Genomic DNA, 72089 nt, shown 5'->3' on the forward strand with positions numbered 1-72089 from the left:
GGCTGAGAAGCTGAACAGGGAGCCTCCAGCAATCATAGGGGCTAAAGAGAACAGAACTTAAAAATGAAGGCTCAACATAAAGGAGGAATCCTGGTAAACACGACCACTTCAGTCGTGACCCCTGAAGTCCTATACAGATTCTACTTGACCTACGATGGTGTTACGCCCAGGTAAACCATTGCAAGTGGAAAATATTATAAGTAGAGAATATTTTAATGCACCTAACCTACCAAACATCACAGCTTAGACTAGCCTACCTTAACCATGCTCAGAACACAATATCCTAAAAACACTGGCAATGGAGTCTCAGTTGTTCACCTTCATGGTGGCTGGAATAAAGGGGAGCTGTGTCTCCCTGCAGCTGCCCAGCTTCACCAGAGAGTACCTGCCACATGTTGTTAGCCCAGAAAAAGATCAAAATTAGAAGTACAGTTTCTACTGAATGCTTATCACTTTCCCATCAACTTAAAGCCAAAAAGTCATAACTCGAACCACTGTAAATAGGGGACCATCTGTACATAAAGAGGAGAAGGAAACCAGCCTCCACAAAGACTGATGTCTTCTTTCACATCTGATTGGATTCAAGTGCTCTCTCCTTACTATCGCTGCTTTCCAGAAGCAAAAGTAAGCAACATTACAGAGCCTAACAAAATGCCTTGAACTTTGTAGATAATAAACAAAAATAGCTAAATTTTGTTCTTATCAAGAACATTTAAATATGCTCCACTCATAATAAAATGAATTTTTCTGAGCCTTTCTTTTTCTGCACCTCTGATGTATGTTCAGGTTCTCTAATCTTGGCTTTTTATCTATACTACCTCTAATTTTTATACCATATCTGCAAGTTAAAAATTATGTACGTCTGATTACAAGACTGAGTTTCACACATGTCATGTGACTTACAAAATCCAACAGCTAGTAGTATATGACTGAGTTACAACTTATACTCTGGACTTCATAGTTTAACAGACACTTTCTGTGGGTTATGTGGATGTAGATCTTCACGGAACATGTGAAGAGGAGAGCACTTTAGGAGAAAAAGCAAAGAGATCTGTTAGAAACTATGGGTGTATTTTTGAAAAAAATCATCTCTTATAAAAAATGGTCATCTTAGATGTATTTTCCTTGGGATTTGGAGGAATTTCTAAATAGCAAAAGAGGGCCTCTTAAAATACTCATCAAAAAGAAAAATAAGAAGAAAATGATTCAATCAAAAACATTTACTATTTATTATTTACCAGGTACTATTATGTATTTTAGAACTATAGCAATAAGCAAAATAGACAAACACCCTGGCTTAACAGTAAATTAGATCCTATTGAAGTGAACGGTTAATAAATAAACAAAAATAGAACATAGGGCAGTCATCAGTATTGACTTGATATTTATAATCAAACTAGAGTGATTCTATGAAAAGCTGTTTGGATTAGCTTCAAAAAGAGAGGAAAGCTACACAGTGTAGAGGCCAGAAAAACTACGGAATTCAGAAGATACCTGGGAAATTAACGTATTAGACAGAGGAGTGCCACAGACCTCTGCTACCTGACGTCCTTTCCTCATTTGGAATTCTTAGTAGTGGATGCAGTGGCTTCTATGCCATGCATCTGTAAACAGTTTTGTCATTCTTGACAGTGGATTGAAAATGGATGATCTCAAAACAAGACTCTTACATTTTATGTTTCCTATTCAATCTGTATAATTACAAGATATTTGAAAGGTAATGTGATCAAAATAAACCTCATATTAGAATGACAGAGGATAGAGGAAAAAATAAGAGTATAAATGAAACAAAGAAATTCCCAAACAACAGACAGGTACATCACCAACTGCCTTTCCTTCTCTATAATGTTTCTGTGGAACAACCAACACTAACTTTTCACACAGTTGTGTAGGCAAGTATGCCAAAACACTGAGAGTAACAAAGTCCTGGGTTCACTACCTCATTCCATTGACATCTATCTGTACCAGTGCCTCCTCGATCAAAAATCATGCTAAAGGCTAAAGGAGAGACGCATATATGATTTAAATTTAGCACAGCATTATTTGCAGTCATGAAAACGTCCATAGCGAGTTTGGCGCCAGAATCAGTCACCTGAGGTTGCTTATGAAAGAAATTTATTTATCACAAATTCTATTTTCTCTAAACTGAGCCCTGCTTTGCTGACCAATCATATTTTATGAAGGGTCCCAATTGCCACCTGAATTCCAGTTCCATAAAGTCAACAGATTTTTCTTCCAATTTCTAGGCTGGAATTTCATAGTGGTGGCAACTTCATTTTATCTTGAATTTGAGTTCAAATCACTCAAAATAATTGAATAGTGAAACTCAACAGAAGTCATATCACTGAAGAGAGAATAGCAAGAAAGTATAAGAGTATTGCAGCTATAAAACTTTTCTGTTTATGAGTAGCTCAAGTAGCTCATACTCCCACTTCCTTTAGCATTTAATCAGTGTTATCACCTGAAACATTCCCCCACATGATATTCAGGAATTTAAGCCTCTGGAAGTTTCCACATTCTCCATGAGTAAGCTCAGGATCAAAAATGAGCCTCAGTTCCCTGTCAGACTCTTCTTATGGAAGAATTTTATGCCTTAACCTTTCAGCTCTCTCTGATGTGCATATCCTCAGGAACAAACCAGAAGTTCAAGTTCTTTCCCCATGTGTCACCCTGGCCCACTTTCCACTTTACCTTCTCCATCTTTCCATCCTTCCTCAGACCTGACTGCTACCCTCATATTTGTCTTGGGAACTATTTCAGGCTTCTACTTTCAGCTCCCTTGCTTCAGTTTCTTCATCAGCCCTTATTATTTATCAGGATTTTTTTTCATGGTAAATACAAAAACCAGTAAGAGCTGGTTAGCTGATTAGAAAGTAGAGTCATGCAGCACAGACCCCTGAGCAGGAATGTTGCTGGGTTCCAGGAAGTGCTGTCAGAGGAACTGAAAAGTGAATCTGGCTTTGCTTTTGCCTCTCACCTGTGTGTCTATATGCTTCATTTCACGTAGATCAAAAAGGTAATAGTCAAATGTGGTGTTTTGTTTTTTTTTTTTTTTTAATTTTAAGGGGAAAAGACTCATTTGAGTAATCATAATAAAGGAGTTTTATTAAACACACACATCTGATAGGGAAACTGGACTACAACTGTATTTCTCCTGATTTCTAGGGAGTAATGTCATTTATGGAAAGCTTCATTATAAAAAAATATGTCTGAGTAGATTGAAGACGGGATTATGAGAGCCTGGGAGTAAACCAAATGTACTTTTAGCAGTTTTAGACATGAGGCAAAGACGATTATCATAGGGGAGTAGCTGTGAAAAGCCAGGTCAGGGGTGAATTAAGCAAGTCCCTCCCTTGAAAGCAAAGCTGCCCTAATCACTTATGTCACTGCAGGTAAATGATGGAGATAGACAGGACTGTATGTGTGGATTAGTCTTTAAAACAATAATCGTCAAGAATCTTAAATATATTTACATTTAAGATTAAATAAATATATTTAACCTAGGAATTTTCCTCCTTAGCAATTTATCCTAAGGAGATACCTAGCCAATATCCATTCCAAGGAAACAACCCGATAAGAATGCCCAGACTTTTATAGCCATGTTTATCAAAAGGGTGGTAGTTCACTTTAATGGTTTATTGTTAAGTAGGTCCCCATGGGGGTAGGGGTGGGTGAGGGGAGGAGACTTTACAGAGCATTAACCTACATGGGGGAGGGACAGAGGGACATTTCTCCTCCCATTCCAGCCCTCCCCAGTCTTCATATCTTACTTACGGGGGTAAGAAAAACAAAGCCAAACCTTATTAATGTCACAGCCCACGCCTTCCACCAGGGGTTACCTCTGTCCTTACCAGTAATTAGCATATAGTGTACCCTTTTTTGTTTCTGGCTTCCTTTCCTCAGTGTTGGGTTTGTGAGGTCCATTCTATTTGTATTGTGGATAGCCATGTTATCTTTGTTATCATGCTGTGTTAGGCTTCATCTTTCATTCTCATTTCTGAACAGTATTGTGTTGTGTGAATTTCAAGAAAAAAATCCATTCTATCCTCAATGGGCATATGAGTAGATTCCAATTTGAGGGTATTAAGAATAGTTTTGCTATGGATATCCTAGTCCATCCTTTTTCATGAATATATGTCACATTTCTGTTGCATATATACCAAGAACTGGAATTGCAGGATCAGACAGGATTGAATTATTCAGTTTCAGCAGATTACTACTAAATGGTTTTCCAAAGTGATTTTATTCCCACTGGCAATTATGAGAGACGCAGTTTACTTCATATCCTGGCCAAGACTGGGTATTTGCTGTCTTTCTCACTTTAGGTATCTGATGGCTAGACGTGGAATCACATTTCCCTGACAGTTGAATTTGAGCACCTATCCTCCTATGTTAAGTGTATGTATATTCAAAACATGCGCTCATTTTTTTTTCCCCAGTGGGGTTATATGTCTTTTGTTTTTGATAAGGGAGGTTTGTTTTTTAAGTATATACATATGAGGTCATTGTTGGCTATCTATAGCTATAAATATATAGAACCACAGAGTAAATATCTTCTCCCACTCTGGGGCTTGATTTTCACTCTTTTTATGCCTCACCTTTTGATGATCAGTAGTTTTAATTTTAAGAGTTCTAAATTAGTTTTTAATTTAAGATGAAATTTGTCAGTTTTATTATTTTCTGTATTCTCGCCCACTCCAAGGTCACGAAGGCTTTTTTTTTGTTTTTTTTCTCCCCTAAGTTTTTCTCCAAAAGTTGTATTATTTTACATTTCGTGTTTAGGCTAGCAATCCATCTGGAATTGATTTTATGTGTGGTATGAGATAGAAGTTCAGAATCACTTTTTTTTTTTTTCCAAATGGATAGTAACTGACTCAGCACCATAGATGGTATAACTCATAATAATTTAGTATAATATTTTTTACTAAAATGTAGATTTTGTTATATTCAGGGGATGAAATATGTATGACTCTGTTTCTGTACTCCTTAGTTGATCCTATTAGCCAATTTTTAATCTATTCTTGCACCCATAACACACTGCTTTAATAAACATAGTTCTATAATAGTGTATAGAAAAAACTCAGTTTTCCTTTACACGCTCACACAGAACACTACCTGTAGAGAGATGTGTGGGTTTCTTCCCACACAGACAAATTATCCAACACCATTCAGGTGTCCTACAATTCAATTCAATTCTGACACTAACCAGAGTCAGTCCAGACCAGAAATCTGCCCTCCCCTTCAGACACTAATTGCAAGTAATGGTCCCTAGGTTACCCACAACTTCTGCCCTACTCGGCTACAAATGGCAGGTTTCCACAAGCCCCATTTTCGGCTCAGTGATTTACAAGAGTGGCTCATAGAACACAGGGAAATAGTTTACTTACTATTGCTGGTTTATAATAAAGGATATAAATGAACAGCCAAAAAGGTACATAATAAGGTGAAGTGTAGAGCGTCCTGAATACAGAAGCTTATGTCACTCTGTAGCTGGAATTATGTCCCTCTGTAGCTGGAATGTGCCACCCTCATGGCAGGTGGACGTGTTCCCCAATATGGAAGCTCCCCAAACCATGTACTATTGGGATTTTGGAGGCTTCATCACGTAGGCATGATCAGTTCACTCACTTTCGAGCCCGTCTCCCCTGTTAAAAGAATAGGAGGTAGGGCTGAAAGTACCAACCTTTTAATCATGCTTGATTTTTCTGAGCAGCCAACATCCAAGAACCTACCAAGAATCACCTCATTAGGATAAAAGATGCTCCTAGGAAATTCAAAGGCATTTAGGAGCTCTAGGTAAGAAACTGGGTCAAAGACCAAATATTAGGACAAAGGATATCCCTAGCACCTCTATCACTCAGGAGATTACAAGGGGTTGGAGGACGCATTGTCAGAACTGGAGTCAGAGGCCAAATATTAGCAGGAACTGGGGGCAGATTTCTTATTATTTCTAGTACATATAAATAGATCTTATTATTTCATAAATAGCATGGGAGATCTGTTAATATAGATCTTTCAAATTTCTTCTTCCAGTTTGCCTGAACTATATTGGTTCTTATACTTCTAAAACTTAAAATTCAGCTTGTCAATCTCTATAAAATATTCTGCTGGAATTCTTTATTGAGATTGCATTTAATTTATATTTTAATTTAGAGAAAATTAACATCCTTACAATTCTGAGGCTTGAATCCATGTAAATGGTACATCCCTCTATTTATGGATATTCTTTAATTCCACTGAACAATATTTTAAGGTTTTTTGTTTAGATGTCTTTTAGAATTTATATTAAATTTACCAGTAGGAATTGAACGTTTTTTATGGTATCTTAACTTCATTTTCTAAGTGCATGGTTTATAGAACACTATTTGATTTTTTATATGATGTATATCCAGCAAACTTGTTAAACCCATTAATTACGTCTAAAAGTGTATAGATACCTTTGGGTTATCTAGCTACGTAGTCATGTAATTTATAAATATTGATACTTATAATTCTATTTATATCACGCTTCCGTATATTTATTTTCCTTGGCTTATAAAACACGGAATAGAAGTGCAGATGATGAGCATTCATTTACTTTTCCCAGTTTGGAAAAAAAAAGATGTAAACATTTCAACATTGTGTATAACGTGTGCTGTAAGTTTTTTGGAGCGCTTGTTTTAAAGATTGTGGAAAATGTCTTCTATTTCTAATTTTCTGCTTTTTAAAAATAACAAATGTCAAATATTTTCAAAATGACTTTTTTGCCTTTTGTACATCTGTTAAAAGCATCTAATTATGCTTTCTCTCTTTTCTATGAATGTGGTGAGTTTTATTAATTACCTCAAAGTACTGTTTTTAATATATAGCTACATTTTTGCATTCAAGTTCTTAAGATTAGCCAATAGCATACCTTTTTTATTGAACAGACTTATAAAATATTTGGAATAAAAAATATGATAGCCTCATAAAGAGATAGAAACTACTCCTTTTTTATTCTATTTTTGGAATAAATTTGGGTAAAATTGGTGTTATTGAAAAAAAATTCCCTGTGAAACCCATTATTTCCTGAGATTTTCATTGTGGAAGATTTCAAATTAGGGATTCAATTTTTAACAATTCCTGAAATAATCATATTTTATATTTACTTTTCTCTCAACCTTGCATTATTCAGTGTATTTTTCTACTCTATCCAAATTATAAAATTTGCTATCATGAAGTTTGTCATGCTATATTCCTATTGTTTGATATTGAACTTATCTGTGTCTCTTTTTTTGTACTTAGTATTGCTAATTTGTTTCATTTTTATTTTTTAATACTTTTCTAGTTATCGATTTTATTGGTATTTTCGAAGAACAAACGTTTAGTTTTGTTTATATTCTCTATTTCATATTTATATTTTCTTGATTTCTTCATTTATCTTTGATATTTATTTTCTTGTACAATCTTTGAATTTGATGTGACTTTCTTATTGAATTTTGTGATGAATGCTTAAACCATTGATTTTCAATCTTTTCTTTTTTCTGATATACAAAATCATGCCTATAAATTTCTCTTGAAATATCATTTTAGTGATATTCCAATTTTTTAACATTTTATAGCTTCATTAACTTTCCATTTAAACTATATTCCTGTTTTCATTTTGAGGTCTTCTTTGAACCTGGAATAGTTGGAAGTATCTTGCTTAATATTTTGGGATATAGAGTTCAGAATTTTCTAATTATCTTTTTTAAAACTACATTTTTAATAAAATAAATTCTACTTTAATCACACTTAGTGGTTAGAGAATACACTCTGAAAAATTTCATTACTTTGAAATTTGTTGAGCCTGTCTATATGGCTTCCTCTCCTTCCTATGGAGAACAATTCATATACTTTTATCTTGGGACTAAGCAACTGTCATTGTGTATTAAAGGGGAGGAGAAAGGGTAAAGAAGAGTGAAATCCTAACTGGCCTACTGCTTCCTGATAGAGTTCTTTAATTACTTACATTCATAATTGCCATGTGCCTGTCCTTTGTGCAATTAGCTCAGATTCCAGTGCCTCCAGGTCTCCCACAGTAAAGATTGTTCTTACCTCTGGTGTTTTGGATTGTGGATTTCTCTATTATTATCAACCCATCTGCTTAAAATTTTCCAGATTTCCTCAAATATTTTGGTCCATTAATTTTTTGTTTTCCTGTACTTATTTCTTTTATAACTTCTTATAATCTCAAAGGAAACTTGGGGAGAAGAGGCAATAAAACTAAGCGTTCAGTCTGCCATCTTGAATAAGTTAGTGGATCATTTTTAGCAATATTTTCTGTGATCCACATTTCTACCATTTTTGAAAACAGCATTATGTAAAACACCATTAAGTATTAAAATTGAGCATCCTGGTAAGAATTTTTTTGTTTTATAATTGGAAAAAACTATTAAAGTAAGATTGTTCCCTATACACTATTAAAACCAACCATTTTTTTTAGCTCAATGCAGTTAATCTGTAGTCCAATAGGGGGAAAATTAATTTTTCTGTAAAAATGAATTGTCCAGTCATTTGTCAATACCAAGATAAGTTTCAAACTATGCATCTAGCCCAAGAGAGCTATGTCATCTAGCAGGCTATCCAAGAATTGTTATCAAAGGGGTGGTTTATAGTCAACAAGTTTTGGTAGTAGATAGAGCAGAGAGAAAGTGAGTGATCCGCAAGAGGCAGTATACCTCTAGATATGATTTTTTTTGTGCCAAAAGCTTCATCATTTTTTGGTTTTGTTTTTTTTCTTTTTTTTCATCTGCTCATTTCCTCTGGTTCTTTCAAGTGAGAGAAAAGTCAACTTGACAAAAGCTGATGTTCTTCCTCTGAATACTTTCCCAATTATTATAGCACTTTTGCTTCTTAAGTTTGAAAAGAGAGGAAAATTCCTCAGGGAAAGAAGCAGGTAGTTCAGTGTATTACCCTGCAAAAAGATTACAATAAATACTCTCCAGGACTGGAAGGTGAAGATTTAGAGCAGAAAGCAGAAAGTTATACTCTATTGTCACAAGATTCTCTTTGAAATAGTTGTCTCCATTAAAACTGGGTCCATTTCTACTTGAGACAATCAGCTGGCATGTGAAATACATGAATCTGTCCAACCTTGGCTTTTTAGACCCTTCTCTTAAATCTTCCACGTAAGCAGTTCAATCTCTTAAAATTGCTGATAAATTATTTTTTTCCTTTAGTATACAATCCAGTTGCTGCTCATACCATGTAAAGAAAAGTATAGAATATATTCCTTATATTGCAGCTTTCTTGTATGCTATTGTTACAACTCTTTGTGAATAGTTAAATGTATAAAATATGTGAATTTTCATAATGATGATCTGTGACTTAGCAGGTGTATATCAGAAGTATCTAATCTCAACTCTCTCAGTTTAGAAGTGTAAGCACAATCGCAATTTAACCCCAAGTACAAGGAGCAGGATATCCACTCTCCTATCCTATGAGGTGCTCAGGGATCCATATGGTCTCAGGGATAAACTATAGAGGAGCAACAGTCAGAGCAGCTGGCTTACAGAGCACATTCTCATGGTAGTGGCCTGTTGTTAGCTCAGAGACAGACTAATGAGGGCTGATGGTGAAGTTCGCACAATGCTTTGACTAATGGGAACTTGAATGTTGAGTAACTTGGAAAGACTTTTATTCAACAAAGTTCTTCAGCAACAAAACCACACTTTTTTGCATTAGACCTTTCAGGCTATTGTCAGGTTATTTTACAGTCTTTTCTCTGAAACCATGTTCTTGATAGAGAATACTGATATTCACGTGCCCCTTCCTTCTCCCGTATTTTTCAGACTCTGTCTTTTTCAATCTCACAGCCCTTTGTTTCCTGCCACAAAATGGTGTCATTCTCTTTCCTGTAATAATAACACTTAAAACCCAATCAGTAACTGGGATAATAATCCATTAAAACCAAATAATGAGCGATAGAAAACATTTTAAAAGGTTTTCCCTTTCATAAAGGGCAATGAGGGATGAATCACTCTGTAGTTCATCCTTACTGGTAAGGAAGAGAGTTATTTACTCTGTTCCTGGGAAGGTCTCTTCCCATCTCAACTACCCCTTCCCAAATTCTACCCAAAAGGGAGCTAAATCAACTACTTGTAATAGAGCTAAAAATAGAAAATGGAAAGGTTATATTTTTATAACAATCAGAAATTGGTATTCATATTCTTCTACTACTATACACAAATGTATATTGGAAATTTTGTTAAGAAAACATCAAACTTATGGTTCAGCTTCTGAGTCTACATTCTTGACTTCTGTGGTTTAAATCTTTATCAGTACACGACTTTTAGTTCTCTCGAGTTTTTGGTAATGTCACAGAATTGATGTTTAACAAAGTCTTGTAGAAATGTTTTAAAAAGATTGAGGTTTTTAGTAACAAAAACTACACTTTAACATTTTAGACTAGCCAAAGAGTTTGTCCTAAAAGATTTTATTACCTGTTTCAAAATTCATAGATACATATACACATTCTAATTTTATTGAATTCACATATTTTTTTTTAAAAAAATGGAAAGATATCATTTTTCTATTGATACCCAAAATGTAACATGTGTGTTAAAAAAGGGAAAAAAAAAACACACCATCTACCACCTTCAAAGACAAACTGGAGAAGTTATTTAGTCTGTCTTATTCACAATGAGCCAAAAGAGGGGCAAATACGCAAATACAACTGGCTAATTGCTTTGCAATTTGGCTTTATTTCCTTGACACTAATGGAAAATTTCTAACACCTACACAACTAATGAGTTGGGAAGTTATGAGCTTTACCTGAATACAGATATTTAGCCAGAAAGAAAGAAACAGTTTATTTGCTCCTTAAAGAATACAGGAGACTGAACAGACAGAGGCTATGTCTATATTTCAATTCATTGGGTGCCAGAGTACATGCCCTTAGAATCTTAGGGTTTAAAGGAAAACATGGGTATGAAAACATCTATTTTAAATCTCATGTATTTTAATGTCGTGATAGGTGTGCTGTCAGAGCATATAAAAGATCATCAAAACAACAAAAATAACAAACAATAATAATTATTAGTGCTAACTATGAAATGTTTATTATGTCTCAGGGTTTTCCTAAGTGCTTCATACGCAATACTCCCTGAGTCCTCACTGAAGAATGGAGGTATAACTCTCCTTGTTCTAATCAAAAACAATAACAATCTAAGAGGTAAATATCTCATCTCCACAGCTGGTAAGTGACAGAGCCAAGATTCACTATAAAATCTATCTAAACCCAGAGCCCATATTTTTAACCCCTCACTCCACACACCCCTTAGTTGGCCATCATGGAATAATTTCTAAAGAGGACACAACTATAGTTAGGTCTGGAAATAAATGTTAAATTAAGCAGACATAGAAGTATAGTGTATACGCTAATTTCTTCAGGAAGAATGTTACTTACATACCAGAAAAGGGTGTACACTTTATTTTTATGAATCCCAAAGCAATTTTTTGTTGTGTGATTATAAATTGCATAGAACAAAGTGCAGAGGTGAGGCTGATGAATTAGGCTGAGGCCAAATCATAGGGGTGCAAATGCCCAACTAAAATCTGGAGTTTCTTTAGGTCATCAAAAATGATTGAAGCTTAAGCTGGGAGATGGCATGGTTAGATTTTTACATTTGATGGGAGTCCCATCAGAGTAGGTGAGAGGATATCTGGTAAAGCCATACCAAAGTATCTAATGGAGAAAATGAATCATTTGTGAGAAAAGAAAGGCTTTACACTCAAAAAGGAAGCGGTTCGGAAGGGGAGCTGACTCTGGGTGGTGAACACACAGTGTGATTTATGGATGATGTGATACAGAATTGCACACCTGAAATCTATGTAATTTTACTAACAATTGTCACCCCAATAAATTAAAAAATAAAAAATAAAAAAATAATAAAATAAAATAAAAAAAAAAAAAAAAGGAAGCGGTTCAATCTAAGCAGCCCATGTGATGTACACATGAAGTCTGAAGACAGGAGAGTGTTAGGAGTAGAACTTTGGAAATCTTCAGTAGGAAGGTGCCTTTGTGTCTGGCTTAGGTCTAAGCAGTGGTTGCCTTGTGTGGGACAGTACTATGATTGGGCTCATCTGGTGGCGGTGGTCTCATGGCCTCAGAAGATGAGGTAGGGTCTGGGCCCATTTGGACTGCCCCACTCTCAGGCAGGTATACTTCGCTCCATTTGGCAAGCTCAGTCTGTACCTAACTTTACAAAGCACTTAGTTTCTAAGTCATATGACTGTCTCATCCACCTCAGAGTTTGAATATCTTCTTTTTCGTTCCTACCCAAAAGCCAGCCTACTACTCTCTATCATAGTCAGCTCCCTTTTAATTTTTATGTCTTAGCTGAAACACCAAGCTCTCGGGGATGGCATCTTAACCACAGACTGAACCACATCAGAGCACCCTCATGCACTCCCATAGTCCCCTATACATTTCTTCCAGAGCACTAATCATAAGTTATAGATTTAAGAAATTAGTATATCAATGCTTATCTCTTCCATTATTCTGTATCTCTCTGAGGGAAAAGCAATATGTGTGCATTCCTGAATATGTCTCACAAGCCCAACACATTTTCTGGAACAGACTCTCAATACATATTTATCCACTGACAAAAATGACTTTCTCATTGGTGCCATCTCAACTGACATGTTGAATAAGAAAAGTGTATCTTTAAGCTCTGACCTCACTGATTTCCCTGAATGTATTATAAATACATACATACATACATACATACATACATACATACATAATAAAAAACAAAAATAAACCTTGACGATTTACTTTGTGTTTCAAGAAACATCTTTGTGGGGATTTTCATTGTTTGGTCATTCATTCCCTCATTCATTCCACAAATAATTGAACACAATGCCCCACACTAGGACTGGGAATATGAGGGTGGAAAAGGCTAACCTTTCCTCTCAAGGGCTCAGTTAGTTCTGCCCACCTTCCAATGTCAGCTTTCTACAATTGTTTACATCAAACTAATCCTATCACCAGAAAATAAGCTGCCAGTATGCCATTCCCTTGTGTTTTCTATTAAAAACTGCCTGCAAAATGAGACGTGGCCCTTTCGTGATTTTCATTAGAAAGCGAATTGCTGTGATACCTTTGACAGGGATATAATGGATGGATAGAGTCAGCTCTACCTTATTATGGAGCGGAATTTTTTAAAATGCAATGGGGTCTATCAGACTTAGAGTTTCATTGTTGTTTAAAAAACTGGCATCATTGAAATTTTGAGTCACTGCATGAAGACAGGTAGGCTAAGTGTCTAGTGACAGTTTTTACATTGAATTTTACCCTGTAATGATTGTCCCTGCCATGTTATTGTTTCACGTGGTTGCAAGAAAGTGTTTTCTTCTTGCTATTTTAAAGAAAACAAGAATATTTTAGAGATTTGGTATTTGAACACCTTTCTGCTTTCTTTAGTTCAAAGTATTAGAAAAGAATGATCATTTGTGGTTTGTCTTGAAAATAAAATACTGCAGTTGAAAGTTGTTTTTTTCAGTTTCCCCAATATGTCATGTTGATGCCAACCTTTTCAAAGGAAATGTTTTGAGAGACTTGATTATAAAAACAGTGCACTCTGAACTGAAAGTAGAAATTTGGAGGGAGAGAGAGCAAAATGGTTTATATATTTTACTCAACAGCATTTGGTGCGTATAATGTATTATATTGAAGTACAGCATTTGTTTACAATTATTGTAACATCGGATAGTTGCATTTATGCTTGCTCACATAGATTATGTGTCTTTGTTTTTTGTTGTTGCTGTTGTTGTTATTTTGTTTTTTGTTTGTTTGGTTTTTTTAATAATTGGCCTTTTCTATAAAGAATTTAAGTAAGCTTTGCCCACTCTTCACCAGGCACCAGATGCTAGTATTACCTGAATGTGGCTTTAATCTATATGAAGATGAACCAAGATGGGTAGAGTTCTTAGCCTTCACAATGGAATGGCAGGGAAGTCTGTTCATAGAAATTTCTCTGGGTCACAGCTTGCCGCAGTCGTATTGGATCACCTGGTATTCCTGTTAGATCTAGTTGACTTGGTACTGGGAATGACTCAGAGATACTTTATCCAAATGTGGGTAATTCTCATTATGTACTTGACTGTGATTTAACCCCTGAAGATCTCCTTACTACAGGATTTAGCTGTGGTTCTAAACGTATGTTGGCACTAAATATTATAGGAACCATCTTGAATGTGCAGCCAAAATTAAATTCTGCTTCCTACTAAGTCAGGCGTAAGAACATATTTAGACAGACCAAAGAAAATGGATTAAAGAAAAAAAAAAGAAGAAAAACAAAATTGTCTGAATGCTTAATGTGACTTCTAAACACATAGATATTTGAAATATGTTCACTCAATTGACTTAATTGTACCATTTCATTCAGATTTCTAGTCTCATGGAAAGACAACTGAAGTTTCGGTGAGCTGAGCAGAATATATCTAAAGTAGAATGTATCAAAAGGAAATACCAGAAATTTAAAACACGAAACAAAACAAAAAGCACTATACCAGAAAAAGATGAATGCCTTTGATGGCTCATTAGTAGACATCACATGATTGAGGAAAAAAATAAATGAGGTTGAAAATAGGGCATTAGAAAATTCCCCAAATATATGCAAAGAGAAACAAAGAATGAAAACAAAACAAAATATTCAAGAATTCAGTATCATTTCAAAAGGTGCAACATACATAACATGGAACAAAAACAAAAAGAATGTAGCAAAGATTTGAAGTAAAGGCTGAGAATGGTCCAAAATTAATGACAGACACCAAAAACAGATCCAGGTAATTCAGAGAACAAATAGAATAAACATCAAAAAATATCATTCCTAATCATCTCTTATTCAAACTACAGAAAACCAAAGACACAAAGAACATCTTGAAAGACCCCAGGTTAAAAAAAAAAAAAAAATCTTACCCGTAGAAGAAGAACAAAAATTAAAGCAGAGTTATCATAAAAATCATTCAAGCTAGAAGAGAGTGATGTGAAATATTTAAAACATTGAACAACAACAACAAAAAACACCATCACCTAGAATTCTATATTTAATAAAATTATGATTGAAAATTGAAGAAGAAATAAAGGCAAAGAAAAACTGAAGGATTCTATTGCCAGCAAAACTGCCCTGCATGAAGTGTTAAAAGACACTAATGAGAGGTTATGTTTCACTCCTTTGGGTGGTAAGGAAAAAAGCAAAAGTGAACCATGTGATAATGGATTAGTGTTGGAGATGTCAGTATGAACTCATGTTTGGCTTACTATTTATACAGAAATTTACATATGATAATATTTATAAATATATGTATATATAAAATTAGTATATATTCGCTTGCTCCATCAGCTGAGAGGGCTGAGAAACAGTGAGTTTTTAGTAGCAATGAACAACCTCGGGCCCAGATATTGGTTTCTAATACTATTTGCCAATTAAACGAATCTGTATTCATGGAAGAAATGGCTGATTCTAGGATTGGGACATAAAATACTTAAAATGAGCTAGGAACACCTTGAAATGCCAAATGGTAAGAAGTACTCAAATGAGAATTCGATAATATGAGTATGTCAACAATTAAAAGGTCACAGTGGCCAAAACTGCAACAATTTGAGAAACAAAATAAACAAAGCAAGTTATAATCAAAAGTATTAAGTAAACATCCATGAATGTGTACTGATATAAATGATACTTTTTAATGGAGAGGGAATAGATATATTTCCCGTGCAGAAGAATTCCAGATAATTTATGTAGATACTTCACCCTTATGGAGGTGAAACATAACTCCCACTCCTTAAATGTAGGTGAGAGAGTATAGTATGGAAAGTGGGTGGAGGTGGGTGTAGGGAGAGTAAGTTAGTGAAAAAAAAACCTGACAAATACTACCTAACTCAGGTGATTATGGTTAACTTCATTAGTGGTAAATTTGGTGATTGTATGATGTGATAAGAATGAAATTTTGTGTCTGTGGCCTTCTTCCTTAAACCCATAAACGCAGTCTTATCTGAGAAAAACATAGACAAATATCAATTTCTTCTTTTCAATAAACATGATAGGACAACTTAATATCCATATGCAAAAAAAAAACGAAATTGTACCCCAACCTCACACCATACATAAAAATTAACTGTGAATGGATCAATGGTCTAAATGTAACTGCTAAAAACTATTAAACCTGTAGAAGACAACATAGGTGTAAATCTTTGTTACCTTGGATTAAGCAGTGTTTTTTGATATGACACCTATAGCCCAAGTAAAACCAAAGCGAAAAAAAAAATAAGTTGGATTTCATCAAAATTAAAAGAAAAAAATTGCTTTAGAGAACACTATCAAGAAAGTAAAAAGACAAGCCACAGAATGTAAGAAAATATTTGTTTACAGTATATCTGATAATGCTTTAGTATTGAGAATATATTAAGAACCTTTACTACTCAAAAATAAAAAGACAAATAATCCAATGTAAAAATGGACAAATGATTTGAATAGACATTTCCGAAAAGGAAATATATAAATGGTCAATTACGACGTAAAAAGATGCTTGCGATCATTAACCATCTGGAAAAGGTAAATCAAAACCACAATAAGACACCATTTTGCAACCACTAGAATGATAAAGTTTAAATAGACAGATAATAAAAAGTGTTGACAAGGATGTGGAGAAACTGGAATCCCCAGACATTGCTGGTGGGAATGTAAAATGGAGCAGCCACAATTTGGCAGTGCCTCAAAAAGTTAAGAGTACAATTGCCATAGGATCCAAAAATTCTACAAGGCACATATCCAAGAGACTGGAAACATATGCTCATACAAAAATTTGTGCTCTAATGTTTATAGCAGCATTATTTGTAAAAGCCCCAAAGCAGAAACAACCCAAATGCTCATTATCTGATGAATTAAAAAATAAATATGGTATGCCCATACAATTGAATAGTATTCATCCATAAAAGAAATGAAGTACTGATATTAAGTACTATGGTACAACAATAAATCCTGAGACCATTATACTAAATTTAAAAAGCCCCACATGAAGGCCATATATTATGATTCTTTATATGAATTCATCCCAAATAGGCAAATTCACGGAGATAGAAAGTATATTAGTGTTTTTCACGGCCTTGGAGAAGGAGAAAATGCGTATGGGGTTTCACTTTAGGACGATGAAAATATTCTGGAATTAGACAAAGGTAATTGTTTCACGACTTGAAGTATATACTAAAATCCATTCAATTATACTATTTAAAATTGTGACTTTTATGGTATGTGAACTTGATGTCAATTTTTTAAAAAATCCCAACTGAAGTTCCATCCCATATTTCTCACCACTATCCAACCAGTATTCCTCAAAACTGTCAAGGTCTTCAAAAATAAAGACTGAGAAACTGTCACAGTCAAGAGGAGACTAGAGAGACATGAAGGCTAAATGAAATGTGTATCCTGGATGACATCCAAGAATAGGAAAAGACAGAGAAGAACTACAGAAATCTCGTTAAAGTATGAACTTCATTTAATAATAGTGTATCAATACAGATTCATTAATTGTGACAAACGTACCACAGTCTTGTAAGATGTCAGTAATAGGAGAAACCAGATGCCAGGCCTATGGGAACTCTGTACTACTCGTATGTTCTCACTTTTTCTGTACATCTAAAACTGTGCTAAAATGATAAGTTTATTAAAAGAAACTTTCCTTTGAAGTACTGCTATTTCTCTCCATTATAAAGTAAATAGATCCAACAAACATTTAAATAACTTGCCTAAGGTTATAGCTCGTAAGTGCCAAAGCTGAACCCTGGCAGTCCGGTTTCAGAATCTGTCCTTTTAATCTTTGTTCAGAATATTTCCTGATCCACCCTCTACCCTTTTCAACCTTTCCCATGTCCATGAAAGCTGACTTATATGGTCCCCTTGCTCTGCTTCCAGATGCATCTGAATAATCTGCTTCCAGATGCATCTGAACCACCAGGGGATTGGAAGAAGTAAGAAGCGGAGCGCAGGCAGTGACTCTCCCATGTCTCTCCCTACAGGGATATTTTAGGCTGGCTGCAACCTCCATCAGCCAAAGGTCCTAGTTCCTGTGTGGAAGGACTTTCTATGAAGCTTTCTTTATTCAGGTTCCAGTAATGGCTCCCTGCCCAGCCCCTCAACACGAAGCACTATCTTATTTTTTGTGGTTTCCTTACACTGTACCTGTATCTTTGCAAATAGCCCTCTTATTAAACTCTTCTCACAATACTCAACTTGAAAAGACCAGCTTTTCCTGGCCAGGTCCCTTCCTGATACCACTATTATATTAATTCTCAACTTACAGTCAAAGAATATAGGTTAATATTGTACCATGGAAAAAGTTTAATTTCAGTGGCCTCTGATTTGTTCAACTCCTCCAAATATATATTGAGTTTATTTAGAACAAACACAGTATTCATTTATCTCTATAGCCCCATTTCAGAATTTAGTACACCATGTAGCAGGTTATTAGTACTTACTGGTGTGATTGAATGTATGGGTGTATGAATTCCTTCTCCCTCTTTTTTGCAGTCACATTCTCCTACAATGCAATGAAGCACCTCTGTCAACAGACCACTGAGTTTGATTGCTCATAAATACAACCCACTTTGGTCCTATCTTTGTAATTATTGCATATTCATAGCCTTATATTGGTGAATACAATGATATAAAGGCCAATTCAAACTCATTCTCACTAAATTCAGATTTTATGGATTATCTGTAATCATAACAATAACCCAAGAATAAAATATAAGGCAGAAGCTTTACAGAGTTATTATTTTGCATGCACCAGAAAAAAATAAAAGAATCAAGAGATAAAATGAAAGGAACAAAATAATAATAATAAGGGAACAAACCACTGCATACTTTATACAATAACAAAAGGTACATAAATCATGAGCTAGGTTAGCTTTTATCTCTTCCTTGTTAATAAGCCTTAAGACCCAACAATTACCATCCACTGAATTCTGAGTATTAACCTCCTTTCTCATTATTTTTTCTGATACTTGGAATATGTGTAACCGTTTGGGGTTAACCTCTCTCCTCCAAAGGTAGAAATGAGTGTAGAGGTCACTACTAATCCAAAGAGGTGCTGTGAAATCAGAATAATTGTAGAGTATTATAGAAATAATATATTATATTACACTAATAATAGCAAAAACAAAGGAGATTACTGGCAGTTTTGGGGCCAGTGGATATCCCGAACTTGTTCAGTCCTTCAAATATTACGAGGCACCTTTTATGAGCCTTTGGTTTATATTTGATCAGGGTTCTTATAATCCTACTTCAGGTAAATGTTTCATTTCACTAAATCAAAAGAAAATCAAATCCAAAGATGTAAGTGATGTACCATAGTCCTGGTTATAGGCTATATTACCAAAATAATACATTCTCATAAATATGAAATGATTATAATACACTCAACAAGAAGAAAAGTGCTCAGGCAGCTGTTTTAAGTCAGAAAGCCAGCCAGTGAATTTCTCCAGAAAGAGAAGTTCTAACAAGAACTCTACTCGAATTCTCTTTGAAATGTAAGAAGCATTTTTCCAAACCAGTGTTTAAGGATACAGGATTAAGCTTGAGATGCTGTACTGAGCTACCGTATTTATCTACATCCATTCATCTATCTATGTATCTATGTATCTATAGGTCTGTTTGTCTATCTACCTATCTATCCATCATCTACCCATCTAATTTATATATGCATAGGTAGGCTAAAGTGTGAGTGCATTGTGGTGGATTGAAAATGGAATTAAGTTAGAAATAATAACTGGGGAATTCTGAAGGTGGCTCCTCTATGTTGTGGCTGAACAGAGGAAGCTGTGTGTGTGGAAAGACTTGAATTAGCCCCTTTTCTTTACTAACTATTAAAGACCTGATTAGTAGTTTCTTATGTACATATAAAAAGTTAAGATATCAATGAAGCATTAAATATATGCATATATAGTAATAGCAAGAAATAACTCCCAATGATAAAATTACTTCTTATTTGGAATTGGGCAAAAAACAATATGATCTAAAGTGGTTTTTTAAATGTCTCTGTGCTGTCAACCAAATCTTTGTGAATTGTTGAGCGAGTTTTGCTAACCCTTTTGATATCTGAGAGAAAATAAGAAAACACATATTTTAAAATTTTGAAAATTAATCCTAACCTAACAATAACCATATCAAATAAGTCACACTATATTAGAGAGTTTATATAGCACAGGATTCTTTTTTCCACGTGTAAGAAAATATATATATATATATATTTTTAATTTTATGCCTTCCGTATTATCTGAAATATGTCAAAGCTATGGCTAAAAAGGGCAAAGAAACAGTTGTTTTCAGTTACATCAGTTTCCACAGCAGTTTGAAAAGGGCATTGTGCATATTTTGATGTTATTTCTCCATAGCAATGCTGTGGATGAGTTTAGAGATTTCTTGGTATCATTTTGCTTTGTTTTTCAAAACATGTAACTTGTGAGAATGTTCATTTTAGGTATGATCTCCCAAAACATTTTGCTTACTCAGAAATAAAAGCCAAATAAAAGTGTTTTATTCTCACTTTCCCAACTGTTAAAGGTCAGTTAAGTGTGTGTGTGTGTGTGTGTGTGTGTGTGTGTGTGTGTGTGATGTTAGAAATACAGATGGGGAAATTCTGAAGGTGGCTCCCTCATAGTGTAACTGGATAAAGGGAGCTGTGTTGATATTGACAGGCTTGAATTAGCCAAGCTCAGTGGAGACAATTTAATATTAAACTGGCAACCTAACTTTATATCTACACACACACACAAAGTTAGGTTGCCAGTTTAATATTAAAATGTCTCCACTGAGCTTGGCTAATTCAAGCCTGTCAATATAAACACAGCTCCCTTTATCCAGTTACGCTATGAGGGAGCCACCTTCAGAATCTCCCCGTCCTTATTTCTAACATTGTTACCCTTTTAATCCAGCAAAATGAATTGACCATGAAATCTACCCATCCCTGTCACCTTCAGAGAATGCCACTGTTCTAGGAAAGGGATTTGTTGGCAATCTCCCTGACAGTATTTCTTGTGCTAACCATTAATTTCACTCTCAGAATATTCCAGTCATCTGTTAGTATTCCAGCCCAGCAGCAGCTACATGGGGAAAGAACTCCAGAGAAGGAAGCTCTTGTGTATTCTGCTGTGCACTTTCTCCTCTCATCTGGGCCCAGGGGGAATGCTGACCAGAGATATTTTACTTGGTAGGGGGCTCCATTAGGGGGAGCTAAAGCAAATCAAAAGACACACTCTGCTGATGGCGGCCTCAGCCAGACGCTGGCTCATGGAAATTACTGAAGATTTTCTAACGCAGGTTGAGTGAATTCATCTTCATGAAAATCAGCCTTGAATATGACATTAGTTCAGATGACCTTCGAAGTCCTTGCCAAGCCTGAGATTCTGGGACACAAAGTTTTACAGTAGAAATTAGGTATATTAGAGTTACTTGTCCTCTTGCCTAATCCTTAGAGATCTGTGATAGCAGCACTAAGAAAAGAAAGGTAAAGTCAGAATTTTGAGGTGAACTTTAAGAAGGTCATTTAGGTAGAAACTCTTGGTTTTCTAATCCAACTCTTATCTCAAACCTTTTTTCACTAGCTACCTTCAGTTAGTGATAGCCATTTGACACATATCTGATCAAAAATACATAGATTAAGGTCTCTGTGAATGAAAGGGCAAGACTTCCCTATGAAATTCACATCAGACGTCTGAAGGTGCATCTGCCATCTTGAAGCTAGGTGGGGAAAAACAACTGGGTTGAGGCAGAAAGAGAGAAACAGGTCAATAAGAACATTTCTGAGCAGCACTCCCAGCTCTGGAGTGGCTTCCTCTGGATTTCTTGTTATGTGAAATAAATAAACCTGTGTGTTTTTAAACCACTCCATTTTTGTTTTCTGCCATTTTTAGCCACAGAGCTCTGAAACCGATACATTCACCAAGGTATAATATGTGGTTAGGAGCACATGGGCAAAATCATGCATTTAGTGAATAGCAAGGAGATGATAAGTCTGTGAAAGGGTAAAGTTAAGAACTGACTTTCAAGTAATCATCTGAGATTAGAGCAGAGCTTGAGGATAAAGCCAGAAAAGAGTAAAGAGGAAAGTAATGATAGGTTTCCATGAACTTGGTTCGTGTTCTACTTTTAAGAGCCCCTGGCACTGCCCCTCTCCATTTTCTATGGCCAAAGTGCTTCTCGTAAGACTTAAAGGCCACGTCTGGGCTAACCGCATCTAACAATCAAGAGTATGGATTTAAGGGACAGGAATTCACCATACTAGAATGCATCTCAAGGTCATGAATTCATTACATCAAATACAGAGAACATTCATTTGTTCTTAGCTGAAAATAGCCTGACAAATTAAAAGTGAGGCACTTTCATTTTGAGAAATAATGGCCAAATCCAGCACCAAGGGATACAAATTTATAAACTCTATCATTAAACATTCAATCTCCTTTTAGAGTAATAACCATTAGGAAGAGGGAGTTATCTAATTTTCCATAAAATTAAGGTAATTATCTGAGAAATTTTAAATTCTGCTTTTTGGCTTATCTGTTTGAAAAGCTTGTAGTGAAACAAAACATAATGAGAAGAATTCTAAACTTGGAGAAGGCCTAGGTCTAAGTCATGACTCTGTCACTTATCAGTTATGTGACTGTGGGCACATCACTCTGATCTCCGGTTTGCCCACAAGTAAAAGGAAACCATATCCCTCCTCTCTATTCTTGTGAGAATCAAACCCACCGATTCATTCAACAAACATTTGCTGATTGCAACAATATACCAAGCACTTTACTATTCTTTGTGAACACAGTTATACATTTAAGATGGGCATAACCTCATTCCTAGAGAATCTCTCCTATCTATTAGACAAGGAGATTATAAAAAAAAGTAAGGTGACTGTATAAAGGTAAAATATTACTTAGTCAAAATACTATTGTTTTGAGCTATCCTCATTGGTTTAACAACTATAATGAAAATGCATTGAATACATATGTAGGCCAGCCTGGGCAGTGATTGCTGTATGTCTGTATCCCAGATATATGATGGGTCTCCCAAGTCAAACGATCTTCATCTCAAATCCCTCATCCATACCCAATGGGAAACCTCATCTCTCCAAGATATTTGTGATTTTTCTGGGGGGCTTATATTCTCACTGTCACTTCTGTGACTAACAGTATTCTTTCTGTATCATGTAGAAACACGGCTAAGTCTCCCCACCCCCAAGTTTCCACCACTGACACCACCAACAGTAAACCTCTCCCATAATCACTGATGTAGATATGATTGAGAATTCCAGAATAATGGGAGGGATTACATCAACACCAAAGTGTAGCTATACAAAAATAGTATATTAGATGTTACTGTTATTTACTGTCTTAGTAATTTTACAAGTCCCACTGCATGAGATCTATGAACCTACCTGGGTCCAGCCTGTGTTATTTTGATAACTCCTCTCCCCTTCCCCTTTCTCTTCTCAAACGCTTTCTATTCGTTATGGAATTTTCAGGGGCAAAGGACAATGTTCTCTTCTTTCCTCATGTAAAGTAGTTTTGCTACCATGTTACTTACCCAGAATCGCACCTCTTGCCTTACACTTCTCACGATATTTTCATGAGTAAGTTATCATTCCCTGAGACAATACTCTGAAGTACAGATTGTTCATGACATTTTCAGAGGAAGAAACCTAGACCTACAGATTTGAAACAATCTGCCCAAGGTCACGTAACCAGTCAGTGAGAGAACTGAAATTCAAAGCTGGGCCATAATGTAAAAATCTCCATTGGACGCTCTGTGATCCTAATCTGTTCTGCCTTTCTTTGTGTGTTTCATTCAGGCTTTATTTTTGAAAGACATTTGAATATACCCCAAAGTTTTGAGAAAATACTTCCTTCCCCAAGATGTAAAATGAGCTTTAATTAAGGCAGAAATGCACCAAAAAATATTTTCCAATTATGTTGATATAATTATTTCCACAGCATGATGTCTCTTGGTATCAGTTTTAACAGGCAGTGGAGACATGGTGGTATTGGGCTATTACTACTGCAGGCCTGCTCTTAAATTAGACGTGGCATTTGCAAAGTAGGCTCTACTTCAACATTCTTAAACAAATATAGATGAAAACTTTTGTCTCTATTTAGACTTCCCACAGAGCTTCATTAATTCATCGCTGTCTGGCCCTTTTGGTCCCTCCTGGAAGGCCATGGCTGTAATGATGAGATACAAACCCAACTGAATATTCAACTTCACAACCTGGCAAGATGCCTAGAGCCAGGCAATGACAGCTCACTGTTCGTGTTCCTATGTAAATTTTGACACTTACCAAGTGAAAGAGGAGATCATATAATCATTCCCTCTAAGTGCAACAAGAGAGAAGGCAGAGATTCTGATGGCGATAAGACTTCTTCTTGCGGTGCAAAGTAAGGTCAGAGAGCTAAACTTGAATCTTGCCAAATCTACAAAGGAAGAAAAAAAAATACTATAGTTCTCTTTAAATACTTCTATTAAGTTGTGTCCTAAGCTAGATTTTAAACTATCACTTTTTTACTTTTTCTTTTTTGAGACCTCTATTTTTAAAAACTCCTTTAGTAAACACCAATGATATCATATTCGTGATACATAAAAATAAAAATAGCATATACTTCTAAAGACAGGCACTATATATATAGCTTTGATTCCCTTTTGAGATAAGTACTGTTATTATTCCTGAGAATCAGAGAGGTTAAGGACTTTGCATGGCATCAAACAGTTACAAAGCAATACATATATATTACATATATATACCACAGGTGCCAAAAAATGTATAAAGTGGACACTTTGGTCAACGTTGCTCAAGCAGTAGTTTGCTGTAATCAGAGGTGTCTGGACACTGATGGTGACCACTTTCAGCACCTCTTGTAATTGCAGAAGTCAAACGTGACCTGTATTCATCTTTTGTTACTGGTATATATTGAGTATTACACTTTTAATATGGCTTTCCTCTCTTAAAATGTGTATACATTTTCTTGGTACACACTGTATATAAAATAAGTGTTATATTTGTGACAAGAAAGAAAGGGGACATATTAGCAATCTGCCATTAATTTCTAAGGAGGGTGGATCATCGTAACAAAGGGGATGGTGGGCTTTGAATCCAAGAAAATGCATTTAAGGGTTAGAGTGCCACAGATTTAAATTACTCGTGACAAAAATAATATGGAATGATAAATATAGGAAGACCTAGTAGGGAGATCCCTGATTCTGAACCCAGATCACAGGAGAGGGAAAATAGGGAAGTTGTTCTGAAAGAGTCTATAAAGAAGACGTGGTGGCTGAAGAACAAAGCAAATGTTTAGAAAAGAACAGAAATGACATACTGGGCTTTGTATTGGTTTTTCGTGTGTAACATTTAATATAAGCCCTCTTGTTCTTTTCAAAGAAATTTTCAGAAAGCACACATTTCTCATGAAATGCTTGGTGGAATGGATTTTTTTTTTTTTTTTTTTTTTTTTTTATTGGCTACATGAGGAATTCTGATAGAACTTTGGAAGGTTAGCAAAAGACCAAACCAGTGGCTGCCCACGTAAGGAAGCACAGACAGTGCATGTGTTTTACATATTCCAACATTCCAATTATATAAGCCAACTTTGTTGAATTGGAAAAACTTATCAGTGGGATTAGAGAAAGTCATTTAATTCCCAAATTTATGTCCTAGATTCTAAAAAGACGAGATGCATCACTCCTATTTGCCCATTTTTTAGGCTAAAATTTTGGCACCATTCTTGCCTTTTACATCCAGATCTGGGCACCAGGATCACCGGCAGTTCTCATTGAAGACCCAGAGCTTCCCTGTAGCTCCTGAACCATTAGATGATAGGTCCTTTATTACACACTTCACTGAATCGTATGACCCCAGACACTGCACTGCCTTGTTCATGGATCAGACTTCTTCACTAACCTAGAAATTTACACCATCAAAATGAATATAGTACATGCAGCAAAATGTATACACGATCCCTCTTCTTCCTGAGAGAAGATGAGATGAAAGGAATAGGGCTATGACAATAAATCAGAAATGGAGAATGAACTGTAGAAGAGAGAAGAGGAGAAGAGAGGAGAAAAAGAGTCAAAGGAAGGAGAACCACAGTGGTTGGAGCCTAAAGAGAAAGAAAAGAAAGGTGAGGATTAGAAATGACTTCTGTCAAAAAGTTGCAAAGTTTTGCATCTCTTACTGTAGAGGCACACGCCCTGCCAATGACCTCTTGGAAAGGTGTATGTTATAAGGCTTAAAGATAAGAAAAATAAATCATCTAGACTTGTTGGAAGACAGTTGTTTAAAAGAGTACTTCTAATATTTTAGCATTCATTGAGAATCACTAAAATAAGTTATTTATGTAAAACTCAGATTCATGATCCCTGCTCCAGGAATTCTGATTTCAGTGACCTTGGGTGAGGCCCAAGAACCTGCATATTTAATAGGCTTCCCAGGTGGTTCATATACAAATTGACAAAGTACATGACTTTACGAACACACTGTAGATTAAAAGTGTAGCCCCTGAAGTTTTCAGTCCAAAAAAGACAGTGAGAACTATGATAGATCAGATTTTGTTCTCTTGCTAACACTAGGCACTGAGCTCACTGACTCAGAACCATTCCAAAGATTCGGTCACAGAAGCTTAGTACACAGTAGCCTTCTCTTATCTGCTATTTCGCTTTCCGCGGTTTCGGTCATCATTGGTCAACCGTGGTACAAAACTACTAGGGGAAAAATTCCAGAAATAAACACTTCATAGGTTTTAAACTGAGTGCCATTCTGAGTAGTGGGATAAAATCTTGCACCATCCCATTCCATCCCACCCCGGATGTGCATCATCCCTTTGTCCAGTGTCTCCACACTACATACATTCCCCATTAGCCACTTAGTAGCCCTCTTGGTTTTGAGGTTGACTGGCATTACGGTGTTGGTGTTCAAGTAACCCTGTTTTGCTTACTAATGGCTGCAAAGCACTAGGACAGGGATGCTGGCAATTCGGATATGCCAAAGAAAAGCCTGAAAGTGCTTCCTTTAAGTGAAAAGGTGAAAGTTCTTGACTTAATAAGGGAAAAAAACGTAAAGGCTGAGTTTCCTGAGTTCTGCCTTAACAACAAATCTCCCATCTGTGAAATGGTGAAGAAGGAAAAAAACATTTGTGCTGGTTTGCTGAGAGATGCCACAGTCACATAACTTTTTATTACAGTATGTTGTTATAAATGTTCTATTTTATTATTATTGTTATCAATCTCTTACTGTGCCTAATTCATAAATTAAACTGTATCATAGATATGTATGTATAGGAAGAAAACATAGTATATACAGGGTTCTGTACTATCTGTGGTTTCAGGCATCCACTGTAGGTCTTGGGACATATCCCCTAAGGATAAGCGAGGACTGCTGTAGTCAAAACTGTGCAAATAAGATAAAGAACTTAGCTAATGCTCCACTCAGTACGTGGACAATATTTGAGTGAAATGTTAGTACACCGCGGATTAATAGTATGCTAACGTACAGAAAAAATTACCCAGGTGATTAGCCTGAAAATAGATGCTACCATGTCTGTTGTCTATTCTTTGAATCCTCAAAATAATTAAAAGGCAAATTCACAGATCAAGTTTCCATTGTCAACCCTCTAAAGACATATCCTTTGTACACATCGTCTACAGATCTTCTGTGACTGGTTGTTTCACAATCTAGGTATTTCTAATAGAGCACAGGTCCATCATGCTGACGCCAGAAATGAAATAAAGTTGGATATGATCATATCCTCTGTCACAGTGAGCAAACTCTCCCCCTTTTACTCTCCAGGACTTTCTAATAATGCCTTGGTGCTATCATGCTTCCATTATTTTTTCCCTCATTGAAAGATGCATCCATTTAGAATAAATTGTATTGTTCTCTGTTGACTATGCCATATCCAGTGGATATCCTTTATTTGTTAACCTGCCTAACTTTTCATACCCGTGTGGTTCTTATCAAATGTGATATCCAGTTACTAAGAGATGGTTTATTAATAAAAAACCTAAAGATATGCACATATATACCCACACACACAAAGAATAGATTTATGTATGTATGTGTGTGTATGTGTGTGTGTGTGTGTGTATATATAGTTGTATGTATGTATATTTACATATAATGTATACATTTAAATATATGTATATATCCTTATTTATGTGTATACCCTGTATCTTTATACAAAACAATTCTGTGATATAAAATAGCTGTCAAGAGAAAAATTACAGAGTACTATAAAAAGTTTTCACAAAATAGAATTATAAGGAAAGAAAATTATTTTGGACCCTTATTTTAAAAACTAAACTGCTAGTTCCCTAAAAGGGGACTGGGGGACTGTGAAAACACATAGTATTCCATGGAATCACTATAATCAAATATAAAGATAAAAGATATATCTCAAAAATATCTTCAGAAGAAAACATATGTAAATGAAGTATTGCCTATGAAAATATAAAGTAATTTTTAATTAATAAAGTTTATTTAAAAAATTAAATTTGTTATTAATAAATAAAATCAACACTGAATTTAGCTAAGGAGTACGTTTCTCGTGTTTTCTTTTTTAACTCTCAAGAAACAAAAAGAGATCCTGATAATTCTGAATCCTCATACAGTGCCTGGAAAGAAATACTAATACACATCATCGTTATATCCACCTAGGCATTTCATCAGCATGCATGGAGGAAGATGAATTGAAGAAATGCTCGTGCACAGCTTTGAGATTTCCTTGGTTGTTAATGGTACCTGCCAAAAAAGTTTTGTGGTGAGTAAGTTAACTACTCATGCCACAACCTCTCTCCCAAGCTATAAGAAAGCACGCCCCAGATCAAATTTTGCCATGCATGCAGATATTTATTTATTGCATATATATTAACAAGAAGGTCCAAAAAGCAGCTCACGTGACCTATTTTGCTGATTCAAGTCCCTCCCTGCCTTGCAGAAAGCTTCATTCAAGGTAAACTCTAGGGTTCCAGATGTAGGACTACTCCATGTGCCAGCATGAGGGACACAGAGTCAATACCATAGCTGGAAGCAAGATAGTCTGGGGATTTAGCCTTCAGCAGTGCCCCCATGGATAAAAGATCAAGGCCTCTGACTCAATTCTTATAATTACATTTCCATGTAAGTGTGAGAAGTCTTTAAAATATAGTCAGTCCCCATATCTTGAATATCTTTTATTTCTGCAATAAGAGCCCATTTCTAACGTTCATCAGACTGATTAACAAACAATTAAAATAATGAATAGAAATCCTTTTCTGATATTCACCATGCATATGGACAAAGATGGATTTATAGTCCTCTAGCTAGAGTATAGACTTTCTAATGTCAGATTTGCTGTTCTCGTGATGCAGATTCTGAGTTAGGACACTGGCTCCAGATTTTAAGATTTTGTTTCAAATTTATTGGCATACCTGTACTATGGCAGAAGCACTTTATGACAAATTGCAGATATTCTAACAACAGCATTGCACATGGTCTAAGAAGTAGCTATATCAGAATGAATCGTGAAAGATGCTAGTGAGACTTCTATATAGCATGTGGCTCCCCAAGCTGCTGCGGAAATTCTTCCTAAGGTACATCATCAAGGCTAGGAGAAATGAATAAAGACCACAGAAGGCTGAAGCTAAAAGTGGGCATGCGTAAGCTTGAGGCACTTGTTGGAGCACGGGGTAATAGATTCCAAATGTGACGGAAGAATATCATGGTGGTTTCCACCCTCTACTCCCTTCACCTCTCACTCTTCTTATTCTGGAAGACATTTAATACCAGTCCCCTGCAGTTTGGTTGGAGTTGCGGGCTAGGTGAGATTGGGTGGAAACCATATTTTGTAGATATAAGTGGGTTAAGAGATTGATATTATGAGGGGGGAAGAAAACATGGCAAAAATGGAGAATGATTTCTGATTTTTGTATTTTGCAACTGCAGAGGTGGGGGTACCATTTAGTCATTAGATGCAGAATGCAAAAAACGAAACAAACAAACAATAAAACAGGGTTAAGCAAAGTGTTGTTCGTAACATACCAATTTTGTGGTTCAGAAAAGTCATGATAGTAGTTGGCTTTTCTAACCACCTCCTGAATCAAAATAATCTCCTCTTTGATTTTATAACCTTAAACCATCTTCTGAGAGAATTACTGGAAAAACAGACTAAGATGTTGGGATTATAAACATATATGGGCAAAATTATACATATATATGTACTCTGCTACAACTTACTTAAAAAAAAACAATAGGTGAGTTCCTGACAAGTATCATAGTATTAGTTGACAGATAGCTCTGATTTTAAGTTGGGGCACTGGTCTTTTTTAACTGTGGTGACTTCAACTCTGAGTCACAGGTTTCTCATCTATATAATCAGTATGCTAAACCCACTTCTCCCTTCTTTACAAAGCTATGATTCAAAGGAGTTGAAAGATGAGATGTGTTTATAAACTATAATTTATTGTATAAAAGTTACTTTTATCATAATCATCATTATTATAACAAGATTTGTATTTCTTCTTTCTTAAATGCATAGCTATTTCTACAGTCAAACAATTAATGGCATTTAATGGTTTATCACAATTATATTAATATTCATCACCTTCAATCTCTAGGTAATTTATTGCTTTAGGAGGCCAATAGGCCAATTGAAGTAGGCATGTGTATATGTACGTGTGTGTGTGTGTTTGTGTGTGTGCATGTGTGTGCATTATTCTAGAATGTTCTAAAATTTAAAAAGATTTTCTCAATTAGGTGTCTGTATTTGAATTGATCGATATAGCTATCATAGAATATATTGATTGCAGTATGCCCAATTCAAATAAAAAAATGAAAAAAAAATTATCCAAAGTAAGATAGCTTTTGCTAATGACATATATATAGCTGTCCCAAAGATACCTTTTACTAAAATAACATTAATGATGTCAGTGTGATCATAAAGAATAATTTAATCTACCTTTTAGTACCTTAAAACCACCATCTACTTCTTTAACTTTTTACTTTTGTTATACTTTCCTTAAAATAACAACAACAACAACAAGCAGTAGGTGATTTTCTAGTATCAGTGCTAGAATAAAAATTCGCTAAGTTGTGTCTAATCCCCCCAAATTTAAATCAGCAATTTTAAAATTAGAGCAGGATACATCAGGTCATGAGTTCATGGTTTTTCTCTTTTCACAAATACTTCAGCTTCTTTTCCCTGCACCTACCCTCCCTCATCTGTAGTTAGTGGAAAACAAAGGTTAATTTAGAAATGCCAACTTCAGACTGTTTATCTACCAGAGTCAAATATTGATGAAACACACTTGTACAAACAATAGTGGCCTTTTCCTTGTGCAGTATAGGATGTAGTCAATCATTTGGCAATTCCATTTTGGCACACTATGAACTATTTATTTGTCAAGTCCAGTACTCAGAGTTGCAAAAGCTTAGAGGATTTTTTTTTTCCTTTTACAGTAAACTATTAAATTTACAGGACCTACTGTTTATTTCACAAACTTGTACTATTGTATTGATAAATATTTAATGGTATTGAGCTCAATAGTTATTTCCTGTACATTTCATCTAAATGATGTTTTATTACTCTAAAACTGTAGAGCTGTCCATTGAGGAAGGAAAAGAAGAGAGGAAAAATCTTTCCAAACAGAGATGACATAGAACTCAATTCCAATTTGGAGCAAAGAGAGGAAGAGGAAAAACAACCAACCAAATATTTTTTGAGGTCCTGACAGATTATGGTTTAACAAAGTTTCCATTCAGAAAAATACATCTGGAAAACTCTATAAAAAAATTTCCGAATTGTTTAAGCAGAGAGACTTATAATGCCAGAGATTTGAAGTTGTTTCGAAAGAGAAATATAGACAGGTGATGATATAAATTCTGACATTTCTACAAATGACATAGCCTTAGTTTATTCAGTGGAGATGGAAGGGTTTAGGAGGAAAGAGGGATGTCAACTGAAAAGCGATTTCTGTAACAGAGAAAGTGGGTATTTGGGTAAATGAATAAAGTGAAATAACCTCTGAATAAAAAGGACACTCTCGTTGCATTTACAAATGAGATTGAGATTATAAATAAAAAAACATACAACCCACAGTAAAATAAAAACAGATTCTGTTTTTGCAGCTGTTATCTTTATAGTTCAATACAGTAGTTTTAATATTTTCCATGTATGAAGACACTTTTTAGATGTCAAAGAAATTTTTAGAGTTCCAAAATATATTTAATGGATTATCAGTGTTTGATAAAATGACTAAAAGCTATTGCAAATTTACTGATACTTTAAAACATTTAAAACAACTAAACACTGTCACAGCAGTATAAGCAAGCAAGCAAACAAGCAAACAAAAAAGGTGGTACATACTCACTAAGCCAGATTAAAGAGACAGGCCAGGCAGCTGACCAGAATGCCACTAAAATACCACTGAAAGAAGTAAAATAGTTTGCCAGATAACTCAGGTTAAATCTGACTTCTTAAACTCTCATTGAATTGTAAATTGGTCCTACTTCTCTGCTTACAGTAGATAGCACCCTCAAGTGGTAATTTCATAACTCTCTTCAAGGGCCCCAGGCCCCACTTTCACTAAGTAGATATTGAACAATCAAAAATATATAGGCTTGAAGAGGTGCTAAAATCTAGGCTCCCCAGGGACATTAATTTCTCCATCCAGTAGAACATAGATGTGTTAAATACAGTGATTTTTTTTTTTAGACTACAGTACATTGTATGCATATGGATTCAAATATCCTTTGCTCTAATCCTTTGTCCACTTCTGATGGATGTAGAGTCCACAAATAAGGAATAGCTGAATTAGTCAATAGACTCGCGAGTTGCAATGGCCCTCAAGGATTTTCAACCACCCATCTTTGTCTTGGTGTCAAAACTTCACTTGGCCCCTTTGTCATGGGACCTAATTATGTCCTTGTATTTAGCCTCAGATTCTCAATGGTTCTGTAGTGACATCCTACAATATATCACTTCTTTCATGGGTTAGCTTGAGTGGGCCTTGACCCTGCTCCCAAGAAACCCTAACTAGGTCACAGAGCTACATACACAGAGCTACATGAAAATAAGACCTAGCCAGACCATCATCTCTAATGTGTCTTTTGGAGCAAAAATTAATATAAGACCCAGTCTTATTTTAATATAAGACCGGATATAATATAATATAATATAATATAATATAATATAATATAATATATAATATAAAACCAGCTCTTACATTAATTTTTGCTCCAAAAGACACATTAGAGCTGATGGTCTGGCTAGGACTTATTTTCGGGGAAACACGGTATTCACCTAGCAGACTTTAATGTTAGCCTGTGCTCATGCCCAGTCACATAGTGTACAAACGTTATTTCCCCAGTTACATTTTGGCTCTTAAACTCCCTCCAGGGGTCATGGGCTGCTTTGCTTTCCTTCACTTGTTGGTCTTTGATCCCAATTCAGTTTTGATCTAAATTGAATTTATTGTCTCTTCCAAATCATGTAGACTTGCTTTGCTTCTTTCTAGGTTTGTGAAAGCAAAAGTTAGTGTCCTACTATGTTGTCACTTAAGAGCAGATATGTTACTCTAAATACACATGATATTTTTTACAGGACTATCATACATATTAGCAAAGACAGGTTCCTGGATTGGGGTTCTCAGCAGACTATCAGTCTCTTCCGGAGAGCTTCCTCTTTTTGCAGTTTCTACATAGGCACTGACGTTTTAGCTGCTAGATATTAGAATCTGGGCACAGACACGCATCTGACATTTTGAGTTTAGAGGATGAACTGAATATGATGAAATGACATGTAGATCATTAATCCATGGTTTTTCCAGTTAGTATGACTATATTTTATAAGTTCCTACACAACAGGAAGGTTGTCACTCAAAATATTAATTGGCAAAATTTTGATAAGAGAGTCCAAATATGTGAAATGATTTTCCCCCCTCCATACACTAGAAAGCATATTTAAGAAGACCTGACAAATCCAAATGTATATACATCAAAATCCATATAACAAAACTGACAGTACAAAAGGGATATAAGGACAAATCTGTAATCACAGTTGGAGGTATTAACACTCTCTCAGTAACTGAGGTAACACATAGGCAAAAGCATACCTACAGAAGTGAAAGTTATATATTTGAATTTGAATATCACTGCCAAATAACTTGCAATATTTGATACTTATAAAATATTCAATAACTGCAGAATACATGTCCTTTTCAAATTGTATGTGGGATGCTCACCAAGATAGATGATATGTTTCTGCAGTAAACAAAAACTGCAATACACTTCAAAATATTAAAATGTGCAGACTGTGCTCTCCTATCACAGAGGAATTAAATTAGAAATCAATTTACAGGAGAGAAAAGTCTAAAATCTTTGGAAATTAAACAACCACTTATATATAGCCCGTTGACAAAGAAGAAATCATATGTGATAATGAATTTTAATTCAAATACAGCCTATCACAATTTGTGAGGTGCATATAAAGGCAGAGGCAATGTACAGCCTGAACGCCATGTCCAGTCAGCTACCTATTTTTGTAAATAAAGTTTTATTGGTAAATAGTCACATCATTCATTTTTGTATCGTCTATGGCTATTTTTGCACTATTACAGCAGAGTTGATTAGTGGTAACAAAGACAGGAAGGCTTCCAAAGACTAAAACATTTATAATCTGAATCTGTAAGGAAAACTTTTACTGATCCTTCATACAACACAAAGGTTAATAAAAATGTGTTTAAAAGACTTAAAGAAGATTTTTAAAATTTATTGTTCAAGGTTCCTACCTCAAGAAGGTAGAAAATAAAGAGAACATTTTATTCAAAATAAGTAGAAGGAAGAAAATAAAGGGTTGATCAGTGAAATAGAAAAAATTCAAAATAAAATTAACAAAGTCCCATTGCTTCTGAAAAGGCTAATAAAATCAATAAACCTGAATACAATAATAATATATAATATCAAAATAAATATATATATATATAACATTTTATGTATTTAAGTATAAATACAAAATATATTTGTGTGTAACATGAAAAATAATAAATAATAACTTGGATTTTATCAAATGTCTTTCTTAAATTTGTAATGTTTTTCTTCTTATTGTATTAATTTGGTGAATTATATTGATTGATTTTCAAATGTTAAATAAAGTAAGATAAACTTTACTTGGTTATAATATATTATTTTTCATTTTATTGGATTTGATTGGCTAAAATTTTAATAATATTTCTGTGTCTATGTTTATGAGGGAATACTTGTTTATAATTTTTCTTTCTTGTAGTATCTTATCAAGGTTTTGGGGTGAGTTGTTTGGGCCTCATAAAAAAGTTAGAGAACCATCCCTCTCTCCTATTTTCTGAAAGAGTTTGTGTAACTTTTATATGATGTTTCTTTTTAATAGGTTTGATGTTACTCACCAGTGAAACGATATGTTCCCAAAGCTTTTTGTTAAGACAGTTTATGATATTGTATTTATGATTATATAGTATTCATACAAAAGATCATTTAAATATGGTGGTATCTTTATAAAATCATAGTATCCAAAATGAAGGCATGTGTCTAACAAGCTGAACAAAAAGAAATAAAACAAAACAAAAAACATAATATGTGTCATTTGGCATTAAAAAAAAAAAAAACAGGAAAAAACTCAGAAAACAGAATGCACATATGACAATATCATATCTGCATTAAAGTCCTTTCATTGGTTTGGGCAAATCAAGTCAAAAGCTTAACCTAATTAGAAGGCACTCATAGATTTATGTGGATTTTGGGGCAAAAGCACTGAAGGGGATTGAGGGTACTGCTTTGGGGCTTTTGCATTAAGCTCCAGCTGGGCCCAGCAGACACTATCCAAAAAATGACCTCCAAATAATTAAATGATTTCCATATGCTTGCTCATGTATAGTCATCTAATTCGAGTTTTGCCATCTCTTTCAAAGCCCACTGCTTCCAACTGTGCTGGCTCAGTGCTTAGAGGAAACTCACAATGTAAAAACCATGATATATCCTACAGTCGAATGATTTAAAAATAATAGTAAAATTACAATGGTCAGCCCTTCTCATGTGATCTGCAAAAGGGAGCCCTTTCTAAAAATGATGTCATTGGATTGATTTTACGTTGGAGAACTCTCATTTGATTTTGGGTTTCTAGAAGCAGTTTAAAGAATAAAATTATTTGAAAAACAGCATTTCATTAAAGACTAAGGGAAAAATAAAAGAAGTTCTGTATTTCTCAAAAAGAAACTTTCACATCCACTGATACAGCAAAATACCTTTTCTAGTGACAGAGAACAGACTCAGTGTTAAATCTGAACATCTTATTTGAAATGTCTTCAAGTAAAGTATGATTAGTTTTTCAATCAGCACTTATTGATTATGTGACTAGATGGATTTAATACCATTAAAAGAGCTATTGAAACATATGGTAAGAAATGCTTTATCCATGAAGTTGCACATCAGAGGTTTTTTATATAAAGGACGTGGACTTCAAAATGATTAATCCAAAATCTATGCACCTCCCTCTCTATTTCATGCAGGGACTGCTGTTCAACAACTATCCATACTCAGTTTGAGAACTACGATCTGTCTCTATCCTTCGTACCAGTAGTTGGCAAACCAAGGGCCAGGGACAAGCTAGCCTGCCTTCTGATTTTGTAAATGAAAACTTTTTGAATACCACCATGCCCATTTGGTTTTGTATTGTCTATGGTTGCTCTGCTCTACAATGCAGAGGTGAGCAGTTGTGACAGAGATGGCATAGTCCGTAAGCCAGAAATATTTAGTATCTAATCCTTTACAGAAAAAAAATTTGCCAACTCCTGCCTTATACTGACAAAAAAATACAAAGAGTACCACCTAACTCGATCCCATTTATGTTTCCATTCATTCTATGAACACTTGTTGAGCATTTACTGTATTTCAAAATATATCTACAAAGATGAATAAGACACCAAAACTGACTCTAAGAATCAAATGTTCCTTTCAGTGATAGTCACAAAATTAAACAATTACAAGGGAGTGCAACAGATGTCAAAAGCAGCAGGTTTAGATTTTACTTGTCAGAAGAGGACAATATTTGATGATTTAATGTAAAAACATTCATCGATAAAGTTAGATGAGAATGATATTCAGACAGAGAAATGCATATGCCAAGCCCTAGAAGAGTGAACCATCGCTTTATGCAGAGGGAATATCAAGTTTAAGAGTTAGAGCTGTGACCCATGGATGGGTTTGTAAATAAGACTGTGTAGGCAGATTAGGGCCTGATTCAATACTACAGCACTCAGTGAAGGGTGATGAGGAAAGCAAGCATGATCACCTCTGCTTTTCAGAATAACTCAGACAAACGTTTAAGCACTGACAAGAATTAAGAATAGATGAGGTTTATGAGAATATAAACCGAGACAGGGTATTAGGATTATTTTAGTAGGAGTGATAGAAACCCAACTTGAATTGGCTTAGGCAAATTAATTAATCAATTAATTAAACACATACATACACACACACACACACTTTAGTTGAGCTTATTCTTTTGGAGGTCTTTTTGCACATTCCCTTGAAAAAGGAAAAGTCCTTCGCAATAGTTCTAGGCAAATTAACCCAACTCATTTTTTTTCCTCATCCCTAAACCACCCATTGCACACTGATCTGAAAGGAGATAGGAATCATTTCCCCATAAGTGAGTCTGAAGTGAGAAGCATTAACATATACTAATTCCTTAAAGTTTTGTCACAGAGTTATTTTAGGTTAGCCTTGATTCTCTATTCAGTTTGTTGAGTACATATTGCTTTATTGTTACTTGGTGCAGGCACTGGATAGAAATGCAGTGGTGGAGAAGCTGTCGCGGCCTTCAAGGATTTCAAGGATTGTTCCATCTAGTAGATGAGAGGAAAAACCAGTAGGTAAACAAAGAAATAGGAAATCTCAGGGTGCCATGAGAACACAAAGAGAGAACAAAATAGGGGAGGCAGAGGTTGTCACGAAGGTCACCCAGAAGTAGAATTGCCCACAATGAGACTTGAAGTAGAGTAGGATTCAGCTAGCATAGAGAAAGAAGCAAGTTGCAAATAGACAAAAGGAAATATTCAAGTCCTTGACAGTAAGGCTGCATTAAAGAGGAGGGTAGGCATGAGGGATAGATGGAATCCAAGATGTAAGCCAAAGCCAAGTAATGAAGGTTGCAAACACCATGATAAAGAACCTGGACTTTATTTTGAGGGAAATAAGGATGAAGTGAATAATTTTAAGCTGGAAGAGACTCATGATCAGAATTACCATTTAGAACAAAAACTCGGCCATATGGAGATTCGTTAGTGTCTCTCGGTGTCTCTCATTTCAAGCAAACAGTAGTCATGCAGAGTTAGAATGCTTAATTTCAACTCTGAGAATGCACAGGTTCAGAGCAGGCGTGGTACTCACTGTGTGCAACCACTCTGAACCTCAGCTGGTTTCCTCTGTGTAAGGGGAATAAGAATACTTCCTACTTTAAAGGATTCTTGTGGAAACAAGCGAGCTAATAGAACTCAGAAACTCTACAATAAAGCCAAATACATAGGAATTGCTCAATAAATTGTCACTACTGTTATTGTCTTTATTATTCTAAGTGGTTTTTCAAGAATGCTCATAGGAATTATATTATATGAAGCTATATAGACACTGAGATTGTGTGGGAGAAGGAGACAAAATAAGAAAGCAAAGGAAAGGGCAAGAATGAGAGAGAGAGATTTTTATCTTAGAGAATTTTTTGTTTTTCATTTGATAGGAAGAACTTTAAAAAACTCTGTCATAAATAAGCATTAGTTTTACAGTTAGCAAAATGCAGCAACCTCTGGCGTGAAATGAAACAGCTACTTAAAAGAACACAGCCTCTCTGCAGGGGAAAAGAGTACTTTAGTCAACCAAAACCATAGGCACCGGTGTTAATCAAAACATGTTTCAGGTAAAGATCATAATGTGTGTTTTCACAGCATTAATTAAGAAAGCAAACTATTATCTGGAGGAAAATTAAAATGAGGAAGCTGTTTGATTATCCATAACTAGTCTTGTAGAAACAGGGAGGAAATAAAGAATAAGAGAGAAGCAGATCATATATACCCACAGGGACATAAGTTTGTATAGTTTTACGACTTTCACTAATGAGAGAATAGCCCCTTGGTTTTATCAAGCAAACTGGAGAGCATATCGATAATTCAAGTTGTTTACCACTCCCCAAAGAATCTAGCAAATATCATTTTGATGTAATAAGACTTCTTTAAGATAGAAATGGTTTTAGTAAAAACATAATGGAAACCTTTTCTGTCCTTTTCCAAACTGTTCTCTGAATTCCTGTTTGTGTCTGTACCACAACTATGACATAGGCCAAAGGATAGATGATGAGACTCCCCCCCTTTAAATGAGATGCCCAAAGACCAATATAGACACATGGCTGGCCTTATCTTAAACAAAGTAGAGGGGTGATATGTGGAGTGATTCCAAACATGTCACAAGCCCCCAAATATGCCACCAACACATCTGAAATTTTGCTATACTTGTGGGCTATAAAATGGCTGTACAGATTTTTTTTTATAAGACTAAAGGTATTTCCAGGCATACAGGAATAATGCAATTATCCCTGGAAGAAAAAATAATCATAAATTCCACAGGGCAATTGAATTGATTATAACATTTTCCTTTTTTGTAGAAAAGACTGAGAGTGGTGGTGAGCAAGTAGGCAAAGGAAGAAATTAAAATAGAGGAAAGGCCCAGAAAGAGGAAACATAGTCTTTGGGAAAGAGGCACTACTACCTCCTTCCTTATACGTAGAATGCCTGATTGGGCTCTTCTGAAAGCATGATTAAAGATGGAAGTTAGAGCAGGCAACCGTACAGCTTGTTTCTTGCACATGTCTGTTCCAGGATTTTATAGAAGAAACTGGAGTTGACTTTAGAGGAAACTCTTAAATTAAAAATCCCCAAAGGGATTCTCAATCTGCTCATTAGTGCCTGATTTACTCATGTTTTCTGATTGCTTGTCTTGCAAAAGAAATTTGTCTTTGCTTCTTTAATATTATACTTGACCCTCCTAAAGAAACACTTAAATTATTATTAATACCCTTAATATTTTTTGCTAACTCCCACATATTTCATCTAAGTTTCACTTTGACTTTAATTCTTTTCTGTTTTTCCATGTCACCATCAGCTCCCATTTTGATTGATGCTTTCTCCAGGGGTCATACCAGAATAGAAGTCAAAGGTGACCTCCATCCTCAAAACGAATAATCTAACTTTGAATTCCTCTCATCTCTTAAAGCAAATACAATTGGCCAAGTCTTCTGCAAACTTAAAATGATTCCCACCATCCTTTTGTTTCATGAATCATTACACACTTAAAAATATAAATGAAAAAATAAACAAAGAATCTAGAAATATTGTCTAGTTCCATCTGGTCATTTTAAACTGGTTAGAAAAAGAACAAAGTCTTCCAGTTTCTAGGGTACTTGTCTTAACTAATACACACAACTGTATAAATACATAATGCAGATGAAAACAATAGGAAGAAGGGTCAATATGGCCACCCTTCCTTCTCTGCATTCCGACACTTGGACTGGGCAAGGATCCACCTGCACCACCATATGTCGGCACAGCAGAGAACTGAAAAGCTCTTCTCTTTGACCTCCTGGGATTCCTACATCAGACGGAATTGAGCTGAAGGCAACAGCTGGCTTGCAGATGTGCCAATTTACCCACATTTAACCATCCTGGGCAAAGACAGAGACACCTTTGAATGTGTACCCAATTCCATGTGGTCAATCAGGAGCCTTTGGTCTGTTTGAACGTCTCTTGGACCTATGTCTTTACTTTGCTTACAGGCTGATGGAAACAGACTGAGGGGGATTTTAAATGTGGTGGGGGTAAAGTGAGGATTTGAGACTCGGTCAGTATATGGAGTCAAGTCAGATGGATATTAGGTGGTGTGATCATTTTAAAATGCAGGTTTAGACTGCAGTTTTGCAAACATACTTAGGAAGAAATAATCTCATTGAAAGAAAACGAGGCAAGACCTGGATGATGGGGCTGGAAACTGCTATGAACGAAGAATTATATAACATGGGAGACAAAGTTACACAATCACCGGAGGTTAAACAGAGTCTTTTTAATGTATGTACATAACTAATTCCAGGTTGTCTTACAGCACACATGGCAAAAAATAAACCACATATAATGTTTATCTTTTCTGCCGTTCTATTGCTGACCTAGACATGGACAGGCTCAACAGACTGAAAGTTGAGACAAAATATTAAAAACAGGCTGCTTTCAATTTGTATGTATTTTAAGATTTAATTTAAGTTTTGGGAAGTGATAGTTGTTATCTTTTCAAAGTAATGACACCAAAATGAATTCAGAAGGGAGCACGAGTAAAGCACAGTGCTAGTCAGTGTTTGATGCCAGGCTCCACCGCTTACTCCTATGTTTGATTCAAGTCTCCAATCACCCATCTACCCACATCACCCCCAACCCTGGCGAGGGATGTGCTTACCCCTTAATTACCTAGTGAGACTGGCAGGCCGGGGCTTAGGAAAGAATAATTCAAAGCTGCTATCTAATTGTGACACTGGTTAGTTACACTGTCCTCATGAGTGACTTATAATCCCCACTTTAATACTTTGCAGTTGATAATAGAAATTCCATAAGATATAAAAGCTATTTTCATTTGTTCACTTAATTCCTATTAATGGTGTGCTAAAATTGTAATGTTTTGTAAGAAAAATTTCAAAATGCGTAGCTTGTCATTTAATTAAGAAAAATCCTAAACAGGGATTTTAATTCAAAATTTCAAAATACATATATTACTTTTTAAAAATCAATAACGTACATATTTTCCAAAATATTAGAAAAAATTATAGAAACAACCCACTTTTTGTACAGCAGGTTATAAAATTGGATGCTAATACAAACACTTGGAGGGGGAATACCATAATGGCTAATGCAATAGCTATACTAAAAAATCATGACGTATCAAAGAGATAAAATACACATATGTATTTACAATTTAATCAAACGGGGGTTCTTCTGAGGCATCTTTACAGATTCCAGCCTTACAATTTTTTTTGGTCTAATTAGCTACTTGAAAGTTTCTGAAAGACCTGCTAAAATAAACTTCCTTTCACTTAACCTACATATCCCACTCTCTTCCATTGCTCTTGCCTCAGGATATCCAAAGCGTCTTGAAAACAACACAAACAACAATGGAATCGCGCAGCATGGCAAGACCTTCCTTTTGCTCGGCTGGCTCCCATTTGAATGAGGGGAAAGCATAGCAATGTAAGGCTACGTGAACAACTTCTGATTCGGTCTATGAATTATAGATGCACTGCTGAGGGGCCATTTTCCTTACAGTTTCCGAGGCAAAAACAATTGGTAAATATCTAACGCTCCTAACCCAATATGTTAATCAGGCAGTAAGGTAGACATCCATGACCTCTCTCTGCTAAGTTTAGCTAATGGCATGTATAACTGCATAGTCCCCTTTTTCTCCCCTTAAACACTACATAATGGGATACATTCTCCCACAAGGACCCGAAAGTTTGTGTTTTCTAGTCATGAAGTTTTGCTCACTATTGTAAGGTCAGCACATTCATTTCTCAGCACTCCCAGTTCCCAACGGCTATTTAAGCTGTTAGTTCATTGAGTTCATCTGTCATGGGTCTGCTTTAACATGCTTGCCAAAGGCTCTGAGAACTATTCCCACTCTGCTATTTCTTTGTGTTAATGAATCACTTTGAACTAGTCAGAGATATCCTCACCATTGAATGGAATTCCTTATGTGGGTTCAGTGTAACAAAACCAGGCCGAATGCTGGCACCTGCTTACTCGGCTACATCGTCTGTTCTTTTGTGAGCTGTCAAGGGTATCTACAAGTCTGAGGGAGAAATCTTGCTTCATCAACATGATGAGATACGGCACAAGGCCTTTGCATAAAAATGCCAAGGCACATCCACAAAATAAATAGGGACAAGAACTTACATACTTTTTAAAGCTATTCAGAGTTCTCAACAGATACAGCTGAACTGGGCTTTCAAAATTAAATACTCTCCTTAATGTGATTACAATTCTGATCATTATGATTATGATTCATTTAGCATTAGATTTCTCTAGAATTCTCCCTCTGTGTGGGGATAACTCTGGTCTAAATGATGTTTGTCCTCTCCACTTGCATTATCATTTAGACACTTACAAACTGTATTTCAGTTTGTTTGGATTTTACAGGAAACACCTTAGTGTCGTGCCTCTCTACGATCAGGGCATCCGTGTCATTTAAAGCCATATCCCCGGGAAAAAATGGTCTGTATGCCTCTCCAGAAACTATAACAGGGAAGACCCACAAGTCATACAGAAAATATATTATTTGTAGCTGCAGAATCTTCAGGCTTTCATCTGATTACTGAAGCCATTGCAATATTTTTCCTAGCCTGTAAAAGGGACATGATACTTCTTTATAATAAATGTGTCACAAAAATTTCAGTCATTTTGACTTAAGTCACAAGTTAAAGTTTCTGGGTTTTACTTCATGGATGGTGTAGATGCGTTGTACACCAGAAGCTGAAGCTGAATAATATTGTGTGTCAACTATAATTTTATGTATATATATATGGTCACGGGATATGGAGCACAGCATAGGGAATAGAGTCAATGGAATTGTAATCGATATATACGATATCAGAGGGGCAATAGATTGGGGAAGCGGGGGTTGTCACTTTGTGAGGGGTGAAATGTCTAACTATTACATTGTTTTGTACACCTGAAACTAAAAAAAGTAAAAATAAAAGAGAGAAAGAGAAAAAAGAAAAAGATTCTGGGGTTTGTTACATATCCTCATTGCAAGTAGAACATGCTCTTTTGACTATGAGAATAAAGATCTGGCATAAAGTTTATGTCTGTCTAATCCCAGGGTAGCTTCTTACCCTTTTATAGTTTCGTCAATGAAAAACTGTCTCCAGGAGAAAAAGGGACAGAGACTTGGGTCTTAGTGGTGTACCCTCTATCTGGGTAACTGGTGACCGATCTCAGTAGAGCCACCTGTGGGAACATGGCAAACCCAGTGCTGACAGGTACAATGAGGACACACTTGTGAGCCCCATAAAGTACACAGATAGCATCATGGCCACCCATGCACATTCGTTCATCAAACATTTTCAGCACCTACTCTACCCAGCTTTGCAAAAACCATTGGCAGGGCAGTGATGAACCAGACAGACCTGATCTTTAAGGGGCTCCATTCTACTCACAGTCATCTGCTCAGTCCTGAGGAAGATGACATTTGCTTTTACCATTTTCATTCACTGAGCATTATGTGTAACTTTTCTGTTATTCATAAATAGATCAAGAGCTGGAAATTTAGTCCAACAACATTTACTCTACTGCTATCATAAGCATAACACTATGTTGGGTGTTTTATGGGATACAAACTGGCTAAAACACCAAGGGTGCATAATATGAGAAGTGGAGAAAGGGAGACACATATATAAGTGCAAAATAGAGAACAGTTCGGGAAAATCGACCCCCTTAGGAGTAGCTGTCACATGAACAGGTATTTGATGGAAACTTTGCAAAACTGTGTAGAGGCAGGTTATGGTGGTACCACATATTAGATCCTTCATTAAGAAAAGGGGAGTTAGGGGGAAATGCAGATTAGAGACTACTGAATTAATTCCTGAGGATGGAAGAGTTCAAAGATGATTTCAGGGAAAATAAGGGAAAGTTTAGAATATAATAAAATGTGGAGCAAATATAGAAAGAGTCTTAACGTCATGCATGGGCTCAGAACACCTTTACTTTTAAAATCTCTGGTCTTAAGGATAGTCCATCACTTTAAAAACTGTCATCATTCAAGGGTCTTCTGAAGGCCAACCTACTCCATTTAAGCTTCCCAAAGTACTGAGCCAGTACTGCTCTCCCCTCTCAGAATACATGCGACCCTATCTGTCTACTAAAACAATCCTATGCCTAGAATTATACATACTTAACGCTTATTTGGTTGAGTCTTGTCTCCCCAGATGTTAAGCTATTGAAGAAAATCTACGCTATGTTTTTCTGCTCTATTTCCCATGATCCATAGCATGCACATAATGAGATCTGAACAAATACGTTTTGCTCTGACTAGACATGTCTAAGAGCAATAAAAATCCCTTCCAAATCCCCGTCAGCAATGACTTTTGTTGACTTATAATGTTAAGATTCTTCATCAGATCTCTTCTTACCTAGCATTTATCCACTATTGCTGTACACATATGCCAAGTACTATAAAATAGGTGGAACACTGATACAGCCTTGACCTCTAGGGATGTGACTCTAAATCGTTCCAACCATGACCCAAGCATCAATTTTGAGTGCCAGACATATGCCTAGTTTCTTGCTCCAATGAGTTACCCGTATGTTCCCTTATGATAGGAAAGAACTGAAATAAGTACAGTGTATACAGGAAAGGCTTCTTTGTGGATGAAAATACATGCATTCACCCGTTGATTTTTCATCTCTGCAATGCAGTGTCAGAAATTTCAAGGATAAGTCTTACTGTATAGCATCCCAAATTATCACAATCCATACTTTAAGATAATGCTACTTAACAAATCACCCTAGCTATCAAGGACAGCACAGATTTTAAAGAAACATTAAGTATTATCTTTATATGCTCACATTTCTAAGTAGAAAAAAAATATATGGAACTTTCCTTTGACCATCAAAATACATATGCAAGTCAGCATCTGAAAAATACTAAAATAATTATCCAATAGTTTAAATTTATGGAGAATCCAACACTTTTTTTTTTCCCCTGACAGACTGATGGTGTATTATAAATTCCAACAATTTATACTTGAAGGCCCCAGCTTCCCATGCCTGCCAACCATGTCACAACCTTAAGGACTTATGGCCATTTCGCTGGGGTTGAGCATTTCCATGATCAACCTTCAAGCAGTGATGCTGTGCCCATATTTTCACCAGTGACAGATGAATCCACTTACCCTACCACTTCCTGTGTGACATAACGTGAGAAGCTCTGCCGACATTCACATTTCTCGATATATCAAAGTTTCGCAGCACAATGACCTTCCAATGTTTGTGTTCAACTGTTTATAACCAACAGTCATTACTTTGCCAACACGGGAAGGAAGGAATCTGGCTGATGCTCACGTACAGAACAGGTACTGCAGGAGAAACTGGGCCTGGAAGTCAGGTTGCAGGAAATCCCATAAAGGAAAGTATGGGAGAGTGTTAGCATCTTAAGCTGCTGATGTGATGAGAAGCAGTCTGAGAATTACAACAGCCTTCTCCTTTTCAGTGTATTGTTTAAAAGATGCATGAATGCCTTCCAAAAAATTTGCTCTATGTCTAATTATTCATTTTTGTTTGAAATTGTCACTCAGCCACCCCTCGTGGTCATGATCATTCAATCTAAACCCTCTGGGATAATCCAGTGGTCTCAACAGGCAAAACATATCCTCCTATGCTTGACTTTGAACTCTAATCATGGGTGCTTTCCTGTTCTGATAAGCGAGATGGGATCATATGAGTTCAGTGGAATCCTTTGTGTAACTTAAGTTTAAAATCAAGCACAAAAAGAATACCGAATACTTTGTTTTGTTTTTTATTCTATTTTCAGCTCCCTTTCCTGATTAGTCCTTCTGGGTCTCAACATTCTAATGTCGAAGCACACATAGGTGTATTAACAGGAATTAAATCATTAGCATTCATGTGCCGGACATTATGCTTTTTCATTTAATCCACTCAGTAGTTCAGTGAAGTATAATAGCTCCTATCATCACCTTCATTTTACAGGAGACCAAAGATGCATATGAACTTGTCCATCCACACTATCAGAAAGGCACAGAGCAGGGACATGATCCATGCAGCTGGTGTCAGAACCTGCTCTGGATCATCAACTTATACAAGAGTGTAAGAGTATTTCTCACCAAGATTTAGAAGAAAACCTGCCTAAACCAGAAACAAAATTCTTCCCTACCCCAGAGCCCACTCTGAACCTGATAACTTTCTGAGAATGTGTGTTTGTATTTTTAGGAAATGTAATCGCACACAGGATGTGAGCCCACTCCCACCTTATGACACCAGGTACCCTCAGAAGTCCTTCACAAGGCACTTCCTGTAGAACTAGTTTTTGGCCTGTTTGTTTCTTTTAAAGAGACAGGGATTAATGTGTGTCCTCCAGGATGGCATGAAGATTTCATCACCCATAGCAATTCCAGCTGACTGAAGGTAGTTACGTGGAGGGATATGTGAGAACGAATTGTGAGACAATGATAGGGCTCGACTGAAAAGTATTGTTACCTATGAATAATGGCTGCTGTGGATACTGGAGGTATGAAAGGAGCACACGTGCTAGTTATCTGCCATCTGTGCCATAAATCCCTGACACACAGTTAGAATGACTCCTCAGCAGTTGAGTAAAGAAGAGAGCTCTTAAAGTTACGAAATTATTCTTGGATAATTTCCTTTCTGTTTCACTTCTTTCCATCATTTATTCTATTATTTTCCCCTTTCTTAAATCAACTCTACATTTAATTAATTTGGTGAGTATAGCAATAGAAAAGAGGCCACCATTAATATCTCCACACCTAACCAAGACTTTTTATGGAATCACTGGTAAACTCTTACAATAACATTCTCTCCTGAAGGTCTCCTTTCACATTCCAGTGGGCATGTTTCAAATGCAGTTCTGGATTTTTCCTCCTAGAGATTCAAGTTAGAATACCCAGGGTAAATCCAGATGTGCATCTAATGGTCACTACAAGTAACTGAGGCAGGGGGCCTTTGGGCCATAATTTGACCAACAGTGCCCGAAACCAAGTTAAGTTTCCCTCTTATCCATGCTCTGGGGCAGGATATAATACCAGACAGACATTCAGTGTTTTTTTCCATTTCGAGGCCATCTAGTATTCTCCCAACAAAGTCACTAGGATATGTTTTAATAGGAGCATTATAACCCTATGTTTCAAAATGAAATTGGAAGTGGCCTATTCCTGGGCTCACTACCCCACTCTCTGCTCCCCTGGTTTATCTTCTGTCCCCCGGTTTATCCCTTTTACCATTTATCTACGTGGAGTTTCCTCTCCTGACTCCCACAGAAGCCTGCATTATCTTGAGTACGGAACTGTGTTTTACTCTTCTTTGTTACTTACAGTGAGCATACATAATAAGCATTCAACGATGTTTTTTGGGTTTTTATTTTGCTGCGTCTGTGTGTTGTTTTTTTTTTTTTAAAAAAAAAAAAGAATAAAATAGATCAAGCCTTTACTGATTTAATTGTCCTTTTGAGCAAGTCCAATCATGGCCCTAGATGTCTATTGATCACAGTTATTCATGATTTTGATGAAGATAATAGCAACAACCATTAACTGAGCTCTGTTTTCCAGATGCAGATGTTGTGTTGTGCTGAGTATTACCTTCATTCTTCATAACCATCCAGCGAGGGTGTCGTTGGAGGTGGACAGGAGGAAAGTGGGCAGACTCTTAATATGCAAGGTCCTTTCTCATCATATGGAAAACAATGACCGCTGAACCCACAACCAATCAAATCACATCCTCGGGAGCTGCTGCATGTAAAGATTTGGCTCCTGAGCATTAATCATTTCCATACATGAATGAAGAGCTTGTGTGGAAAGCTAGTTATGCTTATAAGCAGGCACACACACTCAACTCCTTCATCCCCCGCGCATACACACTAGAGGTAGACTTTTAAGACACAAGGGTGTCTTTCAATTTATCCTTTTCTTTAAGACCTGTGTGGATATAAGGATTACAGATTTCCTGCCTGTCGGAGAAGAGTGATCACTTTGCTCTCTAAAAACTTAACTTCCAAGGCTTAATTGTTATGCAAGTGTACCAGTATATTAAGCTTGTAGGCTAAAAGCAATGTAAAGTCTATCCTGCATTAACTTTCAAATTATTTCATTTCTAATTCAGATGCATGCTTTTGTTAAGGCATTTATCACTTTTCCATAATCAACCAGAATGTCCCATGACTACAGTCCCTCAAAACCCCGAGCCCCACCAGGTCCACATCAGTAGCGATAATTGACATTTCATACCCTCCCATCTTGAGTCAGGCTTGGAGGCTCCTCCCCCAAGTGCCTCGCTTCATCTTTCAATGTAGCTCCTACTCGTGGAAAATGTTATTAAGTACCACAGACCTTGTCAGCAAGGCTGTTTGTTCTTAATTATCAAGCCATTGCCGTGCTCTTGGCAAGGAGGCGGACACTGTTTCAAAGACACACTAAGAATTCCTTGAAATGAGTCAAATGACTTGTCAGTAAATCAGATCTACTACTTCCTCAAATGCGTTAGTCTTAGAAAAATTAATAAGTACAAATATTCTATCGTCTTAGAACATGAGGAATTAACAGATCACCCCCAAACCGTGAAGTCATACCTAATGTTGATAACCTATCCCTTGCAAACATCAGTCCAGGAATGTATAAACCAATAGCCTCCAAGGTCCAGTAGACCTTCACCATCGAGACCTCTTCAGGAAGGAATGTTTCCACTACACACGTCACATACTAAATTGGCATCTGAGAGGAGAGACTTTCTGGGATAAAAAGAATGAGAAATTTTTTGCTGTTACTTTGTCTTTAACATATTTATTTTGTACTTAATATTTTTCCTTATTTGACACTTTTGGAGCTAGGGCATAGAGAAGAGGAAATGCTTAGAAAATAAGTGAAATTAGAAGGCACCCCAAAGGGGAACAGGCAGAAGCAGAGGATGTTTCTGATTACCTTCATGGCCTAAGTTTTTTTTCATCAAAAAATTTAGAAAAGAAAAAAAAAGTAGATTCATGACAAAAGATATGTGTCAGTGGTACTCAAGAAAGTAGGTTGATGCCTTACTATTAAAAAAAAAGGATAGTGATCCCTGAATGACAGCGTTTTCTTGAGGATCGACTGCAAAAATATACATGACACTGGGAAAATTGTGAAGTAGCATATTCATTATCCTGGGTCACATTTTCAATAAAAGTTTATTGCTTAAATAAGAAATTTCATCTCTGAAAATTTTCACATTTTATCAGCTCTTTTAAGCAAACCTAACAGAAAAAATTTCATTTTGGCTTAGGGGGAGATTGCAATTCAATGGACATTAATTCTAGATTTGAACTATTTTACTAAAAAGGCTGCTGTTTGCTTTTGTTATCTGGAAAAAAAAAGAGATGACACTCATAAATAGTCCAAGATATTACATCTTCTCTCTCCAATGTGCTCGTCCTCACTGTCTTTCTCACTCTTGCAGTTAGTAAAGGAAAGGAGCAATTACTTATAATAAGTAGCTGAATAAAAACCTTGGGTTTTGCGTCCTAATTTGGGATGATCCTCTCCTTTCTGATTTGGAAGACACTGTCCTTCTGTTGTTACCAAGGAAACTCAGGATCCTCTTCTCACTGCATTACAACTAGGGTAGTGGAAAATTCATCACTACGTATATTCAGGATTAAGCCAACCATTAAAACTAAAGAAAGAAAAGGCACTGTAGATAGGATACATGATGTAAGGACAATATGAATAACATTGGGGAGAGTTGTGTGTGTTGCTAATGGAAACTTGGCCAGTTCCTACCTACTAATGAATTTTATTCTGACAAGCTGAGAGCTAAATTTGGGTGAAAATTTGGAGATTCCAGGAATCCTGAAACTAATCAAGATATAAATATGAGAATCCTGAGAAGCACACAGATAGATTTGGGGAGATGAATGTACCAGCGAGATGACATCACTATCCAGTGAATAGTCTCAGATGAGGCAGGTCATCTCAATGGAAATGGGAACCTAGAGGACACGACAGAAATGTGAAGAGTGTTTGCAGGACATCAGGAAGAGAAATTTGTATTTTTGTGTATGTTTGGCTTTTGACCCTTTATTGATCTACTTATATCAAGGAAAATTGAATAAGTCAAGCTGGGGTGAAAAAAATAAAACTGATTTTCAATGGCTTGGGAGAGGATGAAGGGGTCCCAGCAGGAGAATCATTTCCGGCCACTCCTGGGACAGCAAATGAGACAAGAAATCCCACTAGTGTTAACACAGCCAGTGTGTGTGTGAAGAATGAGTGTGCTCACACTCAGAGAGTTGCTTTTGTGTTCCACCTGAAACCAATCAGTGAGCAAAAATGCAGAAAGCTCTCTTGGCATCTATTCCACCATTGATACTGGGGCAAAGGAAGAGGATTTATACATAGAGACCCCCATTAACACTAATGAAAAGTAGGTGGGTAAAGCCCGTGAGGAGCAAACACTGCCCTTTGTGTGGGGGTAATTAAGAGCTAAAGAAAGCGTACAGTCGCTCCCACTGTGCACATGCCGGTGGGGAAAAGCCCTTCACAGAAGCATTGCAGTTGCTTGCTTTTGTTCAATGGTGGGAGCCTAACACTTGTTAACCACCTCTCACCCTAGTTCCCCTATAAAGGAATGAAAGGGAATGATGTATTGGGGATGATGTTATTTGACACTATTAGCAGAGTGGCTTTCAAGGAGAAAGTACAGGCAGACAAGGGGAGAAATTCAAAAGGAATCGAAAACTCAGCAGGCTAGAATAGTAAGTGTTTCAAGGAAACTAACCCCACCCCCATAACATGCTTGCCAGCAACCCGTCTTTTGGAACTGTGGCAGAAAGAGGAGTCATGTATAAACCAAGAATTTGGACACTGGTGAAGATCATGTCTGAAGACCACAGCCATAAATCTGGGAGGAAAACGAACCAATGATTGCAGGAATAGGGAAGAGAAGGGGAGAGTTATGAAGTCATCCCCTTCCTAGTCCTCTGCTCAAGGTCTGGACATAAAGTTCTGGGTTCCAGAAATAGTGACTGCAATAAAAATCCTTACATCTTCCAAGGCACGCTCGAGCCTCAGAACCTGTCCTTGAACTTAACCCAACAGGTTGGACCCATGTAAGCAAACAACACAATGAAATTGGACAAATATGAAATGCATGTAAAGTCTCTTATTTATTAATGTCACTGATACAGCATGGGGAAGTTCTGACTGAGGAACAGGTTTTGAAGACATGTTTTAATTCACTGCAAACTCAATATGTATTCAAATCATACCCACCTTTGATTGCACCAGCTCCCTGCCCGTAGTCTATCATGCATTATAATCTCAGCCTAATGACTGAGTGACTGAATAAATAAATGAGGTTGTTAGATAAGCTAATTCACAATTGAACTGCCTTCTTATCTTGAGAGTAATCAGTCTGTTCTATGCTTCTCAGGTCACATCTAGAGTAGTGTTTTCCATCCTAAGTAATAAAATTTCAGACAAATGTTGATATACAATGGGTCCAACAAAATGAAATGTCTGTGAATAGTGTTATATGAAATCTCGTTGAAAGAATTGAAGAAAATTTTCTAGAATAGAATATACTTAAGACAAACAATACAGCACCTTGTGCATATTGAAGGGTTGCCATGGAGAACAAAGACTTTTTCGTGGATGAGGCAGCCTCCTTAATAGAATACAGATTCACTATTTTAAAAGAAAGGCACAAAATAACAGAATATGAACTAAGCAGGGTTGATCTAGCAGCTTCAAGGTTTTGGGGATCTAGGATCTTTCTATCTTGTTCTCCCATACTCTACAAAATGTCTCCATGTCTCGGTCCAAAACTGTTTCTTCAGTGCCCACCTTCACATCTACCCTCTCCTCATCAGGAGGCGAGAAAAAGTGGAAGTGAAAAGAATACTCCTTCATTTCAAGAGTAAGACCTAAAAGTTTCAAATATTTCCACTCATGTCCATGGATCAAAACTTAGATATGCGACCACATTTAAATGCAATGGAGTATTAGAATTGTAGATTTAAGCCTGCATTACTGTGATAAAAGAGGAAAGTAGATAATAGAGGAAACTGACTATTTGTTCCACAGTCACATATACAGAGCATGAATTATTTGTTGAAGGTGTATTGGAATGATTTCACATATGTATTTAGGTCACTTAACATCTCTATTTTGATTAATTTGGAGAAAGGATTTCTAGTAATTGTATATACCATGTTATATAAAATATAATATGGGGGTTACATATAAAACATAAGTGTATCATATAATACATAATAAAAAAATAAAGTATGTAAACTACACTTACATACAGCATATAACATTTGTCTAAATATTATGCATGTTAAGTAAATGAGAATTAGAATAAATGAAAAAAATTATAAAAGCTTTTGGCTGTCCTCTTTCATGTTTATTACCCATCTAATCTCATACCACCACAGTCCAGCTCAAACCTAAACCCTCTCCTTTCTGATTTGGAAGAAACTGTCCTCTTAACGCTGCCAGGGAAACTCGCATGCTTCTTTTCACTGCATTACACTGACTATTTTAAATAGTTATTATTTAAATGTAGACATAATTTCAAATACTACCTTCTGAAATACATTCTATGTAGAACAGATCATGAGTTCATCCAAGAAGCACATGAAAACATGCTAAACAACATTAGTTATCAGGAAAATTCAAAGCCAAACCAGAATGAGATACCACTTTACATCCACCAGGATGGCCACAATAAGAGATAACAACAAGCTTTGGTGAGAATATGGGGATATTAAACCCTCATACATTGTCAGTGGAAATCTAAAATGGTGTAGCCACTTTTGAATCCAGTCTGGTGGTTCCTCAAAACGTGAAATATAGAGTTACCAAGTAAACCAGTAATTCTACTCCTAGGTATGTACAAGTATATACACGAAAGAATTGAAACCAAAAACCACAGAAATATTTGTACGTGAATATTCATAGTGTCATTATTCAAACAGTCAAAAAAGGAAACAATCCAAATGTCCAGTTAATAAATCAACCAACTAATGAATGGTAATAAAACCATTTTGTGGTATATCCATAAAATGAAGTACTTCTCAGCAATAAAAAGGAACAAAGGACTGATACATGCTAAAACATGATGAACCTTTATGGTATTAAAGAACCCAGTAACAAATGACTACGCATTTTATGATTCAATTTATATGGAATGTTCAGAGACAACAGATTATAGAGAGAGTAGTACTAGTATAATCGATAATAGATAATAGTATCTATTATATTATAAAGACAGTATGTTAGTGTTTGATTTGGGGCTGTGGAGGAGTAGGAGGGAAATGGAGTGAATGAAAATGTTCTAAAATGGATTACTGAGATCCATCTTAGTTTGCACAATCTCTGAATATGCTAAAAACTACTGGACATTTTAAATGTGAGGATGCATGCCATATGAATCTATTTCAATAAAGTTGTTTTAAAAAAAAGTAAAGGAAAATGCTAAAGTCTTATAGCAGGAGACTTAAGCCTATGGTCTGAAACTGTGTAGACTCAATGCTTACCTGGCAGGGAATACACTGTGATCATGAAACTGAATGGACTATATCTGAACCCAGCATGCAGATACATGTTTTTCATTAATTACCATGTTTCCCTGAAAATAAGACCTATCCGGACAATCAGCTCCAATGCGTCTTTTGGAGCCAAAATTGGTATAAGACCCGGGTCTTATATTATATAACATAATATAATATAATATGGTATAATATAATATAATAATACAATATAATACCGGGTCTTATATTAATTTTTGCTCCAAAAGATGCATTAGAGCTCATTGTCCGGATAGATCTTATTTTCAGGGAAACATGGTAGCTTACACAATGAACCATCTGCTTATACGAAATATTACCAATTTGGCCTAAACATGGAAAATCAGAGCTCATTTGCCACAGATTGACACCTGAAATGAAAGGTATAGATGGGAAAAGAAGTATATACAGAAAAGTGTACTGTGCCCAGCTTCCATTTGTTTAACGATTCAATTATAAGAAAACCTAACATTCAGGCATCAAGAAGTATACAATAGATTTCAAGTATTTTCTCTCATTTAATCTTCATAGCAATCTCATGAGACTACACATTTGAGGACTAAAGAAATTATGTTTCTTGCACAGTTACTTAGGAGATTATAGAACTAAAGTTTGGAACCAGATCCTGTAAGTTTAAATCTTGATCAACCTGAAACATCGCCTCATCCAACTCTGATTTTTCAGAGTAGTCAGTGGTCAAGAACTTGTCCTTGGGCGTGTTACCCGTCATCCACATCCTGCACCAGAGGGATACAGCTGCTACAATGAATAAACCAGTACAGCCACATCATTAGTAGCCAAGATCCACAGATGACATTAATGATCACCCTTTGTGTTTCATATTCTATGAGTGTTAAATGTATAAGGACATGGATTTATGATTATAAAAAACAGTTCACTACTCTAAAAATACTCACTCCTCTAAAAATTCACTACTCTGTGCTCTACCTATTCATTCCTCCTTCCATCCCTCCACCCAACCTCTGGCAATCAGTGATTCTTTTACTGTCTCCACAGTTTTGCCACTTCCAGAATATCATAGCTGGATTCATACAGTGTCTAGCCTTTACAGATTGCTTTCTTTTACCTAGCAATATATACTGAAGTTTTTTCCATGTCTTTTCATAGTTTGATTGCTCATTTCATTTTAGTGATAAATAATAATCCATTGTGTGGACGTACTTCAGTTTAGGTATCCATTCATTCACTGATTGGCATCTTGGTTACCTCTAGGTTTGGGGAATCATGACTAAAGCTTCTATAAATATCCACATGCTGGTTTTGGTGGGGAAATACATTTTCAACTCATCTGAGTAAACACCAAGGCACATGACTGCTGGATTGTGTGGTAAAAATGTTTAATTTGAGATATACTGGCCAATGGAACAGAATTGCGAGCCAAGAAATAAACCCACACATATACAGACAACTAATTTTCAACAAAGGAGCCAAAAACATACAATGGGAAAGGAAAATCCCTTCAATAATTGATGTTGGGAAAACTGGAAAGCCACATGTAAAAGAATGAAACTAGTCTTATATCTGACACAAGACATAAAAATTAACTCAAAATTGACTATAAGACGTGAAACAATAAAAATACATAGGAAAAAAAAACAAAAATACCAAAACCATAGGTACTAAACATACGAACCTTGGTCTCAGATAGGTTTTTGTGAACTTGACCCCAAAAGACAAAAGAAGTAAAAGTAAAAACATAAACAAATGGGAAAGTAAAAAGAAAAACATAAACAAATTTTTTAGCAAACCAAAAAATTCTACACAGCAAAAGAAACCATCCATAAACTAAAAAGACAACCAACAAAATGGGAGAAGATATTGGCAAATGATACCTGTGACAAGGGGATAATAACTAAAATATATAAAGCACTCGTACTACTCAGCAACAACAATGAAAAAAGCAATTCAATAAAAAAAAAAAAAAAAATTGAGCAGAAGACCTGGATAGAGACTTTTCCAAGGAAGACATACAAGTCACCAACAGATATGAGAAAATATGTGCAATATCACTACTTATAAGAGAAATGCAAATAAATCTACAAAGATACAACGTCACACCTGTTAGAATGACTGTTATCAACAAAAAGAAATAACAAGCGCTGGAGAGGATATGCGGAAAGGAAACCCTCATACACTGCTGGTGGGAATGTAAAATGGCACAGCCACTATAGTAAACAGTACGGAGGTTCCTCAAAAAATTAAGCATAGAATTACCATATGACCCAGCAATCCTTCCTCTGGGTATCTACCAGAAATTTTTGAAAACACTTATTCATAAAGATATATATATGTACCCCTACACTCATTGCAGCATTATTCACGATAGCCAAGACATTGAAACAATTTAAGTGTTCTTTGGCAAATGATTTGATAAAGAAGACGTGGTACATATATACAACAGAATACCACTCAGCCAACAAAAATAAAATATTGCCATTTGTGACAACATGGCTGGATCTTAAGAGTATTATGCTAAGTGAAATAAGTCAGATGGAAAAGGGTAAGAACTGTACCATTTTACTCAAACGTAGGATATAAAACAAAAAGCAACAAACCAAACAAACACAAAATCCAAACTCATAGACACAGACAACAGAGGGGTAGGGAGTGGGGGGAAGATGAAGAGCATAGGGGGATCTTTACAAGGCGATGGAAGGCGAGTGAGCTTGGGATGGTGAGCACACAGTAGAGTATACAGATGCCATATTATAAAGTTGTACACCTGAAATTTATTTAATGTTATTAACCAATGTTACCTCAATAAATTTAACTTAAAAAAAGAATATGGTTAGTTTTCTTCCTGACTATCTTCCAAAGTAGCTGGACCATTTTGCATCCCCACCATTGATGAATGAACATTCCTGCTGCCCCCACCGCCATCCTTGTTAGCATTTGGTGTTGTCAGTGTTTTGAATTTTCATCATTCTATTTAGGTATTTAGAGATTTCTCATTGTTGCTTTAATTTGAAATTCTCTAGCAATGTATGATTTTGAGCATCTTTTCATATGTGTATTTGCCTTCTATATAATTTCTGTGGTGAAGTGTCTGTTCAGATCTTTTGCTTATTTTTAAAATTATTGTTTTCTTTTTTGCCAAACACATTTTTATGTTAAATAAGAAGCATGATTTGTTAGACTCTCCTTGACCCATGAGATCTCGGATAAGACAAGGGACGTAAGAATATTGATCCTTCTTAAAAAATTAGAACATTAGAGATTTTGTATAGAAATTACATTGCAGACCATATATATGGATTGGCAAGATGGTAAATAGAGACTACAATGATTTAATTTTCTTTGGCAGACTGGCCCAGACTTAATAGAATAGCAGATTTTAAGGCAGGCCTAATTATCATAAACTTGCCTTATCAAAATAACTTTGTCATGAGGAATTTATTAAGTTTAATCTGTAACTACCAAGAAAATACAGTGTCCCTGAAATTTCAGTAGTGATCAAGGGCCTGTTCTCCTCCTAAGATGAACTCTTAAAGGCCACACTACACCCCCATTCCTTGGGCATGGAAACCATAGTGAAATTCCTGTGCAATTATCTTCTCTTTTCCAAGGATTTCATCCAGGTCTTGGTCTTTCTACCTTGTCCTGACATTCACAGTAATTAATTTAAAGCAGCCCATTTTGCCCTATTTGGATTTTATAAACAGACTTCAGAGAATGTACCTCAGTAACACTGACCTGAAAGCCCTCCATAGTATTTTGCCATTTTCAATTGTTTCTAGTACATGCCATGAGAAGCTTAGCTCTGAATCATGCCAACCTGTATTCTAGGTCATTGGTACCATTGCTGGGTACACCCGCCTCCAGTTCCTGATTGAGAACAACTCAGTGATGAATCTGAGTCATGTGCAATCGTAAATATTTAACTTTTGACAATCAGAGTCCACCTTTGGAAAGTAAGTTACCCTTATATGAAACTCCTAAACTAAAAGTTGAGCCACCACCAGTAACACGAACTTGAGTCATAGTTTAGGTATGGCACGACGGAAAGCATTCCTTGCTTTTAGGATAGTTCTGATAGCTAAATATCAGTATTATCATTGACTTGATTAGAACTGACCAAAGATTAATGCTAGGTCTGTAACTGTTATTTTTTATGAAAATATATTTAATGTTTCCCATGTGCTTTCTCTTGATTTCCTGCAGAAAACTCAATCCTTTTAACAACTAAGCTGTACTCTACCCTTGTTATCAACAAAGACCCATGTTCTCAAATCTATACTAAAGTGCGATGATTCAGCCAACTATGAAAACACTATTCATCCCATTGGTATAATGTGAAGGGTGTCACACTGGAGCCTTCTCTCAGTTTGCCCCCTGGTGGCAGCACAAGGCTGCGTCACTACCATCTGCCAGATAACTACTCACTTGCTGCTACTCAAAACGCATAAAGTCAGACATAAAAAGCTTGGATGTGAAAATTTTTGCATGAGAGAAAAATGGGGGCAGAATAAACAATTTAATATATGATTGCAAAAAATCTAGAGGAAGTGGGATGTATATTGATTATTCAATAAGAAGTAGTAATATGAAGATAATTGCAAGAAAATCAATTTAGATCTATAGATAATACCTAATAGCAATGTAAATTCTAGCTAGGTTTAAGAGTTAAAGAAAAACTCTTATAAGAAAAAATAATCATTAACAATTAGAACATATTTGTGAACATATGTTTAAATACTAAAAATTTATTACACACACACACACACACACACACACACACACACACACAGATTAGGTGTCCAAAGTTTCATGAATCTGGGTCCCAATGCAAAGCACAATTTATCAAACATATCAAACATAAGATAATAAACCTCCTCTGACTCAAGTGACTCTAATATAGTAATGTAGGGAATCTAACTATTGTTCTAATTTTCCTTTATTATTTTTTGTAGTCTCTATCTTCTTTTTTTCTCCTGATTCTAATTAACCCCTTATGTTTTTAAAAACTGGTTGAACACATTAATATTTTTATTTTCTCCACAGGTACAGTTTCCCAAGCACTGCTATCTCAGATAAAAATGCATAGTACACAAAACAGATACACAGTACTTCAAAAGACAATATTTTGAAGTAACTCAAAAGCTTGACCTTTAGGCCTTCCAGACATTTCATACTCAGACACTCTTCTAATACTAAATGGCTCTCCCTCCATCTGTTCTATGAACCCGTTTCCCTAAACGTTTCTGCTGTTTAGCATTCTTGACATAAAATTCTGTGGTTAATTATCAGGGTACATATTAAAAAATTATCATAGATCTTGGTGATCGCATTGTTATTAGGCAAACCTTTGGCCAACTTCCATCATCATTCACATTTCAACAGATTAATTTTATGTCTGCAACACTAGCTCATTTCAGGGCTATTCCTTGAATCAGTATCAATCATTTAAATGTGGTGTGGTCCTACGAGATTCAAATCAGTCCAAATGGTAATTGATCTCCACTATTCCCAGAATTTGGTACCCACAGTTTTGCCTTTCCAATCAGAGCAGAGACATAAGTAATACCAGTGATAAAGAGCAATGGCTATTCATGCAAGCACTTACAGGCCGATAGTGGTAAAGTGATACTATATTTTCACAAACGTTTTCCAATAACTACTTGCTGGCTTATCAAGTTAGGCAATAATTACTAGTAACAGGAAACATGCTTGGACTCAAAGCTTTATTAAATAAGAATTTGTTTTTGCTTCTCCCTTTATACTTAAACAAATTATCCTGTTTATATCTACTTAAACATTTCTTTTCTTCCTGACTTCCTTGTAGAGACATATGAATATTTACCAGTAATAGACACAAAATAGCAATCGCTCCTTTATATTGAAACTACCTGAAAGGTATTTCCCATTGAAAACAGACTATAATTTTTGATAAAGAAAACAAATTCACAAAAAATCCTTTTGTGTATGTGACTTGTATGTATCATGATTGTTTAGAAATTTTCTTGAAATCATCTGGTCCATGTTTTCATGCAAATGGAAAACGATGTGACTACATGGCCTATCGCTTTCTGTTGCTATAGTACATACCTCTGTTCCCTCAAGAACAGCAGTAACAACCATTTGGTGGGGTTATGGCGGTGAAAGGAGTTATAAGTTGTTCCATAACAAGATAATGTGAACTTATTCCCAGAAACTAGCATTTTTCCACCATCTGTGTTTGCTGAAGTTGTGACATGTAATGGGCTATTGCCCAAGCTTTCGCAGCGATATTCGAATTAACTCACATTCCCCCAGTGATTCTATTATTACAGATAGCAGTCATATTTCATGTACTAATACCCAACTTCGTAGCCAGAGATAGAGAAACCTAGACCATGCATCAGAATTTCAGTTCAATATTCATGCAGCTATTAAGATGGCAAGACAGGTGCTGAAAGAACATCAGGTTCTTGCCTGGTCAGCTACCGACATGTTTTATTGCATGTGTGGTATTTATGTTCTCATTCATTGGGGAAATAAATGAACTGATTTGAATAAATTGGAATTGTAGAGTTAGAAGAAACCTCAAAATAGCATAAACTTAGCCGAACCTTCTCATTAGAAGGCTGTCATACATAATGGATATTGGGAAGATTAAATGAGTGTATAATATAGATATAGATAGATATACAGCTATATAATGCTTAGAATAACATGGATCTAGTAGAAGCTCTCTGTAAAGGTAGGTATTTTATAGATGAGGAGACAAGAACAGAAATATTAGTGTTTCCAAAGGTCGCGTAAATTATTTAACAAAATCGTCAAAGTCAGAATTCAGAGTTCCTGCCATCTTGTTTGATGTTTTCTTTCATCACACCATAGAATGATATGTAAAAATATGTCACTTAGTTTCATTTATAACAGGCAAAATACCTCTTGGAAAAGCTATTGTTATAACTTCATTTGAATTTTATTAGCTTAATATAGTTAGGATGCATCCAATTAGTTTGGTAAGTCAACTGGCCTTTAGACTAAAAATTAAATCTTAAAAACTCTACAGATTCCACTATTATGAATGCCCATACTTCAGCTATCTCATATATTTTTTCATGAAACTACTTATGTTTATATCTAAAGCAAACAACATTCCATTGATTATATTTGTTTAAAATATTCATTTAGTATATATTTAAATGAAATAATCAGGCAATATTTCAGGACCCATAATGTACACCTATGAATCATTCTCCAAGTATTATTGACTTCCTATGATGTGTTCTACTAAGCACCCAGACACCATAAGAGTTGGGAAGTTTTCTCTTGGGAGATTCAGCATCTAAGGCCAAATGAGTAGATGGTCAATTGGATGAAAGGGTAGGGTTGAAAGCAGACTCTTAACCACTTATTATCAAAACCTCTAGTTTTAACCATCTCCATAATCATTGTTGAATATTCATCAAAATATCCACATAGTGTCCCTTACTCTGTCTGTACAACACATGATATGAGTGCATCACATTCATAGTAAAAACACAACTCAATACTAAGATCACAACACTTTGTGGCTGTTTGGAAGGAAATAGTGAATTTCCTATAACTTTCCTTTTATCGTCCATATGGTATCTTTAACACAGCCAGGAAAATTCTACTGAAAAAGCACCAGACACCTCTCCCTTCCTTTTCCTGGGCTCCTCAGCTAACATTTTAACAGATTATACCATCTCATGGATTACCTCTCCATTTTTCTACTCTGATCACTAGTATGGGGATGAAGGTAGGTCAGGCCCAACCAAGAAGTCATTGCTTAGTATAAAATAAATTACCTTTAAAAATACCGCCGACATATGTAGGCTAATGTGACAACCACTTAATAGGCACACTTTACTCCAAAATTCACCGTGATCTAGCTCTCCAGTTTTCTCTGATCACAGCCCACTAACTTCTCATTTGCTCATACTCCTCCTGCACTTGTATCTTCTTGTGCTTCTTGAAGATGCCAGAAATAAGGAACTGTGCACTTTTCTGGTATTTTTCTGCCTGGAACTTCTTCCCCAAAATAGCCACAAGGCTACATCTTCAGGCCTTTGCTTAAATGTCACATCTTTAGTGAAATCTTTTCTAACTATTATTTTAAAAATTGTACCACCCCCATCCCTGCATAACCAGCCCCCTTCCCTGCTTTATTCTTCTTCAGAGCACTTAAAAACAAACATCATCCATATTTTACATTTTTACATATTTGTTTGATTGATTTGTTTATTGATCCTACCGTAGTTCTTGTCCAGAAAGAAAACCTCAGAGGGTAGGAATTTTTCTACTAATATCACTGCTAAACCCTAAAAGACAATATAGCACATACTAGGCATTCAATAAATATTTAAAGGTAATGCCTATCTCTCTGTGTCTCCATACTACTTTTTCCTCAGTTGAGATTCAGGTCAGCAGATGACAGTTCCTGTTGATTCCAATTCATAAGTAAACTTCTCTAATCTCTAAACACTCTCTAACCCACCCCTATGTCTCATACTCAGATCCAAGGCTACCCAATAATGTGAGAATAGGAACTATAACATTCTCACGCTCAGAATCACAATGGCTCATAATACAGTACCCTTCATGTGCTATTTATTAATTTATTTATGGATTTTTTTAATTACTTTTTTAAATTTATTGTCAGTTCCTGTGTTCTTTCTCCACCCCCCACTCCTAAAAACACACATTAGAACTGAGATCTCATGAGGGCAGGCATCTATGAATGTTTTGTTCCCAATGAATGTCCAGTGAGAAAGGAGCATACAAGTGCTATATTTTTAAGTGGCAGAAAAAGGAATTAAAAATGTAGGTTGATCTCTCCAGAATCTAGAAAGAGCTATGGGTGAGGTGAGGAGGTAGAGGTGGGTTCCTGGGACTCGATCTGCCGTTTCATGCCATTATTTCTCTACACAAATGCAATGCTCTGAACCAGTTGACCTTTTCTGAACATAATTCTTAATTTTCACTCGGGTGATTTTGCTTATGCCATTCTGCTTTCCTGGGGAATTACAACCTGACTTCGTATTAGCACATGACAGTATTTCAATGGCTTGCTAACCATCCTTGTAGCATAAATCCCTCTTTCATTACATCCTCATTTGGCATCATGGTTGTCTTTTCATTATTAAAATAAGTAGTGTGTCAGTGACTCAGTGCTTTGACAAGGGGATGTAGGAGAAGTGTTGGTACAAAAGTCGGTAATAGCAAAGAATGTGTGTCTTGGTCATTAACGGATCTTAAAAAATTTACAGTCTATCACTGCAACGTGATGAACACCTGTTTGTAAGATCAACTAGTATCCACTGACAACATTTTATTTGCCTAATGGATAACTTCAAAAGAGCACTGTCTGCAAACAAAGCCACTCCGAGAAGGACCAAGAACAACCTGGTGGCATCTTCCCACATAGTGAAGTGTCAGTTCCTACTGGACAATATGCCAGGCTCATCTCTTGATAAACTATATACCTAGACGCTCCCATTCTAATTTTCTTCCCACACTCCCTGCACATTGTCAGGATGTCCCAGATGGAAAATTGTAACTTCCCTGGCAATCTGAATGTCCTCTCTTCTCCCAGAACTGATTCTTCTCTGGAAGCTTATAAGTTGTCGGTTTTTAGTCCCACAGAAAGAAAGGTACTCCAGGAATCCAGAGAGAATTTACACCTGCCTATCACTAGAAATATTTACACTGCATGTGTCCAGCTAACATAATACTATATACCTTAATGCAGATGGCAAAAAGATGAAAAATTCAAAAGGCACAATGGATAGAACTATCCTTGATTCCACCCTGAGTGGTATAATTAAATATAAAGTGTAGAAAAATGGATGCTATGGCTTTAAAAACAGATCACATTGACACTTATCCTACTTTGATAGAGAGGCTAAATAGTTTAATCCATGGTTCTATCATTATTCACAATTATGTGTATAAAATGAAATGTTAATTTATTTATGCAAATATATATCTACATCACTGGGTAGGACAAAAATATTATACACTAATACATATGTTTTGCATATACATCCACAAACATATTCACATACATGAGACATTAATACCACTTACAAAAACTCTCATTGTTTATGGTTTTATACTGTGATGGGTTGTCTGTATACACTAGCTTACAATTTCTCAACCATCAGGATAGTGTGTTTCACTCCTTTGATTTATACACTGAACTTAGCACAGCTTTGGCAGATAGAAGATACTTCAATAAATAGAAGCTGGGTTAGTGAGAAAGTAGGGCAAACAAAAGGATAACGTATGAGAACAAAGAAAGCCTTTAGAATCTGACATTCACAACTGTGTTTCCAAATTATTCTTGTGCCTTGTAGCTTTGTTTTATATTCAGCAGGGGTTAGTGAATGGTTTTCAGACTCTGCTTTTTCTTTCCAATTAAATTTCTTCTTTTGCATTTAAATTAGAGACAAGTTGTTGTCTCAATGAACACCATGACAAAAATATGAGGATCATAGACATGTAAGAATTCAGAGAAAATAAAATTTGAATCACACACGTTTGCAGAGGGCAACAGCCACTGGACAAATCAACATTTTTCAAGTTCAATGCTGGAGTCCTCAGGCTGTTGATCCCACAATAAAATCCTCCACCCTAGAGAACAAGGCTATATTGTACACATATGTAATACCCTCAAAGGGCTTCAGCCAAGTGACGTTTCCAATATAAGCCACAGGCAACAGCTAGCAATGTGTGTGGAATTGCTTTGTGTCTAGAATTTCAGGAAAATCAAATGAGTTAACATTCTTTGACCATAGAAATCTCATCAGTTTTGCCTTTTGCTTTTTCCCCACTCCATTTTTCAATTAAATACAATTCAAGGCTGAACTAAAGTGGCCAGCAGTTATTCAGGACTTAGAAATTTCTTAAAGACCCTTAGGAAATACATGAACCCAGAAAAATGTGACACCATTCTAATGTATTAAGAGACATTTTCTCCTCCTTTCTCCTTTTCATTTCTTATTGGCCATAATAAGCAGTTTTGCTCTGAAGCACCTCATCTAAACAAAGGAAAGAAAAGAGTTCTAAAAGAATCAAGCTGAATTAACTTTCATACAAGGGGAGCATTTCAAGATTTTCATTTGCATGGAGATAGCACTGTGGTAATGAATTTGGAGACATCTCTCATTCTAAAATACGTCAATGGGCAATTGGTACACTAAGTAGTATCTTCTTAATGAGATGATCATACCCAAAGTGTATGGACTGGAGGTCAGTTGCTTTCATAGCATGCTTTCAAAATTGAAAACACACTGACCATTTAGCTTTGATCCATAATTTCAGTTTCACAAAAGAGGGCAGATTGAAGAGCTACAAAACCTAATAAGAAGAAAATCACTTCATGAGGTTTTTTTGGCATTAAATGAAAACAGATTTTGGTTTTATTTAAACCTTTTAATGCCATCCCAGAGATCCACTGAGAGTGGTTTTATGTTCATGCTAAAATTTAAAAATAGTGAAATTAAAGACTGACAACACTGAGAAAGACCTGAGTGCTTTTATTGACCGAACTAAATGAAATGCCAAAAAGCACCACGAAGGCGAAAAAGCAAATTGCATTATTTCTGTTGTTTTTAGGAGCCTAGACTGCTATTCGCATCACAGTGAGAAGATTAGACAATGTTTCTACAAGAACCTGAGCCCAGCACCCAGTTTTCTAAAGTCAGAGAACACAAATATTTGTTCCTATTTCTATAACCCTGAAAGAATTGCAAACAAAGAATCGCAATAAAATGCAAGAAAATAATGAATTGCGTTTTGAACTCTTTAGAAATTAAGCATTCTTCAACACATTAGTAAGTTTAAAGTTCATAGCTATACTTGCATTTTGTATCATTGTAGCCTGCAATCAAAAACTATTTAGGGAATATTAACTCTTATGTACTAGTTGGAAAATCAGAATATAGTATATGCACTTGATTTCAGTACATGCATGGAATGGCTGATCAAAGACATTTTTGTTTTTAATTTAGGCGAAGTTAACTGAATCTACAAGAATAAAACACAATAATCAAAATACAGTCAATGTTCAGTTACATGCATTAAGATAATATACTGTTTATAAAATAGTTTGCCTTGTTTCCCTGTTGCCTAGCCAGACTGTGCATAGGAAATAAACGCATTTTAATAAAAACCTAAGCAAAATATAATTAAGAAGTTAAATCAGCTGAAAAATGCATTTAAAACCAAACATAAAAAAAAAAATTTCTACAATGTATATTAACAATTTGAGACTATGGCTACTGCTGCTCCCCTTCATTAGCACAAACAATTAAAATTTGACCCTCTATTGTTGTCTTAGATGTGTGAAAACTTTGCCTTATACTTTTTCAAGTGTTCTATGGCAACCAGATGGCAGCTGAAGTCATCCTACCCTTGATATTTCTTCAAATCTGACTGGAGTCCTTTGACCACGTCCCTTGCAAGGCCCTCTCTCCTTCACAGAATACCACGTGACCTGCTGATTTCTTGCTTTGCTCTGCTCCACACTAAACCATATGTGAAACTCAGCACTGCTCTTTGATTTACCTCAAAAGCAAGACATGTGTGTGTTTAACAGCCTTGTTTAAGGCTTGTGACCATATCAAGGTCTGTAATCACAAAACCCAAACAAATAAAAATTAAATGTTAGCTATCTTGACGCTTGAATGGCTTTGGCCACCTTTCTAAATTGCTTAACTTCCGGTGTTAAGACTCCTTTCCCTCCCCATTCTTCTCCCTGGATTATGCCTCGCTACTCAACTTCCTATTGCTTAGGCTTCTGGGTCTATCTTTAGCTTTCCAATGTGCTTTCGATAAAACTTGCTGTTTTTGTTCTGGTAATTTAACAGCACTGAAAAAATAGTAGAAAATAGAAGTTTTAGCCTTTCCTGTCTACTACTCAGCAATCTCTTTGTATGGAGTAATATATAATCATTTTTTAATGAAAGAAACTTGCCGTCTCCTCCCTTCTTCTTAAAAGGCAGAAAATGTCACAGGCAGTTTTAAATATGAACTAATTGTATTCTGTTATACATATTTCCAAAGGCAATCGTAGGATACTTGGAATTTGTTGGACTAGTTGCTGTCTATGATGGTGGCTAACATAAAGTGACTGACAGCACAGAGCATAATGAAGTACTTTGGGCCATATCCTCCTAATGCATTGACTTACTATTCATTTTCCCACAAAGGGTCCTATGTGTGATTAAAAGTCCCCCCCATGCAAACTCACTGCAACTAGTCCTAAACATTCCTTAGACATTAAAATTCAGCGCAGGGAACTTCTTGCAGGGAACCATTCTTTATTACCAAGTTTGGGTTAACTGTTTTACTCCAGTGCTCCCATATTCTGTGCATATTCCTTTCTTGGCATTTGTGATAACTTATTTTAATTACCTGTTTACTTATTGTTTGTTTCCCCTCCTTAAAACTGAATAGTGCCTGGCATATACTGGATACTAAAAGTAGTTATGGCAAGAATGAGTGAACAAGACATCAAACAAGAATGCCAGAATGATATAATACAGCACGCAATTTATAAAATAACCAAGAATAAAGCTCACATAAACCATTATTCATTATCTCTCATAGGACGTCAAGTAACCATTGGCCATTTCCTTAGTTTTTCTTGCCCTTCTGTTTTTTAAAAAACATCTCACTCCACTGTTCAAACTCCCTCAACAACTGCATTCCGAGGTCGACAGGGAATGAAAAATTTAATTGTTTGTTTTAACTACCATGTTCACATCAAGTAATGTAACCAACTTCATCTCTACATAACACCTTTACACACTAAATAACCAGAAATCTTGTCTATCTAGATAATAAGGTCTGTATGAGGCTATTAACTTGCTGTACTAGGATATTTTTAAGTAACTTTCTAAAAAATATTCATTTACAGAAACTTAATGGTCAAGATATTTCTGAAATATGTCCAAAAAATACAAGGCAAAAAGTATATAATTGAGAAAAACATTGCAGTGATATATTAAGTTCTGCCAAGTTTCCCATTATAGCACCAGGTGAAATGCTCCCTTGGGCATCACTTGGCATAAAAGAAATCAAACTAGAAGGGAAGCTAAACATTCAAATTGGTTCATGGTTTTATAAGTTAGAGAAAGAAATTAAAAGAAAAAGATATGGAAAATTGTAATTTTTCTTATTTAAATAAAACTCCTATTCTTTCAATGAGTTTATTTTGATATAAGACATGAATCCAGTCTATTCTCTGACATCATGAGACTGTGCACAGTCCAATGTGTTGGGTGAAAATAAAACCAGAAACTTGAATGGTTTGGATTTGGAGACCACCGTGACTTAAGAACTGCAAAGCCAGGTTGGAAAATCAACAAAAGCTTTTCCAAATATTCCTGTGACAAAATTAACTTTAGGGAAAGCAATAAAATAAAAGACACTTCTCACAAATTCACATCTTTATGGTATGTGACTTAGAGATTATTTCAACCCGAATGCAGAATTTAACATGTACTAGGGAGTTATTTGGAGGCCCTATCTCAGTTCAGAACTTAAAATCAATTCTAGCTGTCAAAAGTAAACGCAATGGGAGTGATTTGACAATACTGCCATCCATCCAATTCACTGAAAGTAGCAACAATGATACCTGTTCTCTTGAGGTTACTTAGGTTGTTTTCTATGCTTCAGGGTTTCGACAGTTAAGTGAAATGTTTTCATTTCTTTTAAGGTTTCAGAACACTCTACTAAATTCACAATCTTCTTTGCATATTGTGTCAGCATCATTGTTATAATTTTGAATTCAGCAAACTACTCTGAATTATAATATGATTTTCTGTGCTTGTTTCAAACTTATAAGACTTCCAACTTCATTCCTTTTATGAAGCAGTTATTAGGAAAATAAGAAGGCTATAAAATATTATGTGTATACAATATTACTTTTGATCACATTGGTAAAATTCTTCAAATTAAACAAGGAATATATTGGCAAGTTAAACATGTGCACATAAATAACACATTGGGAATAGTGGCTAAATATCAAATGGCAAGATAACAAAATCTGAAAATTGTTTCACATCCCAATCCATCACTGATTTTTTTTCTTTGAGTGACATAGAATGTACTCATATTCTTTGCTTCAATTTCCTTCCTACAATTTAATTTGAAAGGACAATCAGCCTACTGCTTCATGATTAGCTATGTTGAAGGAGAAAATATAGCCTCTTTTTGAGTTGCTATAGTTCAAATATAAATATTAAATCTTCTTTCCACACTTTAGCCCCCCTGACTCCTTTCTTCAAAGAACAAATAGCAGCCTGCCCTTGATACCTGTTAGCAAAGAATTTGGAGAATTCTGTGTTCTAAAACATCATGAACTTTCTCATTGTGGTTTTGCTTTGCATTTCCCTAATGGATAGTGAAGTTGAGCACTTTTTCATATATCTGTTGACCTCACACCTGGTAGAATGGCTATCATCAACAAGACAAATAAGGGTTGGAGAGACTGTGGAGAAAAAGGAACCCTCATACACTGTTGGTGGGAATGCAGATTGATGCAGCTTCTATGGAAGATAGTGTGGAGTTCCTCAAAAAATTAAGAATAGAATTACCATATGACCCAGCAATCCCTCTCCTGACTATCTACCCAAAAATCTGAAAACATTTATCCATAATGATGTATGTACTCCAATAGTCACTGCAGCTTTATTTATGGTGAACAAGACATGGAAACAACCCAAGTGTCCTTCCATCGATGATTGGATAAAGAAGATATGGTGCATATATACATAATGGAATATTACCCAGCCAGAAGAAAGATTTGTTATCATTGCCATTTGGGACAACATGGATGAATCTTGAGATTATCATGCTAAGCGAAATAAGTCAGATTTTTAAAAAATCAAGAACCATATGACTTCACCCGTATGTGGGATATAAAACTGAAGGCAACAAAGGAACAAGACAAAAAAAATAAAGAAACAAAAACTCATAGACGTAGACAGCAATTTAGTGGTTACCAGAGAGTAAGGGGGGATGGGGATGGCAGAAGAAGGTAAAGGGACTTAAATATATGGTTATAGAAGGAGAACTGACTCTGGGTGGTGAAGCCACAATGTGATGATACATAGATGATGTATTACAGAATTGTACACTTGAAACTTATGTAATTTTACTAACCATTGTCATCCCAATAAATTTAATTAAAAAATAAAAGATATATGTTAATAAAATTGCAGGGGAAAACAGAAACACATGTAATTTAAGAAAAATCTTAAATTTGCTAACATATACCACAAAACATTGATACACAAGTACCAAAGCCCCCCGCAAATAAATGAATAAATAAATAAAATAAAACATGAACTTTCAACTCATCAAAATAATAACAACATATTTTTTGTTTTGAGTTATAATAGAGAACGGGTAAATTATGTTTTATTCCTCCTTTCACTGTGCTTTGTATCTCTTAGCATTCTTGTGTTTTTTCCAGGTTTCAGTACTAGGCTGAAGGAGAGAAAGAAAGCAAACTCCAGATGTGAACATCTAAGGAGATCTGTTTTTCCAGATTATTTTCCCACAATTGTGTAAACTCTGAGAATCAAGAAAAAGGTCATCACAACAAGAATTCTGATCTCAAGGTTGAAATTAACACTAGATGCCAAGGGATGAGAAGGATATTTTTCCTCTTGAATCGAAACTACATCCAGACTCTACACTAAGGTTTACAGTCTACTCTGTTAGTCAAAACTCATAAAATCATAACTAACAAGGTAGGTACTTTTATTCTCACTTTGAAGGTTAGAGCACTGCTATGTCACATGCCCGGTGTCAAAGCAGGGTTAGAGAGTCACAGTTTTTCATATTGATAAAACCCTTCTTTATTCAAGTATCCCATATTTCCATATCCTATAAGCCTTTCATGTCTGTATTGAGCTTTTTATTCATCATTCATTTAAATCATGTGCATTTATTATATTTTTTGAGAAGTTTTCTACCTAGATGTTTGGATGAACAATAGAGTCCTGCCCACAGTAAGCTTATATTCCAGTGGGAGAAGAAAGAAACTATGTACATTAAAAAATAAATAGGTCTGTATGTCACCACACACAGACACACACACACACACACACACATTCTAACATCTCTGAAATTTGGATGGATTCTTTCAATTAGTATGATAGTCCAGATGGCATTGGTAACCTTTTGTCATTGCTATGCTTGGGTGAACTTGGCTGTCATTCCTAGTGGCACGAGAGAACAACCGTAGCCCATTGATATATCAGTCCATGAACCATTTAAGGATCGTTTAAAATTGGAATATGAGTCCTAGTTAGTGTTTAAAATCTTTTGTTGACCATTTTGGTAAGATTTGAGCAGCATCATCATCAAAACAGTATTAAAGTCTTGAGAAAAATCCCAGAGACAAAGGTGAAATTTATTTTTTAAAGAAACAGTGATGTGATGTGATCACACAAGAAGATAACATTGTTTGGAAAAAGACATATATTTATTTTACTTATATTATAAAATATCAAACTGAAAAGCTTATTGTAAAATAAAATAAATACTAAAAACTGAAATACAAAATATGTAATTTAGTGAATAATTCTTTAGTATATGAAAAATAATGAAAAGTCTTATAATTGAAGATGTTACAGATTCAATGAAATATAGAAAACTATTTCAGTTGGTGATAAGAGCAATGATGATGACAA

The sequence above is a fragment of the Rhinolophus ferrumequinum genome, chromosome 6, assembly GCF_004115265.2.
Source record: "Rhinolophus ferrumequinum isolate MPI-CBG mRhiFer1 chromosome 6, mRhiFer1_v1.p, whole genome shotgun sequence".
NCBI classification, from domain to species: domain Eukaryota; kingdom Metazoa; phylum Chordata; class Mammalia; order Chiroptera; family Rhinolophidae; genus Rhinolophus; species Rhinolophus ferrumequinum.